The sequence below is a fragment of the Pelecanus crispus genome, chromosome 10, assembly GCF_030463565.1.
Source record: "Pelecanus crispus isolate bPelCri1 chromosome 10, bPelCri1.pri, whole genome shotgun sequence".
Classification (NCBI taxonomy): Eukaryota; Metazoa; Chordata; class Aves; order Pelecaniformes; family Pelecanidae; genus Pelecanus; species Pelecanus crispus.
In genome coordinates this window covers 34,783,966-34,856,054 of record NC_134652.1, presented here as the reverse complement: position 1 = coordinate 34,856,054, position 72,089 = coordinate 34,783,966, and the positions used below count along the sequence as shown (strand labels likewise).

Genomic DNA, 72,089 nt, shown 5'->3' with positions numbered 1-72,089 from the left:
CAAACTCCCTCTTTTTTGCTAGTTGAAAGAGGAGAGGTCCCTTCTTGATATAAACCATGAATAATTTGAATAGACTTTTTTCTAAAGAAAAACTCCTTTTTCTTTGAAAGCCATTGATAGCTTGGGATTCAAGCGGAAGAGAATAAAAGAAGAAATAATAGTTTCTTCCTAGAAGACAACGTGATAGGTATGCTTCCAAATTAGTTAGATTTTAATTTAATTATAACCGAGGAGTGTGCCTGCATGTGTGATTTGCCTGCTTATAAGTGAGGAAGGAGGGTCTCTCCCATACGTAGCTTGGAAGAGGAGGGGGCAGGTCCTCAGCTGGTGTAAGCCGTGCTAAGGCCCCCTTGCTGCAGTTTTTGCAGCTGACGTAAGTCGAGGATGTGCCCCACCGTCCTGTTTGCTCATTTAGCTGCCTGTTAAGGCTCAACAACGCAAACTCTTGATACCTAATCAAACGCCAATGGCTTTCCATTTCCAACTGCTCTGAGCCATTTGTATAGCCCAGACTTGTCGATAAATTAACTACCATAAAATAACTAGTTAGCTAGTTACCTAGTTACCTGATATCCATAACATGACTTTTACTTGACTACCATAAAATAACTGATAACTAGTTAACATCATCCTCTATCATCCCTTAGCGCTTGTTTAAAAAGAACCCCCAAAACATAGATTTTAAAAAGCACTGACATGAAAATAAAAATTGATCAGCTCCAAGCAATTCTGCCCTTCGCAACCATTTTACATGAATGAAGACTTCAGCTTCCAGTTGTCAGAGGCTTCTCCAGTTCTCAGTCGTGTGTGAATATTTCCCTGCTCTCTGTCAACAGCCAGACACTCCAGTGCCTGTAACTCCCAGCCACCAGGTAAAAGTCGGTCCAGCTGTTGCCTCTGATTTTTTTTTTTTTTTAAAACTAATAACAAATATACCACACACACAACACACATACAACATGCACATATGCACATACACGTGCAACAGCTGCTCTGCCTCAGAGTAGCAAACCCAATTACTCCTAGGTGTTCTCAGGAAATGGAAAAGCAATGTTGCCAAGGCTGACAGATTTCTTAAGTGATCTTTCTTTAATATATGCTCAGTTTAACTGGTATTTTGGTAAAATGACTCTAGCTTTATGCCAGCTGAAGAGAAAGTAGAAAGTAAATCAACAAGCTTTTTTTCAGACAGACTTCAGTATCTCAAAAATTCACAGCCAATGGAAATTTGCTACCAAGGTTGCACCTCTACTACAAAACCAACCAATTCAAACACCACTGCTACAACTCAATGTGACTACAGCCGTTGCATAGCAAGCATGAGTATGCTTGCGTGTATGTTTTGCCCTCTGTGAGGGCAGGCAAGAATAAAGCAAGCGACAACACATTTTGACCACAACCATGTCATCCCCCGGTTATTTCTGTAGTATAAATGAGTTATATATGGATCAGATGCATTTGCATTTCATTCACTAACTCCACTCACAGCAGCATTTAAGTGTCATTTTTCACAATAAGAGGAAAGAAGTTGGATATCCAGTTTATCATAAAAAATGTGAATTGAAGTAAAAAGCATTTGCAAGTTACGCATTTATTGGATTCAAGTGAAATAAGGCATCAAGCCAGAATCTGATCTTGTTTGCCACTGTGTAAACGATGAGTAAGCCTGCTAGGGTCAACAGAGCAGCAGCGGAGTCACATGAGTCACAGCACACTGCTCTTCAGAAAGATTTCTCTGTGGCTAAATATACTATTACAGTTGCTTCAAGAAAAGCTCTGCGTCAAGTTCTAATAAATGCTGGCAGTGATGCTGAGCTCTGAGCAGTCATAAAGCTGAAAGGATGAACAGGAATTAACAAGTGGCCTTAAAAACCTAGTGAAGAGAATGGAAGTTTTGTCCGCACAAGAACTGAAGAATCAGAACTTTGGTAATGAAAATCATGACCTAATTTTTCCACCACCCACATTTAGCCACCTTTCAAATGGGTCTGGGGAAAAAAAAAGGAGAAAAGGAAACAAAATTTTCTTCAGGATCAAAGTGCAGAAAATACCACTAAACTCCATAGACTAAGTTTATACAAGTTACCACTCAACTATGTGACAACACGGAGTTTGTTTCACTATAATTTTAACCAAGCTTGTCCCAATAAATGATGTCTTGCTCCTCCCAGGGGACTGCATTAAACAAACCTACTGTTATGAGTGAACAGGAACAGCCACACCGACAGAAGCCAATCCAACACCCCGTCCCTGTGATCCAGCAAAACGGTAATTCCAATAAATACCCTTTATATCTCCATCTGATACACACAGTGCTGAATCTGGAAAAATGAGAGCTCAGTAAACCACAAAAGAGATGCCCTTTGGTCTTGGCTTTTTTCAGCGGGGTCATAAGTTAGTGCTGTTACAACAATCGTTTTAGGTAACTAAAATTGCTTATCAAATGTAGGTTTGCATTCTCTATCAACAAAGTACTGAATTAGAAGAGATTTCATAATTCCTTATGAATATCTCTCTCTTTCCGCTGGAAGCCTGATTAAATGAGTATTATTTCTTCTTAAGTGGTTTTACAGGTCGTTTATCTTAGATTTATGAGTATCAACCTACTTTAGAAGGTATTAGATAGCTTTAACGTTTGACACGTATTCTCTAAATCATTTACAATGCTCTCCATTTGCACTAGACGATCAGTAATCTTCTCAATATTAGGTTTTATTGACAATGCACCATATAGAGTTCTTATTATATGGTAATGATTTAAGATAGGTGTAAGATTGGGAACTAATAAATCCAAAAGCTCATTTTTGATTGTTGACACAGAGCTGAGAAATAATGTGCATCCATCTAAATCACTCTGTTTCTCAATAACGTAACACACATACATGTTTAACCTGTTAGGAGCACGGTGCAGAGATGTGCAAACAGATCCTAATTCCTGCTTTGAGACTGGTGGACTCACACTTAAAGCTCAGTATTGACTCAGAGAAAGCCACCAGTGGATGCAAGACTCCCCCATCGCGTGGAAGCACCTGCACCCGCCTTACACTGTGTGGTGGGTGCAGGTAAGGGTGCGGTGGGGGAGCAGGGGGGTCAGCCTGGTTCTCTGGATTCCCGAGCGCTGGTTTGTGCCCAGCTCCACCCGGCTCATCGCAGGCTGCTGCTGGTGTCCAAGCCTGACAGCCTCAAGCAGCCCAAGCTCACCTCTGTTATATTTGAGTCACACCGAGGTAAATATGCCTATTGAGATCAAGAGACATTTTGCCTGAGTAGGGAGTTAGTAAGACTGAGATTAAAGGCTTAAAAATCAGCCCCATAATGTATATTTGGGAGACAGTATCAAAAGCTGTCATATATAACAAAGACATAACTTCATGTAGCCCTACAGAATAATAATTTCACAGAAATATTGGCATTGATAGTAATTGAATTCAATTGAATAATTGATTTGACTACTTCAATAGATCAGCCCCCCATATCTACATTACTCACAGAAAATTGGAGTAGAAGGGGAAAAAAAAAATAAAGCAAGAGCCTTTGGTAGCCAATGAACATCTCTCCGCTGAGTTCTACAGAATTAAAGTCTCATCTGCAACCCTGTAATCCAAAAGTATGTCTTTGAAATGCAGTCAAGAGATCTGTATCAGTCTTGCTTTTATAGTACGTCATCGGGATGATTTCTGGGGCATCAGAGCTGCATAAACTGGCAATTTGTTAAGCTGAAATGTGACATTTCAAAGAAAGGCTGGAATGATCTCAGAGCAAAGCCAAGACAAAATCTGAATCCTGCTTTTATCCCAACAGCCACCTCATAAGAAAACTCCAGTGGAAAAATCGGTGTTAGTGGCAAAACCTTCCTGTGACAATTACACACAACTGTAATTGTGAATAGCAGGGAAGTACAGTAAAGAGGTGGCTTTCTCTCACCTTGCTCATTCAGAAAACAAACAACCCAAAAGTCCTTACTCAGGCTAGACGCTTGGCAGGCTCACTCAGCTGTCTACAAATGATTTAGTAGCAGAGGAACTGGTGCCACTAAACGTTGAGAACTCCGAACTCCAATCAAAATAAAACACCTCATTCAAAACAATGCAGTCAGCATCGCTGTTACCTTGTCTTACTTCAGTAAAACCAGGCACAGATTTGTTGGGGGAAGAGGGGGGAGTTGTCCCCAAATGAGCACTCCCCAGTGCTGTATGCACACTTCTGGCCTTGACACAAGGGAGTGCCTGCAGACCCCCAACCTAATACCGCATTAGCAGGCAATTTACTAACGTACTGTGAAACAGCAGAAATATCACAAGTTCCATTTTTCTTATTAATGGAGCTAACTGCATTCTGCAATGTGATATCTACGTATTTGTAAGCTTGTTTCATTCACTCAGTTCCTAAATCAGCAAAATTTAGCAATCTTCAACATCTCAGTGATGAGTGAAATTTCTTTTACGACTGTGAAGAAGGGAGGAGGTCAAGAAGGCTTGGGAAAATTTGTTAGTATGATCTGTAATATGAATTTGGCAGAAAAGAAATTGAGAACATTTCTTTGGAAAACAATCAAAGGGCAAAGTTTTCCTCTTGGAGCAGCATGGTAATTCATGACTTATATGCTCCAAAGAAACTTGCTACTCTGATGATTAGGATAGCAAAATATTCACTGTCTGCCTGACAGACCAAAGATGGTCATTTTTCCTCCCTTCGGCAGTATCTTTCTGTCCAGGCAGGGCCACGTGTGTGTCCCTCAACACACAGATAAAGATTGACTGATGCATCTCTGCTCAGGAAAATCATACTCTAAAGTTAGATACGGCGCAAAAAGAAATCACAAAAAGTAACAGGGCAGGTGGCAGAAATTTAGGCTCAGCCTTGCAGAGAATGACACATGCTTTCTCTTACCCAGATCTCGGCTGCTCCTGGTGTACATGAAGAGTCAGCTTCTTTGTGGTTAACCACTTACACCACACCTCAACACACAGTAGCGACCAATAAAACTGAGGACCTCGAGAGCCTCTGAAATGAGTAATCTTGAGCCTCCTGTATCCATTCCAGCTGGGGTTAATCAACAACACAAAATTAAAGCGTGGAACTTATTGCCCTGGTATAGTATGGTGGCCAGGAGTTACAACTGAGTTCAAACAAGGACTTGACAAATTCATGGAGGAGATGTCCTTTGATTTCAAACCACTGTTGGGTCTGGGTGCAAACTTTGGCTCCACAAGTTTCTAAAGCGCTGATCAATGGATGGGTATGCCTTCACGTGGAGGATCTCAGGGTGCCCCGTTCCTATAAGGATCTCCCGTAGCCAGTGCCAAAGGACGGACCCTGGGACACTTGGATCTCTGTCCAGATATGACATTTCTTACACTATAATCCATGCAATCATAAAACCAGACTGTTTAGACAAAAAAATTACGCTGGCTGGAGTTTAAAAGATGTAAGATTCAAATTTTAAGAAAGTATTGTATGAGACCTCTTCAGAAAGAGTTAAAAAGAGTTAAATGAAAACTCTGCAATATTCGTATAGACTAACCTCAATGGAGGGAGGCAAAATCCTGAGGCCTTCTTTACAGTCACCAGAGGAACTGGCTCATCTAAAAGGTGCTTCAGAGCACCCTGCAGAGGCTCCCACCATGAATCGCCATCCACATCAGCATCCCAAACTGATACAGCTCCAGTAGCCTTTTTCCAGGAACAGAGAGGGACTAGTCTTAGGTGAATAACTTTTATGGACCATTTTGACTCGTAGCCTCAAAGCAATGTCCTTCTGTCAGGCTGCAGGTCCCCCCCCTTGCTTCCCCTACCCCACCTGGCTGGGGAGCTTGCAGCAACTCACCTTTCCTTTTTTGTTCTTTGAATCAGCTGCCTAAGTATGGGAAACATGTACAACTACCAGCAGGCCTAGGCAACACTGAGTGCAGAATTCTACATGAACACAAACCTCACGTTTAATGCTGTCTTTCTTGTGACAGTGACAGTGCAAGCTTTAAAGAAGCGGGCTACTAAGTCAACTATGTAAAAAGTCAGGTTGTTTCTACCCTGGAAATATTTTACATTCTGTTCTTTCTGCAGTATTACTAATTCCAAGTTCTGTTTAATGCTCTGCACCTGAATAGGACTCTCAATTACATGAGTCACTGCAACTATCCTTTGATTTTTTTTTTCCTTTTTTTGTCATGTACGTATAATCTGAATCCACAACTGCTGGCGCCTGAAGCTTGCACTGCACACTCGAAGTGCCACAACAAAACAGGCTGAAATTCAGTTTTGAGTTGCTCATGGCAAGCAACGCTGCCCACGTCTTTTGTCACTGCTGTCACTTCCTTGTGAACCGTGGCAGAGAAGTGGAGGTGGTTTCACCTTGAACACAACCCCTCCCTAGACTGCCAGCGTACAGGAGCACTACGTGGTTGCACGCTGTGGCAGGGGCAGGTATAACACCATCCTAAGATGAGGGGAGGAGGAAAGAGGGTGAATTGTCCAGTTACCTGCAGTAGCTCTCGCTGCTGCACAACACGCCACACTGACCGGTGCTAATAAGTGTACAAACATCCCTTTCACACCCCAGTAACTAGGTGTTAGCTAGGAATTCTTCACCAGCCTTGCCATGTACGTAACCCATATTAAAGTTCTCTTCTACAGCTCTTTTCTACACACTTCTGGGTTAGCCCAGGATCAAACCTATGCTCTGGAGGCTTTTCAGATAAGGACAATATGTACACCTGGATAAATGCATTTTGGTGATCAACTGAATCATGTGCTTAAGAGTCTGATTTAAATGGACCAATGCACACATTTTGTGGTCAGGTTGGCAGTGTACGTTATTGAAGAAAATTCTTTTTCTCACTTGCGAAAAGCTGAATTTGAAGCCTACGCACAGTGGCTTTTCTGGGAAAGCAAATTTTCTAGGAATGCCAGTTACAATTTTAGGAAGGAAACAATGTGGTAATTTTCAAATTCAAATCAATTTTTGGCTCAGAAGAAGAGAAGCAAGGCTTAAGCAGAAAAGGTCATGGCAAACAACTATGAAACAGGTAAAAACCTGTTTTCTCTTTTTGCCTCCTTTCCCATCTTTTTCAAGCCAGCTTCTTACTAGAAAAACTGCTTTCCATCTCTTCTAAACTTCCATCGCTCTGTCAGTATAATGCAGGAAAGCACTGTCTGAAGATAGAGCTTTTCTTTTACTAGAGGATAATTACCGTCTCATAAAATCCTAGTGAAGACCAGGATTTTACCATGAAGATACTGAAAAGCATCAGTATTATAGCTTATATAGGAAAAACTATAGCGTTTCATCTGTCCTCTGTCCCCTGGAAAACCACCACTTCTCTGGCAGACAAGGTAGAACATCACACCTCTTTCCTTCCTTTCTACAAGATCCGTCTGATTTGAATTGAAAGCTCTGTAGGGTGGGAACACGTTAGGAACTATGTTAAGTATGTGTATCATAAAGAACTATGTTACATCAACAGTGTTGCAAAAGAAAAAAAAAAAAAAAAATCAAAGATTGTTATACCAAAGCCTCAACTGTAGGTCCCAGGAATGACAGTATAATTATTTTTAGAGATGACTCTAGCAGTAACTCAACATGACACGAGAGACCCGAGAAACAGCAAGCCTGATTTAAACCAATGGCAAAGCCAGGAGCTCAGAATGGAGACTGTTCTTAATGCACCATATTGCATCTGAACATTTTGTTCCTACCCATCTATCCAAAGCATGACGTTTTGCATTTCATATTAACATTCTGAAGACACTAAAGGATTCTTCAATTTGATGTTCATATGCTGTGTCAGAACACGCACTCTGACTGCTTAGAGAGATGTTATGTCTACCTTTTACTCATCTGCCCTCCTTCAGCCTCCTAACCACCCCCCCTCCCACTCCCAAAAAATCCCCGGGGCTATTTTTATTGGTAGCATTATTTAGTTCAGCAGGAAGATAGTTACAAATACTGTTTGTGGGATTTGAACTTCGCTTTGGATTTCTGCAATACCTCAGCTGTTACGCATATGTACTAAGACTGAATGCTAACAAATCATTGCAGTAATACTTGATGTTCATATACAATTTCTCATCTTCAAAGCACTTTAAAGTTTCCCAGAGGCTCCACAAAATCTGGGAGAGGGAGGAAGAGATATGGGCAAAAGCCTTTGTTTAGCATTGGTCTTAACATAAATCATAGTTAGCCCCTTTCTGCTTAGCGCTATAGCAGGAATGTTGTAGTCTTCAGATTTAGAGTCTGAAGTGCTAAACAATGCTAAATTGCCAATAACACGTTTTCACTAAAAAGTATTTAAAATACTCTTTTTTCATACGGACGGCTCTCTTCAGAAGTTCTCACCTTTGAGTTCAAAACCAGGGAAACTTGTGGCATTAGCATAATGTGTTGGGAGATGAATCTATGTATCAAAATAAGGGACATTTTGATTTCTGAAAGTTTTGATGGCAAAAAGTGGTATTTCAAAGCAATAAACCAACAAAGAACGTAACCAGGAATCTTAACAACTTTAAAAGATTAGAATATTTTCAAAAGTTTTTTTTAAAGGTGAAACTAATCGTTCTTCACTAATATCCTTTAGCGTTCAAAGCGGAACAGCCCGCTTTTAATAGCTGAAAGGAAGCTCCCAGCAACCCGCCGGCCAGCGCTGGGAACGGCAAGCACGAAAACGCAGGAGCGAGGCGTTTACGGAGCTCGCTTCTGGCCGCCTCCCGGGGGAAGAATTCTTCCCAAGGCGGGAGGCGGAGCGAAGCGCCCGGCCCGCCCCTGCCCCGTGCCCGCCGCCAGGGGGCGCCCGCAGGCCGCTGGGCGGGGCTCCTGGGCGGAGCCTCCTTGCAGGCAGCGCCCCCTCCTGGCCGCGGGCCAGGCCCCGCAGCAAGGCGCCCGCAGGCTCCCTCCGTCCTTTGACTGGGCCGAGTCCGGCTGGCAAACTTTCCTCATTATCGCCATAAAAAGCAGGGGCTGCGCGCGCCTGTGCGTGCCACATGAAACGAGACGTTGGACTTACTGGGCACCAAGTATGAAACTGCAACGAATAAAACCTTCTGCTTCTCAAATATTCCGCTGAGCGTGCAATCCAAGCCGGCCTTTACGCTTGAAAGCATGACTTGTATTCAACAGGCTTTCGAGGGCACTAACGCGACAATTAGCGCGGGCTACGATTTTGAAACATAGATGTTAAACCGGTTCTTCTGAGGTCATTTATTTGGTTAGATTCCTTTTGAGTTTGAAACGTTTCTCTAATGCCTGCCAAAATATGGAAACATTCTCAGATGAAAGGTTACACGCGTCCCAGAAAAATTTCCACTGAAAACAAAAGGAACTCTGCTTGGGAATACTGTAAAAGTGCAAACTCTTCATTTATGCAATTTTGACACGGTGGAAATAAACAAGTGTAAGATATTAAATTTGTTTTAAAGCTTAGGAAGCAATTTAAAATGAAATAACATAGATATTATTAATGAATAACTACAGTGAAAAGTGTGTAATTACATGTTAATTAAGTTCTCTCCTTATTATATCTGCAGTGCCTCAAAATCATGTTTTCTCTCTATGTATTCTCCTAGCAAAATTGCCTGAAAAAAGCCGTAAGTGTAAAGCAGAAACTGCTACATGTTTCACAACCGGAAAAGGGAAAGAGAATGAAACTACAGCGATTTTTTTAAAATTAGGATTTCTATTCAGAAATAAACTGAACTTCAACATGTTTTAGTTACATGGCCTTCTGTTTATAATCTTCTACTTAAGTCTAAACTAAATAACAACACTGGCAGAACACAGTAAATTTGAGGAACTGGGGTGAACTATTTCTAGGTAAACATTAACAGAACCATTTTCCTTTATACAGAAATAATTACGATCAGTCAGGGAGCCGTCTTCTGTGCACACCATCCCCTACTGCCCAATTTCTGTAAAATTCAACATCACCTTTCTTATCTGGCTATTTAGGACTTTCTAATTTTTCTGTTCTCAAAGTATAAGCTTCTTCTTGCATTTGCAGCTTTTCATTTATCTCTGCCTGTGAAGAAAATCAGAAGAAAAAAGTGGTTACGACGGAGCTATCTTAGGCTGCACATTGTCTTTGTGGTTTTGACACACTGTAGTGCAGTAAGACAGACATTATCCTACACACCTTCCTGTTTTGCAGATGTAACGGTGTTTCAGCCTGTACTTACGTGATAACACTTTATCATATTGCTGCGCACAATCCCAATGCATGGTATGACTGCCATGAACAGGAAGCGATCTGGGACAGCCATTTCTCATGTAACCTTGTCTTGGGAGATAGGCTAATTTGCCTGTATTCTCCGACAGCCTTTACCAATAAACACCAAATCAGAAAAATTGCTTTGGGATTTGGTTGTCGCCACTGTTTTCCTTTGCTGCAGATGTTTGTTCTCTGGTGTAATGCATTTTATTGAAACACTGCTGGAATTAGAAAGCATTACTGAAAATGAACAATAAAAAAAACCATATTTCTGTGATGTTGCTTGTCTGTCTTAATTACAAACACAATTATGAATGTGTATCTCATTCTGGCAATCCAGACTGCTGCAGACACTGAGTATTTAATTTGCAAAGTAACACTTGTGGGGAAGGTACAAGGATTGTGGAATATTTTAGTGAAATCTTTAGCAGTGATAATGCGTAGCAGTCTTTAATTCTATAGCATTTGGAAATGTGGGATCACCGGAAAAAAGGCCACAAGTTCTGGCTGTTTATGGGGAATATATGTATATTTCTCAATATCAGCATTCATCGCTGCAAAAATACATGAGAAATGGAAGGAGTACAGTGACAGTCTTGCCAAGAGTTGCAAAGTTTTGTTCAAACAACTGGAACAGGCTCAAAGGTCCTTTACAGACTCCACATAAACTGCTCCAAAACTTTGAGTTACATGCTAATGGACTTCATGTGATTTTGTTAAAGTGAATGGATTTGGCCCAGAAAAGCTTGCAGTAACTTGCCATTTTAGGAACTTTTTGGCTTGCCAGACCTAGAAATCCGTACTAGTGCTATACTGCAACCTATCAATGGATAACCACAGCTAAAATGTTTTTGAAGTTCTCAGTAACTCAGATTAGCATCAAAAAGCTGGAATTTCTATCTCACCTTTGTATCTTTAGAGACAGCCTTCACCGTATTCAGTCCATCCTCAAGTATCAACAAATACATCCCTATCCCTTTACATTATATGTATACTTAGCTGCTTTGCTGTGGAACACAGATCTTCCAGGCTAATCCTCTCCCAGCCACCCCAGCTGCCTTTTCTTCTCCAGTTTTTATATCCCTCTTCCTCTAATTCTACCTGCAGTGAAAATCAGCTGCCACCATACTCACTATGGCTGCTGTTGTGGTACAGCGTGTCTGTTGTGATACTGCGTGTCAGCACTGTGATTTCAGACTAAAAGTTACTTTCTAGACTCAACTAGAGCAAGAGATGCCTCCTGTCCCCTGGAGATGTAATGTAGATTGTGAAATCACAGTTCACTCCTAATAACAAAATGGCAAGAGTTTGACCATGTATCAGGTAAAAATCTAATTATAAGGTTACCTCAGAGGTCAACAAACTGAGAAATCAGGTGATACATTGGTGGAGGACTTTTAAAAACTAAAAGGAAATAATTTTCTGTGTATATAACCAGAGCTGCAAAAGAAGAAGAAGAAAAAAAGCATTTTTCTAATCTGTGCAGTTTTTGTAAAGAAAAAAAAGCTCTTAGACTGATGCTAATGAAATCAAGGTCAAGTGAAAACCAGGCATTTAATTTTTTCTGTAGGTAGGGACAGGAATAAGACAACATAGGCCAGGTTCCCTCCATTTCTAAAGGCATGTTGAAATGGAATATGAAATCAAATAGGTAGATCTAATGATGGCATCATTATTCCAATTTATATTCCCCATTCATCCATAATCCATGCAAAGCAATTTATCGATACCACACTATTTTCAGGCAATATTAGACATTTAATAAACTGCTGCTTGGTCAACAATGTCCAGTGTGCTGCACCAAAAGTTTAAAGTGCCTAATGCCACCTGGTTGTTGCAAGCAAGACCAAATTCCACCAGTTCCTGGCTGGAACTGAGTTCTAGCTGGTTTGCTTTCAATAATTTCATATGCTTGAGGGAGCAGTTTACAAAATAACAATGATTACTCTGTTGGCTTTCCACATGTTTCAATTTATAGACCTCCCTGTAGAGAAGCAGATCACCCTACAACAAATTTGAGTCCACTGACAATAGCTTCCTTCCCTTTCATGAACCCCATAGAAAGAACTCATGGACTCCTCAGAGTCTGCAGACCACATACTGAAACCTGATCTGTTCCATTAAGGCAACTCTTGTATAGTTATGCACCTACCAAGTGAAGTCTAGAATTGGCATAAATGTGTTATTTCTTACACAGATTGAAGGATGTGTAACACAGATGCATCTAACAATTTATATTAAGCACACATCGCATATGCTCCATCAGAGCAGCTGATCCCGAAGCCCCGAAAAGGAATTTTATCAGTGACATCACTGAGAGCAGGATTTGGCCCATGTTTCTTAACACATAGTAATGCTGAGGATATATGTTGTTATATTACTGAATATTTTTTATCTTATCGCATGTAAGCTGACTAAACTAGGAGTTATTTATAGAGGCTAATTCACATTTTTACAGCATATGGATGTGCTTTTTGCCAGCTTTAGCATGAATACAGTTTATATTCATTAAGGCTGAGCTAGCTAATTAACCATAGACAGAATTAGCGAACAGCTTTCTAGTAATGGTACCTCCAGGTTGCCAATAATTTCATTTGGGATTTCACCCACTGCAGAATTCTGATCTTCAGCAGTGACACCAGCTGCAGCATCTGCCTCGAAGGACTCTACCTCTGGACAGGACTCTTCCAGGTAACCCTCTTGATCAGACCCCTAGCAGCAACCAACCACAAGAAATACGTGAGTGAGAACATCCTCCTGCTCTCTGCAAGACCAAACAGCGTCAGCCCAAAGACATGCAACAATACACGAAGCCTGCTTTTGAGAACTCCTGCTCTGACAGAGACCGTAGTGTCTCTCTTTCACTGCCCAGGCCAGGCAGATCCTGAGTTTATGAAGTCGCATGGGGAGAGAGCCCAGAGGTGCTGACTCAAATGTCCTCTGTTGACCGATTAGTGCATTAGAAGCAACTTCATTCAATCTTAGAAGAGAATGTATGCTATATTCTGGGGAATGAATATCATTAGTGACCGGGCTCCAATGGGAATAAATGAGGTAGGGAACTTATAGAAAAATAGCTTTTTTTTTTTTTTTTTTTTAAAAAAAAAAAAAAAATAAGAGGGAACAAAACTCTATACCTGAGATTCTGTCTCTGCAGCTGTTGGTGATGCTGTGAATGACGAATAGATACCTGGAGGTATGCCTTCTTCCAGCAGAGCAGGGACAGGGGAAACTGCAGGTTGGGCAAGTTCAATCACATACTGACAGTATTTTAAAAAAAAAAAAAAAAAGAGAGAGAAGAAAAAAAAGTAATTCATGTTTAATTATTGCTTAGAGATTTATTGCAGATTTTTTAAAATGGAAATGAAATGGCTGGCAAACAACAAAAAACAATACCTTTTTTGTTACTATCCAGGTGCTCAGAACTGGAAAGCATGCTGAAAATGATTATAGATCAGCTTTAATTTCTAGCTGCATCTCAAGGGGCCCTTTTTATAATACTTGGAAAGAACAGATGATTTTCATAATTTCGTAACACTACAGCTTCTTACTCATGTGGACAATTAAGTTTAGAAAACACAGAGCTTGGGTAACATGCAGTCTTCCCAATGCAAATTTGTCACTTCTGAACAGGGATCTTGTTGCACTTTGCAATTAAAGGGCCCAGCTGACCACCAGGGTATTCTTTCAAAGGAGTCAGCTGGAGTAAAGTTGTAGTGACACCGCATCAAAAAAGGCCCTAAGAAAAATATTTTGATATGTGACTATAATGTAAGGATTGCTAACGGTCCAAGTTTTGCTGCTTCATCAACTTGCTCCCATTTCTCTTTCCTGTGAACATGGGAACCACACTGGTATTCTGCTGGCGTGTGAACTGCAGCTCCAGGAATGTTCTGACAAGGAAATGGCTTTTTCCTCCCTGGAGTAGCTGGACGCGGCCCTTAGTCCTTGCTCGGGCTCTCGCGAGTGATGCAGAGTGCGGCCCCAAGGCCTCTAAAGGGACAACATTTTGTGTTGTTTTTTTTTTAAAAATGGATGACAGAACATATATGCCAAATAGGGTGACAAAAGGCATTTTTGAATGAGCTAGGAACAGAGTATAATACTAAAATAGCATGTCTGGGGCCTCTACAACGGGAAGTGCCCACCGAGAATACCGGGCAGATGTTCCAGTTCTGAGTCAGCTATTACGAACATGATTTTGCTCGGATCATGTAAGTCAACTACATTAATTCACATCAGGGTAATTGCAGCTCCCATAAATTATTTTCCTCATACCTTTGAAATAATAGCTAGGCTGATACTTGGTTTATTTAGTTATTTGCTACAGATAAACATGCTGAAAATATTAAAGCTTCTATACATTTGCAAAAGGGATAGCAGAAATTGGAAATAAACAGTGAGACCTAGCTATTGTACTTTTTTGCCTTAAAAATCTTGTTGTTCTAACAGCTTTTCAGAAGCTATGTTTGGACTCTGTCATTATCTTCAAGATCCCCTGTCATGCGTGAGCTCGCTAAAAAAGGTAGACAGCATTAGCCCATGTTTATAAGAACCCAAAAGGCTGACAGAAATATTTCCTGTGAGGAGAAAACCAGATTTTATAGAAGCATTTTCCTGTATCACTTGTGACTCAAATTTTACAGCACTGTGCTAGTGCCTACAGACTCACAAAAGGAATAGTCAGAAGGTTTAGTTTTTTCATCAAATTGAAAAAGCCTTAAGTTGACCTACACGTTATTCTTTCTAAAATAAAAAGAAGCTTTGTTTTCAAATTCTAATTTTTTTTTGAACTAGAGCTCTTTTGATTTAGCAAATATTTCCATTTCCTCTGATTTCTTACCTTCTATTTTCTTATTAAAAATATTAGCTGAATTGGAGGAGAATTCACAATTACTTTCTGCGTCTTTAAAATAACATTTTTTGGTTAGTTAGTTAACTAGTCAACTCAAAATATTTTCTTTATTTAGATTAAATCATTATTCCATTTACTCCCTCCAGTCCAAATTTCAAAAAATGAAACAATGTAAAAAACTAGACTGGGTTTTTAAAATCAGTTCCTGGCTGCTCAAATACATTTTTGTAGCATGGATAAGATTTTCAAAGGTTCTGTTTTAGAATAATATTTCTACTTCGCTGCGTCCTTTTAAAGAGAGCCATTCTTTACTCATCTGTTCCGTGTCTAATAATAACCCTTGGATCATTAAGAAATAACTAAATTACAGCAAAACCAGTCTCTTTAATGAGCCATAATAGTCTCAACATTCAGCCAGAAGTTTTTTAAAAAGACTGTGAAACTTCAATGTAGAATATGAAGTATTTTGTTGAGTAATAATAAGTTTATGAGCAGTACTACAGTTTACAGCCAAAATATAGTGACCTAAAAATGCCATTCTGCATTGCTCCTTCCTATACATTGTGTCCTTAACAAGTCCAGGGGAAAATTAGAATGAATGAATTGTGGTGAGAGCCCGAAGCCAACAAATGTATTTAAATGAATCCTTCTGATGCAATACTTTCCTTTAAAAAAATACAATTAAGTCTTTGTATTTCCTTTGAACAAAACCTCATGTTTAATAGCACCAATGGCTCTGTAGTAAAATCTATTTAAAAACAGAGAAGGAGACACAGTAAGTTTTATACAGTTACAGTGGCTTTAAAAAATGTTGCTAGTTTCTGAAGTCTGAGTAAATTTATGGTGAATTACTTCCACTGACCTACATTAAAAAATTCATCCTCCTTTTTTTAATTCCTGAAGATTTGTCATTACGTGAGCATTATTCACTATGACAAAGATGTATTACTCCAAGTGTCCTCTTGAATCAATATAACTATCGAAATGTGAGAAACAGTTTGGCAAGATGATAATGCCTTAAAATTAATTGGCAATATTTTCCTGCACGTTGCGGTCCAATGGGTCCATGAGAATTCAAACATCAAGAAAGTGTAAGGCAGTTGCACAAATGTGGAGGCAGTTGCACAAATGCACATCAGTGTCAGCTGCGGAGAAAAGGATGCTCCAAAAGAGACTGGTGGGAGCAGAAGTTAAACGCACTATTCTTACTAATTCCCAGGTGCGGTGGGGTGCCAAAAGGCCACTTGAATCTGGACAAATTAAAGCAGGCTAGAGGCTGCTCTAACATTCAGCAGAGGTTAATGCGGGAAATACCATTCAGCGTCACCTTTACTTTCCCATCCCAGTTGCACTGAGCCTCGGCGTAGTCACAGCTGAGGACCGTGGCTGGTGTTCAAACACTGCTCTCAATGTACAGCCCCATGCCACAATTTTTCTCTGGAATTCTTTCTAGTAAGAGTGGGCGTAAAGACAGGTAAATATAAAAAGTGTCATGTTGTTCTGTACATAAACCCACATACTTTTCTTGTTGTTGAGAGCTAGCAAATTACCTTTTTACAAAAGTAGGCAGAGCAAAGACAATAAAAGAACATACAGGAAAATTTCTAAAACAGAATAATGGCAGGAAAGAAGATTGGTAAAGCATTCTAATAAACGAGTCCCACAGATGTGGTAGTTATTATAAAATTAGCTTTGCATAACTTACCAATATACCATTACATTTTCCCCCAGATGTTATCTGTTACTTAAATTAATTTTGCTTAAGTTATTATTATTGCAGATTTTATCCACGCTGTATTTTATTATTTAAGTTTCTGTGGCATAAAACAAGCCCTGGCTGATAGCATTACTTTTAATAATATATGTAAGAGGTTTTAGTATTATACAAATGGCTGCTGGGTATATCTTAATAGTCATAGCACAGAATGTCTGCTCTCAAAATATTATGTAGATTAAAACCAGCTATTTACTTACACTCTAATTCAAGTCATTGGAAAGATTTGCAGTATTTATGTATGTGGTATGAAGGGAAACAATCTACTCAGGGAATAAATATCAGAGTTTGGAAATTAGCAAAGCTAAGGTCAAGGTCAGTTTGGATTTACTAACATACTTGCTGAAAATTAGAATTTATAGTTTATGCTTACTTATTTCGTAAATGAGAAAAGAGACTGAGGGGGTGGTGTATTTGCCTCTTTGAAACAAGGCTTTTGTATCATAGAAACATTTTAAAACTGCCTTTTCAGCTTAATATTAACTGAAATTCTGTACTCCTCTCCACAGGGTCTTAACATAAATTCCCTGTAGCTGATCTTACCAAACATAGGAAAATAATTATTTATAAGGATTGGAAAAAATACGCCACATTCAGCATGAACCATTTCTAAAGCCTTGTAACATCTTTCAAAGCCTTTCAATGGATACGGATTTGATTTTATATGAATGACAGACGCATTTAAAAAAGGGTGTTCTTTGTGTGTTATTCTCTATACGAATATCATCTGTGTAGTTTCTAATTGTATGCCAAAGGACCTTATGCTACCAGAGACCTGCACAGACTTCTCTCTTCATATGATCATATGTGAGATTTGCTATGAACCAAAATATTTAATGCAGGATTTACATTAGTTTGCCATTCATGCTAAGCACGCCCAGCTGCACACCTACAAACGCGCTGAATTTCAGTTGCTGGAATAAAAGGCATTTACAAGATATGGTTTGTTAGCTGCCTGTATTTCATGTGGTTGAATTTGAATGAATAACTAATGGACAGAGATGCACTGTCTCACACTGACTCAAACTAGCCTGCCTTTCCTTTAACCTGCCAGCATATGCAAACACAACAAATGTACCCTACTTGCCTTCTGAGGCATCGCCCACCAGCGTTTTCACAGGCGAGGAGGTTTCTGGGAGGCTGCTGATTGCGCTTCAGATACATCAGCAATGCTCTACACAAGGTCCAAAGGACCGAATGGTACTATGAAGCACTCAAAAACTTCATCCAGATGTATGATCTGTGCAGTGCGACTAAGATGGTAGAGCTTCCTTCTGAACGCCTTCCCTGTACACGTTTGTATTAATATTTAAAGCAGGATTAAGATCAACGAGGGACTAAACTTGGCCTCTGAAGTATGTTCCCTAGTTGCCAATGATGCACATGGAAATTCTGTGTGCATGCTCCTGGGCAGGAGTTTTCAAACCACTATTCCTTAAATGAGACAAAAGTTCAGTAAGTGAAAGGTATATTTTATGCTCTTTTTCCTGCATTTCAGAATTCAAGTTCAGACGTTTTAAAGAGAGTTTTCCATGTTTCTGAGCTGAGATGTGAATCAACTTTGTTGACAATACATCAGTAATTAATCTAGTCCAAAATAGCTATCTGAAGCAATTTGGTGCCTACATTGACAAAACAGGATCTACTCCTCCCCCCAGGAAGCTGTAAATCAGTCAGTGACATCTGGCCTCAAGGACATCAGAGTCATCTGAAATGTGGTAATTTATATTAATGAACATCAATATTAATTTTTAAATAAAAGAATTTGCTACTGCCATTATGTTTACATACAGAATATTATTTATAGCTTGTGTTCCTCCTTTCCTACATTTTGCCCATAAATTATTGTAAGGAAACACACTGTCACAGTTATAAATATTTTTCCTTGGAGTTAAAGCTTTTACATATCCTCTTACTGTTTTCAGTAACTATATGAGGGCAACAACCAGGATTTTCTTGCTACTTTAGGAACTGCTGCCAATTTTAATGCTCGACTGAGTAGAAAAGGGTGCTTCTACAAAAACAACCAAAGCCTTCCTCTCTAGAGATCTCTTAATGCAGAATGCCCTTAACACCTAGATTCTGTAAGAATATCCTAACATACCAGCAAAAAAATAACACTGATTTTACTGGGCTGCAGTCACCTACTTCTGCTTTTGCCAAGCTTCCAATTATTACTGCCAATTCTCAGATTATTTAGAAAGACAAAACAAGAGACATCCAGAAAAAAAAAATCCCCAGTTGGCTTTCATGCTGAGGGCACCTCACTAAATGAGTCACCTTGGAATGGTCACTCTAAATTCATATTGTGTTTAGCATTGCCAAATCTTCTAGAGTTATGGGATTACAAGAGAATCTCAGCTTTCATTTAAAAATAAAGTTAGTGTCTAGCTCTTATGATTGCAGAGGAAAGATTGAAAATATAAATCTTGAAAGCTCAAAAAACTAGACTGCAAGCAAAAGGAACCAAACAGCAATTACTTTTAAGCAAGTCTCATGATTTTTTGGGATCTGTCTCACCATTGTAAATGCTGGAGGTTAACAAAACCCTTTTAAAAACAATGCATACAGATTTTGAGGAGGGATGAAGGATTTTAGTTTTTAGTACCTGAAAGCGCAACTCTTGCATGTCAGGACTCTTCAAAGTGCCAGCTCCCCCTTTCCACTTTAAGGGCACCCATCAAACAAGCAAAGAGCAGGCAGCTCCTATTCTGGCTGTACAGGTGTACTCATCAGGGATCTAAAGCCATTAATACCCGCCCGCCCTCCCCAAAACACTAGAACCTTTCCCACAGTAACCACCTAGCTGGATCAACAACCATTAAAAAAGTAAGGTTTTTTTTTTATTAGTCAGGTGATCACATTAGAAAACCATAAAAGTAAGTTCTGTTGAACCCAATGCACAACAGGGAGTCTAATATTTTGGTGGCATACACCTTATCAGGCCAGAGCTTTACATTTCCTTGTTGTACATCTCTTTTTCCAAATCATTTAGTCAGGAAAGATCTGATATGAATGCTGAAAACATTATGATAAAAATGTGAAACCATACTTGGCCCGGTGCATTTTGGTACCTCTTTCTGGGAGGAGGCTTCATATGTTTTGTAAAGACTTGCTGCAGTCTCATACTCTCAGAAAAACAATTTGCACGAGAGCGTGTGCCTTGGCAACAAAATGGCCCGTAAGAATTAAATTGCTTAGGGGGATGGTATTCATCACACCTGCTTTAGGGGCTTTGTCAACCCCCTAATCCCCTCCTTGTAGTAAGCGCAAAGATGACTGCATCTCCTGAGGGGGTCAGAGCAACTAAGATAAATTAAGAACCTAACAATTGCTTAATATACCTACCCTGGACCACAGCAAGCACAGCCTGTTACCTCTCCCACTGACAAGGGAGGAACCTAGGGAGGAACAAGGGAGGGAACCTAGGAAAGCTGGGTTGCTCATTCAGGCTCCCCAGTTTGCCTGGTGCTGGGAAATATGAAGTGTTCCCTTCTTTATTCAAAAGACCGCTGCAGAAACTCAGTGGGGATTAACAGCACCACACATTCCTCCTGCAGCCCTGAGCATGTACGGTAAAAGTCAGACGGCTGTTGGCACTATCCTGGGCTGTTTTTTCCAGGTGTTACATCCGAGATGCAGCAACATCTCATCAACTATCCCTGTTCCACAGGGCTTTAGGTCAGCCTTGAGACTGCCAGAAAATGCTACCGTAGACATGCCTACCTCCAGCACGTATATCTACCTCTGGCATGTCTCCCACCATGTACACACCAGTTAGAGCAGGCATGTGTCTAGGGAGCTGTGCATTACCCACCAGATTTCTCTTCGTTCAGTAAGCACAGTCTTCAGGCTTTATCTAAACATGAGTACAAAGTATGTGAAAGAAAGGCACCAAGAAGATTCCCCCCAAACCAGGAAAACTTTAAAAGAAACATTTGAAACAAAAAAGGTTCAAGAAGTGATTGGGAGCTCCTGCTGAGAAAGTCTGACAGCAGAAAAATAATCTTTTAACTGTTGATACAGTAATGTGGAATCGCTGCCTCAAGTTGGACAGAGATCCCACCTCCTGCCTTTGTCCACCGCCGTTCTTGAACAGCCTTCCCTTCCTATCCATTTCCCCTGCAACCAGCATTTTCTCCATGCAAGACAATGGAAACCAGCATTTTCTCCATGGACAAGCCCCTCACACAACTGCCCCATACTCTGTACGTTCTTGCACCACCAAAATGACAAAGGAACAAGCTCTCTCCAAACTCCTCTCAGTCATCAGGTGCATTAGATGTGAATAGGCTTGTCTATATTGATTCACCCCTAGCTGATGCTACAGAAAAAAGCTGCTCTAACATTTAAAAAGTTGCATTAAAAAAAGAAAAAAACCAAACAGCCTAAAGAATATTGATTCTGAGCTAAGAGGAAAAAAACAAAATTGCTCACACAATTTAGAAACTACAATATAGATTTTTTAAAAATATGCTACATTAGAAAACTTCTCAGGATATACAGCCACATAAAAATGGGGAGCTTGTGTTCTTTGTTATTAGACCTAAAACATAAAGTCTTTGCCTGAGTGTGTAAGTTTCTGTTAAAACAACAATTTGTCCTGTGGACTGTAAATTCAATTACTGTTTTTATTGGAATCACATTTTGCTTTGGAAACAATCATGCAGAAAAACAACCAGTAACTTAGACATCTAAAAACATCTCAAAACAGACATGGCTCTGAGAACAAATCAGTTATGGTAATTCTCCCACTGTGAACGGCAATGTTTTTTAAATCTGTTTCCATATTTTTAATTAACACCTAGTTAAAAAAAAAAAATCTTACTGTAGGTCATTTTAATCACAAATGGGAAAACAAATTTACTTTATCAGAAAATTGACTCAACACTATTTTAGGGACTTATTTTCCATGTTTTTATCATCAAAATTGAGTTATTAACATACATTTTCCAATTTAGGAATGCAGAAGTAAGCCAATTTTTCTCTTAAATTACAGAGTTACAGTTTTCAGTCACCTCTCTGTGTGAAACTAGTCTATTTTAGCACCAGAATATTTGATCAGTAGACACAAAAACCCACGTAAGTCTAAGATATCAGCGCTTCTTTACAATTGCGTTTCTATGTAACTTGAATGTGCAGTATTCTCACCACAGCCTGTTAGTCAAAAGAAACCACCACTTCCTTATATCACACTTGAATTTCACATCCCATTGTAAACAGGCTCTCCTTATTACAGTACATGTTCATAAATCTGTTTATACTGGATCTCAGCTTGAATGCTGGGGTTAGTTTTAACTCTATCTTATAATACTGTCATTCACGTTAAATAAAACTGTAGTTGTGGATAGGGGCAGGGTTAGTCTGGTGAATGCAAGAGTTAAACAAAGCTTTATTTCAGCATAGCTTGGCTTGGTGGGTGACTTGAAATCTAATAAGTTTCCTCTTGGTGAACTGCCAAAGCCAACCACACCTTGGATGATGTGAGGTTGTTTTTGAGAAGGTAACATCTCCTTACAGATTATCTCCTCCCACTTCGACTTGGAAGGTTTCTGAGAAGAAGAGTCATTTCCATTTCTGTTGGGGCATGAAATGGTTTCTGGTGAAAAAGTGTATAAATCTCATTCTGCTTTGACTTGTTAGGAAGCTCATGACAAATCATATAATCAAAGGTCGATATTTCAAAATTTGTTTAAACAAAGGATGAGAAGAAACAAGCTTTTCTACCAAATGATTTCTCCCCAAATTTAAAAAAAAAAAAACCAACAAACCAACACTCACTTAACTCTTTATCCCTTATAAACTCTAAATTAACTTCATCTTTTAGAAAATTACCATACCATACACACAAGTAACAAAACCAACAAAAATCTGCCATTTGTTCAAAGAAGGTTTCCACAATCGTACAGAATTTTAACACAAGTCAGGATTGAGAGCAAACGCTTCGAACTTTGAAGTAAAAATCTTGAGGTGGCTATAGAATAAGTGAATACGAAGGGTACTGGGTTGAATTGTACACTATAGACTTACCTCCATTGCGTTTTGTCTTTCTGAGAAATTCTGTTCTACAATCGTACGCAAAGACAATGTGATCACCAAGTTTGCACACAGTTTGCCCAATGAGATAGAGACAACGTGTCTGTGATGGCCACCTTTTGATGGAAAAAAATGAAGCAATGATGTCAAAGAGATTTATTTATTTATTCCTTTTAGCAGCAGCTTTTCCCCGGCAGCTTTCCTAAACAGCAGCATCCTAAGTAACTAGAGGGAGCAAATGCCAAACATCAGCACCTTCTCTTAAGAATGCACAGCTGTACCCAGAAACATGACATTGCCTACTCTGAAGCTGATGTCTTTCGATCTAACCCTCAGAAGAAAACACCTACCAGGAACATCAAATGTGTCTGGATTGCCAAGTACAGAAGTTGAGGAGAGGGTAGAAAAATCACTAATGGCTGGAAAGCTCAGCTGGCAATAGAGAGAAAGGCGGGGTGAATGGGGACAAAGGAATTAAATCGGTTCTGTGAAAGGAAAGACTTATTCAGCAGCTCAGGGAAAAGCGTGGGCCAATGTGCAGAGGAAGAGAGCAGGAGCGATGGGAAGTAGCTAACTACAGTCAAATGTCTCACACGTGGAGGAGAGGCAGTGAGGCTGAAGAGAACCGTCTTCACCACTCCGGTAACAGAGTGCAATGCTGAACTGTAACACTTATTATTCTAGTCTCAGACTCCCCTTTGGCCCCAGCTGCCAAGCATGCCAGACTGCATGAAGCAGCTGAATGTCTAGTGTGGCTCCAACAGTATCTCTTGTTACCAAATCAAGATTTTAACTTACTTCTCCAACAGATTCATAACCCGAAGATCATATCAAAGATGGCGCTCTACAGGCTTCTGGAGGTGGGCCCTATTCACTTCCTTATCTACATCAGATATTTCCCTCTGATAATCCCTTGCTCCATCTAGACAAAATGTCACATATCCTAGGTCCTCCTGTCGTATGATTCTGTATTTTGATTTTAACATTTGGCAGAATATGAAGCAACTCTCACCACTGCCACTGGGTTCGTGTTTTTATGTTGGCCAGAAATATTGACCTATGCACTGAAACACAGTCTTTCTCCAGCTGATGCAATCCATACACACACACACACACCACACATATATATATATATATATATCTGTAATTTCTAATTGTTGTTTAAGCCTAGAAGGACTAACAAAATCCAAACCAAAAAATGGCCTTTTAAAGAAGGAATCGATACCAAGAGATGAAAAGAAAAAAGACCCTACAGGAGACCCTAAAGAGGCAAGACCCTACCAAATAAAATAGACATTTTCAGTATAGTCCCTCTGCACACACTAGCTTCACATTCATAGGACTGACTGGTTTAAGTGTTCTTTGCAGGTGTTCATTATATCATGTATACACCCAAATAAATCATACTGGGTGAACAGCTCTGTGTGGAGGAAATAGAGTTGATAGGAGATATGTTTGAAAAACTTGGCCCCAAAACCAGAGACAGGCTATTTCTCAGTGACAACAAGTAACTTAGCAGATATATTTGTCTCTCAATGCTAAATTGAGTCTCAAAGCAACATCCTCCATCAAAGACCTTAAGGTGCTCTTATAATACAAGCAATAGCCAATTTGAGCACTTTAACTGGATTTTTTTATAGCCTTAGAATTACTAAAATTGTGAACTTTAAATAATTATATTTCAACCAGTGTTTTACTAGTCCTCTCCCTACCTTCTCTGATTTTAATTTTCTCACTTGTCAGCATCTCTTGGCAGTGAGAACAAGAAAGACCTCAAACCTTTGCTGATTGCTTTCCACGCAATCTGATTTCTATAAATTAGAAGTTGCTGATGGGGAAGCAGACAGCAGTACCCTTTGATCAAGAGACACATCTTGATCTCTTTTATCATTTTTTAAAAAAACAATAATATTACAACAAAAAAAATCATCATACAAGCTTTTCGATCAAAGTGTGTCACTGTCTGCTTCCCAGTCAACATACTGCCAGTAAATTGGCAAGGTGCCCAGAAAGAGCAGGCAGCAGCTGGTGGGTTTGATTACCATCTGTAGATCCACTAATGTATAAAATAGTATGTCTCCATCTAGCGGGCAACTGCATTTAACAGGAAATTTGAAAATGGGTTGGAGCCTACTTCCGCGGACGGCAGAAGGAGCTTCGCTAGACTTCCCGTCGGCAGCATTGGGCTCTAGAGCTGTATCATGTTGGAAATCTACCTAAAGCAAGAAAGGCAATCAAGCCCCGCTGGTGGTTCACTGGCTGTACCGGCACTTGCCCTTGAAATCATGTTTTCTCCAGAAGCATTCATAGAATACCTATTTCTGTGCTCTCCCAACAAGCCAGCTCTTTCTAACACTCTGCAGCACCCTGGAAGTCTTACTGGCCAAAACTTGAAAATGTAAAAGAGATGACAGGAAAAGGAAGGTGACAGCAAGGATGCCATTAATGTCCAGAGCTCCTGAAATAAACAGTAAGAAATGAGATGAATATGCCAAGATAATGTTTTCCTTTAAGAAGGATTTAACTACAGCATCTTAAAGCATTAGCCCCCGACTACTCGATGACAGGACACGCAAAATAGTGTGTTAACTTTCTCATGCGGTTTCAGATAACATCCTTGACTGAAGAGCAACAGGGGTAACATGAGATACGCAAATCTGTTTTTCAGAAAAGTGCCACAGAAACAGTCCTTGGGACACAGATTTTAGGATCCACGTGCCTGCTCAAATAAAGGAGAAACTGAGGCAGAAGGCAGCACTGTGACAGCTCTCTCACGACAGACACAGGACTAGAACAAATTATTATTAAAAGACGAATTCTTCCATGTTCATTGTACCACCCTCCCTTTCATGGATTACCATCCTTTTTGACAACAACTCTGCTAGCAATGCACTGACTGGACATATTTTATGCACAGCCATCTAGTGTGAAAACTGCATCCTAATGAAGAACTATCAGTACAGCAAAATGAAATAAAAAACAACAACAAGATCATACTATTGATTTTTTCCATCCACATATGGACTAGACCTAAATTCCCTTAGCCTGAGAAATCTGTTGAGATAACTCTCCAACATAGCATGATTACATTTCATTTAATGACTTCTCTGGATGCACGATAGGTCCTAAAATAGCTCTTATTTTTCTGAATATCTTTTAATAAAGTTGTTTAAGATGCATTTTGATTTGACACACCTAAACTGGTTACAGTAAAGCATTTTCTACTTTTATCATATACTCCATTGCATTAGAAGTAAGTTTATTACTCTATAAATAATTCATTCAAAGGAATTTCAGTTTAACAGCACCTAACAGACGTAATCACTTAAGGTAGCATGCTGGCAAATTTCAGCTTTAAATCAGAAGCTGATCTGTCTTCATATAAAAAAAAAAATCAACTTACCAGAAGAAAGCATAATTTTTAAGAAACTCAGGCATGAGCGCTTAAAAATGAAGTCAATACGTGCCAACAACTTTTGCGCTAATTTATTATATTGCTTGTTTGTGCAGGAAGGGGATGAGATTTATTTCAATCTAATCTAATTCCCTTTATTTCAACAGAAACTACAAGAATTAGAAATGAATGTTGTTCCCTCAACAATTTGCTGTGATAGAAGCTTTATTTTTCAGGTCAGCACTCTCTGTTTTTGATTGCTCAATGGGAGTGCCACAATGGCTAAAAAAAGAAGGCTCTGAAACATTAGGAAATAGAAACTGCTGACTACCTGGTGAAGGAATAATGATTTATAATATATGAATAGGGGCAATAATTGGATAGCAGGCTGTACTCAAAAAAGCCTTAATTCATAGATCTGACATCAGAAAGTCATAATCCATCGATCCAGCATCAGAATGATGGATTATGACTTTTTAAGAACATGTAGACATGTCAGCTTCACGAGCATTCCGGGAATCGTAGTCCAAATTGTTTTACTGAGGTCATTTGAACAATTTCAGCTTTTTCCAATAAAGTTGATGCACTAATATTTTGAAATGTAAAAGTTCTGTTGGATCCATTTTTTCCTTTCAAAACCTAAAAATCCTCTAACCAAATATTACAGGTTGCCATAAATTGTGATTGAAGATTTTTTTTTTTAATTACTTCAAGTCTGTGTCATTTTCTTACAGAGATGACAACAATTTTAAATCCTAATTGATTTTTATGTCAAAAAAGTTTTGTATTCAAATTTGGAGGTGAAAAAACCAAGGTGCAAAGTGAAGGATTAATTACCATGTTTTCTTTCAGGAAGAGCACTGACATATACTATGCACATTTCCCCCTGGACCGCTGCAAGACCTCTGACTCCTTTCTTTTTTCGACCCTGATTAGGTTTCAAACTGTCACTGCCAAAAATAAAGCTACGATGTGAATTTAGATGGAATCTTTTATGAAAAGAAATAATACTCCTGCAATGTGTGAATACGTAGAGGTTGAAATGTATTTTTTATATAGAAGCTTATGACATATTAACTCAAAAAGACATCTAGCCTCTTCATTGAAATACTTGGAACTCCACTTTCCTCATAAAAACAAACATGGGCTAAGGTTATTGATTGAAAAATTCAGGAAAGTTCCAGACATCCTTTCATTGAGCATCACATACTTGGTACAAAATTTCCAGTGGCATTTCTCCATTTGAATTAAAGTGAAACCACCTATAAATTAACAACTGCTGCATCAGACTAATTCAATGGCTCGGACGGGTAAGAGATCTTAAAAAAATGCTCTCTGCTCCAGACAAGTGTTGAGAATAAAAAGAAAATCCCACATTAAATATAAAATATGACTAAATATTTTCAAAGTATACACATATTAAAACCATAAAAAAAACCTGTGACTAAAACCTCTTCCAAAAGTATAAAAACTTTAAGTATACAAGTGACAAGGGCTAAAGGGCAAAAGAAACAAACCAAACCAAGCCGGGGTTGCATATCTCTGTATTTTTCCTGCAAAATCCTTTGTATCACCCCTTGTCTAGAACACTGAGTTTCTCCTTCTCTGGTCTTTCTCACCTTATTTCCCTTCTTACTTGTAAAATGTTTTTAAGACAGCTTATTAATAAAGTAACTACTTATGTGAAGCTGTTTTTTTTTCTTTTTTACTTTTGTATATGTTCTTAACTAAAGCCACCATGGACAGGAGAAGAAGTCATAAGAGCTCTTTTACAATGGTTGAAATAAATTCTTTCACTAAAAACCATGTACATTGAGCAAAGGCATTCTGGGTCCAGTCTTAGCCCAGATTTCAAAACAAACAATGACAACAAGAAGACCAAAGGAAGAGAAAAGACAGCTGTGGAACAGTACCCTTTAAAATCTCAGTGGTTCATAGAACAAAAGGGAAAAATAATGCACTTTTTACAACAGTACGTAGAAGCAATTTACTTCATTTTAACAACTAAATATGAAATGGCTAATAAAAATCACTGCCACGTTACATACACTCCTTCCTCTAAATACACCTAATCTTCTTAGAGGTCTCACATGAAGGGATCACATCACTGAAAAGCAACTACTTCTTTAAAAAAGCCTTAAACAACAATAATACTGCACAACTGATCAAAAGAGAGAGTACCTCATTTGATTAACTTTACCAGGGAATTAACGTTGGCAGGCTGTAATTACTCACTTGGAAGGCAGTCATGAGGACACCATGGCCAACAGTTTTCTGCTTGTGATTTATGTGCTTGAGGTAATGACGAGTGGTCAGGATATCAGTTTTGCAGCTTCCTTCAAAGAGCCTGTTGTGCCGTGCCCTAGCAGCATCAAACCAGGTTCACTATTACTTCATCATCAAACCATCTTCTACCTGAATTTTCCTTGGATCCTTTCCGACCTAGTATTTAACCCAGCTCAACTCAGTTAAGCTTATGACAACAAATGAGTCCAAGTAGGATGGCTACAACCTTTCCAGACAGAAGAATGAATACAGCCCTTAGGACTGCATGCAGGGGAAGACAGGAGCCTGGTAAATTGGGTATCTCCTGATTCCTCCTCTTTTTGGACCTATGCATTAATCCTACCTTTTTTCTTGTTATTAAACTGGTTGTATCCTTTCATTGTCTCCACTGACACCACTAACTCATTTTGTGTATATTATGAAGCAGCAGTCAGATGTTAACTTTCTGTCTTTAATGATGTGTGCTTGAACCAATGACCTTGAAGTGAAAGGCTCTGTAGATCTTTAGCATTCCCTCGATACTCCAGGCCCCTTTATTCATCTAGTTTATAAGCAAAACCTGTGTGCAAGAGGAACGCTTACTCACAATTACAATTTTGATCGTTCTGCTGTGGCAGTACATTGCACTGAAAAAAAATGAATTATAAAGTGCATGGGTTAGTAAAATTTAAATCAAGCAAATGTTTAATATTAAGCCATTTCATCTTTTTCCAAAGTTCAGCAAATTTATTACAAAGCACTGAAATTGCACTTCAAGCCCTAAGGCTTGCAGTGTTGGAGCCTGCCTGATTAATGTAATTAAAAGAATAGCATAACTAAAAATTTATTAAAAATTAAATGTATGTGGCCTTATTGTTTACTTCCAACTGATAGCATGATTTCTAGCTAAAAATTTGCACTGCTTAATACCTGACAAGTTGTTAAAGCACATCCCCTTTCTCCTGCTGTGCATATGATTAAAAGATCAGAGGTTAAACATGGCAATAAAAAAAATCAGGGAATTCTATTTTTGGTCACAGTGGTGCGTAGTTCCCCCTTCTCATTTTTACAATAAGCAGGTACTGCTGAAGACGTGGAAAGTCTCATGACAGGAGGGCATCAAGCTGGAGAAGGGTAGGAAAATGCTTCCTTGAACAGAATCTTCCCCCCTTCCACAGTCACCAAGCGTCTTGTATTGCAGCTTTTTATCTTAGCCGAGACCTGGCTTGCAGAAGGAACCAAGCTATATGAATTAAATTACTAGACATACATAGCTTGTGAGGCCTGATCCAGAGTAATGTTCAATGGGTGCAAAGCTGGCAAGTTTATGTGGCATAAAAATACTCCCTTACACAGTGCTTCCGAGACACTTGCAAATGCATGGCCAGCAAATGCTGGCTAGTGTACTGAGGGATCCCAGAGGTCTAAGAGGCAGGTTTTATGGGACGGAAACCTAATTTTCTTCACTCTGAAATCACAGTAAAAAAAAGCTTACTTTTTCTGCAAATGTTGCCTGCATATCTCCATTTTCTCCTGCAACAATTCTGCATTTTCCTTCAGCCAGTGTACTGATCAGCAGCCTCTCCCAGTACATGAGGTGGAAAGTGAATGAAAAAATTAAAACAAGTTGGCAAATGTACCTATATACACATATTTCATGTTAGCACAGTTATGCTTTAGAAATTATGGCAACAGCAATAGAATTCTGTTGCTGTGATCATGGATAATCAAAGCGAGTGAAAAAAAAAAGCCAGTGCTGAAATATTTTCAAAGGTATGAAAGTCTTTACTGTTGTGTAATTTAAATTTACTTGCCATTACTTGAAATTTCCTTTCATCTGTGTGATTAGAATTTAAATGCTCCCAAAGTATATTAACAAATGTAATTCCTGTTATATTGCAGAAATACTGCAGCAACCTTCTCTTAATGTTGAAAACTAACTAGGCTACTTCATTTACTACAGAAAATACAAAGCAAAATTAGTTAAAATGTTTTGAACATGAAGCTTATTTGGGAATGATCCACAAGACGAACTAATACAGCGCTTTCTATTCTATTTGTACATACACACACATCACAAAGCTATAGCAGTATTTTGTACAACTGTAAATATGGGATGTTTGAATTTTTGCAAGAATATTTTTGAATTTAGTAGTTTTCAGTTTGAGGCCCAATTTTGCTACCATTACATACCATGGTAATGTAGTGTCTATTTTAGATACAAACCTAGTAGTTCCTCTGAAATTACTTGGGATACAGTGGATTGAGGACACCTGAATTGGATTGTAAATCCTAACTGCACACTCAAAGTTTATACCTGACAGCAGTAAAAGAAGCACAGACATTAAAAGCCTTCTCATGAGTTATCCCATGATGAAGTTGACCAAAAGTCTCCGTCTCAACAATTTCTTTAATTTTCAAATTCAAGATGTGATTGATGACTAGAAATTACTGTTCCCTGAAGATAGAGTTCAATAGAATATTAACATCACACTGAAGTTTTTATGCAGCCCAAGTAAATTGAGTCTAAACAGGGAACCAGTTGACAGAGTCAATCTGACCCCTAGGTAAAAATGAAGCTGCAATACCCTGCTGCACCACTACTATTTGTTGTAGCACTGGGCAAGTTCGGTGTACTCTTAATGAGAACCTTTATTTATTCCCCCTGCCGTACTGATCTTACTGGACTTGACACACAGAGTCCTGTAAGTGGCACAAATCTATAAAAATGGCCTTCTATACAGCTGAATTCCAGAGAGCAGGGTTTAGCTTAACAGTCATGCTACCTTTTCTTTACTCTTCATCCATTCTTCCCCAATTGATTTTGTGGGAAAAGAAAAGATCAAATTCTGTATTTCTGTATAGGTTGGAGTTATTGACACCTATCTGATTAAGCAATTAATTTTGCTTCTAAAATTGGTATACATTAACAGATAAGTGCTAAGGAAGGAAGCAGGTTGTCTTTTTAATTGTATCTATTCACTACTAAGTGGAACAAGAACAATTCATGTTATAGTCTGCAAAGCAGTAGATATATTAAAATGGCTATCGAGCACTGAAAAACTTTAGCGTCTAATTCCCAATTCCCAGAGCAACCCACAGTCCCCTGTTTAACATACCATGTCCTGTTGGCCATTTAATGTACAGTCTTTAAACTGTCTTGTTTCCTAAATAAGCTCCCTTACTGCAGACTTCCACATTTTATTCTAATGCATATGGTTTGCTGCTTATTAGTTTGTGTAATGTTCCCGCTACTATGAAAGAAAAAAAGAATAATCCACAAGACAAGTTCTCATTTTATCTTGCACTTGTCAAATATTAAGATTCTCCTAGTCTGTCAGACTTCTAAGCTTGTCTAATGTCTGTCATTTGTATCCAAAATTAATAAAGTCTATCCATGCTGTATGATTTTTCAGTTGCTCTGATTCTGATTATACACAATAATTTGTAATTTAAATTCACAAAAAATGTGCCAATGTAGCAATGTGTTTGCGTTGTCAGTTTTAACGGCTTGGCCTTTATGACTCCGATACCAAAGCCCTGTTCTTTCTGCTCATTACAAAGTTTCAGTAATGCTTGGAATGACCAATTACTTCTGGTAATTTGATTATGTACCCTCTTTCTTTTATTATTTACCCATTTAACTGAGGATTGATCAGAACAAAGAGAGACAATTAAATACACTGCAATAAAAACACTATGAATAACAGGAGTAGGAACTGAAGTCAAACCAGCAGTATTTAGGAAACATGGAGATAAGACTGAAATCCTGTCTTTAACTTCTCCTATTGTGTTTTGCTGTGCCAGGGTTGCAAAGAAAAGGATATTATTTTACATTCAGTAATTCAGAGCACTATATTTGCAAGCACAGCAAGGAGGGAGAGACAAAAGATAAAATCTCTGTCATGGCAAGATGAGTAATGTTTGGCTCCATCCTGACAATTTCTTGATTTCTCAAATTAAATGTGATTATTAAACAGAAATGAATGTTCAGTACTGAGTTACATACCAGCATGCATGCGTGCATGCACCTATCAATAGACTCAAGGGGTCATTCTCAAAATGGACAGAAACATAATGATGTTTTTAGAAAACCCACCGGAGGGCACCACAATGCACCACTGGTAGGACTTTAAAAAAAAAAAAAAAAGAAAAAAAAGAAAAAAAAAGAAAAAGTCAGCAACCTAGCCTCTACCCCTCATTTTCTTTTAATCTAGGCCTGCAGGGACAACAGTAATGCTAAAAATTGAAAATAGTCTCCTGCAACAAGCCTAAGTGAGGGTAAAACCTTTAAATACTTCATTTGAAATATGATCATTACAGGTAATTTAACATTTCTCCAAATGTAAATCTTCAACTACATCCTAACTGCTGAAGAACACAAAAAGCTGGCAAAGTATCTTCCTTAGAACAAAAGAAAATCATTAAGAGCCCTAAATGCATAACAGACAGGGATGAAAATGATAAATGGGTGTCATGAATACAAAATGAATGCTAAGAAAAACTCCAAGCGAATGTTAGGCAGATATTAAAAGTAGAATAAGCTCTAAGGAACATCCCTATCACTCCTCCGTTTTATTAAATAAGAGTACTACACACATTATCAACGGTTGCAATGTATTGCAAGTCTATTCACAACACACAACATTCAGTGAATATAAAGATATAGACCTGAATTCCAGCCTGTTAGAGACTGAAACTTGCCCACAGCCTTGATCAATCCAAAATTCAAGACTTCTCAAGCACGGATGTTTTCACAACTCTGAGACCATATTTGGATGGCCTTGCTATAAATGAAGCACGCAACATTCATCTTTATCACTTAGAATCTATGCCATTTCCTTAAGATGGTATTCACAAGCCAAATTTGATATGTACAGTCCAAATAAACTACAGAGCAACTGCACAGAAGATATTGTTCCTTGTGTAGCACTATTTGAATAGGACAGAGAAACAAAACTTCTACCAAGCACATGAATTCTAACACTAAGAAAACAGAGCAATACATGTATAAGCATGTAATTCACGCAAAATGTTCTGTGCTGTGAGAGCTGTAACAATATTTTCTGCAATATGTTTTTAAAATGTTGTTGGATTCTTGTAGAACCAACCAAAAAGATCAGAAGGACCACTCGTGATAAAAAGCGGACAGCAAAATGTTAATGTATTTCAGCTGAAAACATTCATGTTTGTTTGGGTTTTATCCTGAACACAGCACCATTTGCAGTGTAACTCTGCAGAACCTATGCAGGCTCTGGCATAGGCTTTGTAATCTGAGACAAAGACAAAATCTGAGGGTGAAATCAGTCGGGGGGAAAAAAAAAAGGCAAATAAAGTTCACACAAATACTCACCCACTTAGCACCTTAAGGTCAGCCAAAGATTCTGCCCACTCTTACAAGTGAGAAAAAGCAAACACTAGGTATAAACAATTAAGTATTCCTCCTCAGCTGTTTTAAGCTGGTCAAGAGGAGACTCAGGATGACTTCACTACCAAATTTTCAACAGTGCAATGGGAAGCCAAACCATAAAATACTTCAGATAATAGTCTTAATCATGAAACACTCTAAAAGACTCCATCTGCCATCTTTTTAAGCCCACCCTGAAGAGATACAGTATAGTCTTCCCATTGATGTTGTTTTTCTGAGTGCAATAGCTGGCAATACATAATGAAGTCTTCGTTTCTATAAGCAACGCAGTGGATTTGAGAAGAGACTCACAAAGGGCGAGGTTAGTTAAGGCTGATGAAAGTTGCAGATGGGAACCTATTTCCCAAAACAGAAGAACAAGAGATAGTGAAGCTTAGTGGGCTGGAGCTGGCCATCAGCCCACACTGAAGAAGGGGATTGGAAGGACAAAATTTCCCCCCCTGCTCTGTCGGTAGCAACTTGTAAATGACTCCTGCTTCAGGATGAAATGGTGAAAGAAATAGTGTAGGAACTTGGTCATGGCCCCTTTCCCTCCTATCAGCATAGATGCACATGGGCTACCTCAGCTTGCTCTCTTTAGGTGCTCACTAGGTACAGGGAAAGGAGGACATGAAGAGCGCACTAAGCCCAAGTATATGGCTGTCCTTCCAGCACCTTTTGGCAGCTTCTTCCCATATTTCTGGTGCCTCCTAATACTGTTGCAGTGTATTCGGACTCTCATGAAAGAATCAAGCATTATGCTTTGGATAAAGTCCATCCCTTTGCCAAATGTTTTCCCCATTTAAGCCCTAATAAAAACATTTTGAATGATTACACTGAACCTAAATGATGTCGAAGTCTTCCAAAAGTCTAGCAAGCTACAAAGAACAAATAATACAAACGTTGAAGAAAACAGTTGTTTTGTTAATATTCTATTTACACAGCTGGGATCTTAGGAATTTTATCCATCTGTATATTTAGTAAGCAAGGCAAATTAATGTGAAAAATTGCCATTTCCTAAGTGAAAAAAAAAAAAACCCAGTAAAATTAAAAGAATGCTCCCCCCCAGTCTGTCTTTCTCTGCTCCATTCCACATAGACACGCACACCTCCCCCATAGCCATGAACCACGAAGTAACTGGAGAGGATTCTTCACAGACAGATGTAATTTATAACAAAGACAGGAAAAGGCAACCCTAACTCAGAGCTTGCTGCCCTTCCTATAAAGTTCACCTCCTTACCAAGAAAAAGCAGAGAATAATTTGTTTGGTTTCTGTACTCAACTCCTTTTTCTTTTATTGTGAAAAGTTTCCATTGTCCTTTTATGTTTTGATTATTGAGTAAGTTTAAAGACTTGCCAAATAGCCCTAGATTGTTAACAGACCACCACTATTGAACTTTGAATGCTTTAACAAAATAAAGGCACAGTTCACATTAATATTCTATGCCTTCATTTTATTTATTATCTTTTCTTTGAAATTTAAACAATTTTCCTAGCTAAGGTTTATTAAATGTAAGCTTAAGTAGCAATGTAAGTTACCTCACATACTAACCAGCCATCCTATAAAACTCAGCTTTCTAATTAGTAACACCACATTTTGCTGAGCTTAGCATATTTATAGGAAATCAAAATAACGTTTCATGAATTAAATATTCAAATATACCAGATTCAATGTTCAGTAAAAATACTTTATGTTGTATCTTATGACAAGTCGTAAAATTCAAGGTGAAATTAGAAAACATACAAACTTTCTGGTGCATTTTAAAAAGGGACTTTAAAGGATTGCAAAACTTGTCTGTTATTTAGACTTTGAATACATTTGTCCTCATAACACCAACTAAAAGGATAGAAATTTGTAAAAATTTATATCGATTATAAATCATCGCAGAAAGAAATGCCATACTGTTCATTTATATGAATAGGGTCAACATGTTATTCATAACATAAGGTCACAAGATGTATGAATTTGATACATAAATATTCACCCATGGGGATACAATCCCATGAAATATCACATCACTTGTCCACTCCACAGATACTTTTATGAATACAATTTAATCTTCAAGATGACGAAAAGCTGCAGATAAAGGTAGGGGGTACAAAAACAGTTGTATGCTGTAGTATAAGCTCATGGATCTTTGCCTGCCAATTAACAAAAATGATGCTGGAAATTTTGGAAATAGGGCAATTGCTCTGGCAAACCAGTGTCCAGTAAGTCACGCTGGACCAGCAAGTACCGAAACGGTACCTGCTGGCAAACAATTAAAAAAACCCAGAAAAACCCAGCTAAATTTGAACCAGCAAAATATAAATGAAACACAGTACCTTCTTGAATAACTCCTTGATTCATGCTATGTTACATGGAAGAGTTTGACACCAAAAAATAGTATTGTTCTACAGCAGACATAATGCATCGGGTTAATTCAAATAAAATGTGTCCCTTTTTTTGGGCAGATTCCTTACAAATGTTGTCCTTTGAACTACCTAAAAAATTAGGGTGGAGTTTGTGCAAATTACTTTCTACCAACATGCCAGCAGCAGCCTACCTGGTTCTCACCAGCTTACATACAAAGCTCTTTCGACACAGTTTGCCATGTTGGCTGACCTAACGACCTGCTTTCTAGATTCCTGGTTCACCAACAACGTGCCTTATGGACAGCTGAGGGCACATCGCAGACCCCAGAATCATGTGGACCTTGCTCCAGCAGAACCAACTATTCTGTATGGCACCAGGATGGAGCTTGGGCTCCGAAATGGTCTCCAAGAGCACCGCTTTCGTGTGAGGGAGTTTAAACACAGCCATGTAAGAATAGCAATTCTGTTAAAAATGTTTATTTTTTGTTTTAAACTGGAATTAAATCAAACTGAAAAAATCTCAGAATCTTCCATGAAACAAAATTACTGATCTTTGCTCAGCTCCAATTATTTTGTTTTATGCTGGTCAAGTAAAACAACAAGAATTCCCAAAGGGCATCAACAGAGTAAGCTATTCAGGAATACTAGAAAAATAAACCAAAATTCATATCCTAATAGTTTACCTTCAGGTACTTTGCTTAACCACTTCAAAATTTCCCCAAGACACTACTTTTCTGCCAATCTCATTGTCTTCCATAAAATTTACATATTGATTTGATAATTATTTTTAAATGTGTGCTATAGTCTTCCGATATAGCACTTAGTCATTTGGATCTTACAACATTCTGATGAATAGCAGAAGCATGCTGTCATTAACATACTGTCTGTCCTTCCAGTCAAAGCCTACAATTCCTAGCTGACCTGCATTCCAACAAATAAATAAGCCATTACTGCTGTTATTAAGAACTATGTATGTTTACATACACACACACATACAGAAATCAAGCCACTTTCTAAATAAATAATTAAAAAACTCAGAGAGCACATCTGTGTATATATTAATTCCTGCACAGTTCCAGAAATGTTTTACTGCCAACAATTCAAGTTTTTTCCTCTCTCTCTCATTTAACATCATACAGTCAAAAAAATGTGATGCTTTGTCAACTGTTCAACTGAAATAAAAAGTTATGATGAGCTTCACAATTTTTTTTCCTCTAGTGTCTTTGGCTTTTCATCCTCCAGGGTGCTGAGGGTGCTGAGCAACGTGACCCTGGTCACTTCTCAGTTTAGCTCGGTGGATGTGAATAGGTCCACTGAAATAAAAGTTCCAAAGTGCTTAAAGAGAGACACTTGTTTAAACGCTGTCTGGGTCAGAACCATAGTTCTCAGCACACTGAAGGCATAGCCTATGTCAGCTATTTGGTATTTTTCCTGCCTGAATTTTTACTTTCATGACTTCATGCACGTTACTGAATTTAAAAGCAGGTTTGTTTTGTATTTGATGTTTCCTAAGAAAATAATTTAAAAACATTTTGTCAGTCATTCTCTAAAGCAGGATTTGTAAAAGTACTCAGCACTGGCTTAAGAATTCCACTAACTCTCTGGAGCTCTCACTGGCTTTCAGGGCAGCACAGTTCAGCTACCAAAACTCAGGAATGTTAAAATTGCTGTAGAAGACCATCAACATGTTAACCTACATGGAAATGTAACTGTTAAACATCAGTATATCTCCACTACTGGCAACTGAGTATACCAAAGACAATCTTTGAGAAACAAGGGTGGTTTCTACTGTGCAAGATATGCTTGAAATATTTCAAGTAATACTGCATACAATTCCGACAGGCTCCACTTTTCATTCAGACTAATTGCAAGTCCTTCAAGATCTCTCTGGTTATAGCCATAGCAAGCTCCAGGATCAAAGGACTGGATATCAGTGAATTTTTGTCACAAAACCCACTGGCTCTCCAGCTGCTTACTTCAGTAATCCAGTCTTGGGTACTACACGTTTCTGCAATGGACATCAAAAATTTCCCCTCAGACATCAAAAGACCAAGTACCGGTTTGCTAGTTTTAAACGCTTGTAATCGTAAAATAATGAACCTACTCCTGAAGCTGTAGTTTTGATCTTCATAGCAGTAAAGGCTGGAGGAACATGTTTTGAAGCAAAAAATAAATAAGGACATGGAAATTAAAGAAAAACGGGATATAACACTTTATCAAAGATACATGATGCCAGACTAATTTCATAGTTTATATAATAAGATAACTAATTTTCTAGACAAAAGAAATGTGAGAGATGTGATCAATTCATGAGAGGGCAGGAATACCATACAGATGGGACTGCATGACCTTGAAGACTATTGACTCTTGTATTCAATGACAAATTGTGAGGTGACATTGTAGGGATGTAATTTTTTAAAAGCTACTATGCACTGGGAGTACCTCAGCTGGAAAATATAGTAATAAAGGAGAATCAGGATAGCAGACCTACGATGAGACAGCCACATGACACAGGTATAAAATGTGATTCTAGGACCTATCATGTAGGCTATTCCCAGTAGAGAAAAAGAAATTGTTATTGATATTGTACAAGACCTTGCTTTTTTCTAGCAACAATATTACGGCAGTTTGGTCACTTATGTTCAAACAAAACTGATTTAAAGTGGAACAATTATAGAAAAAGGCCAACAGGATGACTAGAGGCTGGTACATATGTAAGAATGCGTGTATCAAAAGCCTACCTTAAAAGCAAAGATTAGAGAAGGCTTGCTTTTCTACGTTAGCTAAATGAAGGCTGACAATAAGATTGCTGTCTCTTTATACACTAGAAAAATAAACACTGGAGATGGAATGAGAACTAAAGGTCAATACTGGCACAAATTGGCACAAGGACAAACACACATAAGCTTGTGATGAATACACTTAGAGAGGAAATTAGAAGTTTTATAACCATTACAGAAACCAGGCACCAGGGCAGCTTTCTAACTGGAAAAGCAAAGACAAAAAAAGTTAACTTTTTAAGCTGGAGTTTGACAGGTTTCTGAAGAGGATTATATATGTTTTCCTACAAGAAAGTGGCACTAGAGCTGACAATTGAAAAGGTCCCTTCCAGTCCTATGCTCTTATTTCCTTCAAAGTAGTCCTGATGTCTTTGCCATGGTGATATTTACAAAACAAAGCTACAGAAAATCAACTCAGTGGTTTTCAAGCATTACAAATATCTGAAACCTCCAAGCTTTGAAAAACATGCACTCCATTAGCTGGGGAATGAGTCTCTCTAGCGTGAACTGATATGCTTATAGAAATGTTCTGGTTTCATACATCTTTAAAATGCAGTTCTCAAGAAATCATTGAGCAAATTTGTTTAAACAATGATTGATTAACCAATCTAAATATGCAACACCTAATGAGGATTACATATCAAAGTCAGCTCCTAGACTTCAGGTCTTTTGACATCAGTAAAAAAGGTTTATTAGCTTTCAAATAGTATATTCTTCCTATCCACCCCCTTAAATTCAAACACAGAAGGGATTTTGTTCAAACTTTCAAAAAAAAACCCAACCCACAATTGGATAAAGACCAGACATAGTCCAAAAGCTTAATGTTTCAGCAAGTAAGGAGTACATGGAAAGAAGGCATTAATGGAAACTGTTTTGGAACTCTAAGTACAGAGGATGATATCTAGTGACTGCTATAATACTGAATCTGCACTGCCATTAAACTTAATCTTCGATATTTTTATTGCAACCTGACCCACTATGACATCTCTAAAGAAAATTACATTGTACACTACTATTTCAAGAAGTCAAACTTAGCTAGTCATCTGGGCCATAAAAAAGCAGATTACTCCATCAGGCTGGCTAAAGCAACTAGGAATAAAACTAGATTTACCAACCACATTATTTTTATTAGGAAATGTTTCAAAGCAGACATAATCCCAAAAGACCTTAGCCTCATTCCATCCAAAAATACACAACAGAGAGCAGCAAAAACATGAACTGCAGTATAAGGTACAATTTGTAAATGTGAGAAAAAAAAAATACAAGATGTGCTGTAATATATCATCCTATCAAAGCAAAATAAATTAACTGAACATGGAAATAGAAAAGAGTAAAAACTTCTACACAATTCACGTATTAACAATTTAAACCTTTCTTATAAGATCTGACATGTGTTAATAGGAATTGCTCCACTGAATCCCTGCACATCAAGATTTAGTCTGTACTCCTTTTGCTTTCTTTGAAATTGCAGGCTAATATAGGTGTACTAAATCACAGCTAGAGAGTAGAAACTCCAGAATGGGCAAAAGGAAAAACCAGTATCCTGAACAACAATATTCCTGAAGAACTCTGGTATGTTAGCACTACATGCTTTTTATTTTGGATCATAGCCACAGAATAGCTAAAGCACTGCTTATTCTGTAATCATTCTAAATGTGGGGAACTGCTCATAATAGTAACAGAAAAAAAAGCAATGCATTTACTTGGCAATCTTAACACTTCTCAGTAATTCCTTGTACCGTCGTGTTTTCTAACAGGTATTCGTGCATACATAATATATAGGTCTTTGTAGATCTGGAATGAAGAAGTAAGGGATTTGATAGCTGGAAAGGCAAGTTTTAAATTTTAAATACTGGCAAAGTAGGTTAGATGTATGATGTGTGTTTTATCATCTAACCAAGCATTCATGTCTTTCAGTTTTAACCTTTTTTTTCCTAGGCAATATGATCACCTCAGGCAGTTTGGTTTAAAGACTTTGTCCAACTTAAAATGTATTTAAATTAGCCAAGCATTTGTTACCTTTTTTTTTTAAGACTTAAATACTGTCTTTATTTTACAAAGGTGGTTCTATTATGCTAGCTACATCAAACGCAGAATATTAATCAGACTGTGAAGCTCCACTAATTAAGTGAACAAAATTTAAGTTACTTAAATTTTGTTAAGTGGCATGGCCACAGATATTGTATGCATAATCTAACTGAGTTTTGAGTCATTTCCCTTTTCTTGTCTGATTTTATTCTACACAGGAAATGACAGGGTCGTTTGGAAATAACTGCAGTCAGTGAAAGATCAAAAAGGAAACCTGATTGAGAACGCTGTATAATTGCCTGTGCTAGAGAAAAAATAAAATCCAGTGAGTTTCCAATCCATCCCTATAAGATTTCTCTGGAAAACACGTACTGTGGTTTCTCTAAAAGGATATCCATTACAACACTAAGTACTGCTTTTATTTGTTGTAGCTGCATCTCTTTCAAAGAAGCAGGTCTTCTCATTAGGCTATTGGACTTTTTTTCAGTAGGTAATACTTTCGGCACACATGGAGCACAAACTTAGTCACTAAGCTAAAGCAAGCCATTTCAGTTGAAGCAAATAATTTCAGTTGAAGCAAGTCATTTCACTGACTTGTCTCAAAGTCTTCATTTGCAAAAAGGAGATAATATTGTAATTAAGCTCTTGGAACACCATGGTTCTTGTTATTTGGACAAATCTGCCCATTACAATTTACAGTCCCCCATTCCAAAAGAATAGACTTTTATCGCTGGAGCTAAAAGAAAACTTCTTAGATGTTAGCAGAACTCAGCTTAGAGTAAGGACCACATCCAGCTGTGGGCTGCGGGCTGCCTACATAGGCTTTTTTTTTTTTTTTTTTGGTAAAATGTTGATCTACACAGCAAGATAGCAGTCAGCCTTTCAGCACAGATTTATTGTCTACTTTCAGCATGCAGATTTCCCAGTCGATCTCCTGCCCACTTCTGTTGCCTGAGCAGATGCACTGTAGAGCACGCGACTCCAGGTGTGCTCCTGCCACAGCCATACACACCAAACCACATCAGCCCCACTAACTTGTCAGGGTTTGAGCTGTTCATCTAAGGGACTGCAAACACAGAAGGTAATGCTCTCCTTTATGGATAAGCATTTCTAAATATAAAAAAGTTGTGGCAAAAGAACTTGAAATCTATGTTGGGTTCACCTCTCATCACATTTTAACACATAAAGCAAGTGCAAATAATGCCATAAATTTGTATGTGTGGCTTCAATGCCTTAAACTGTTACTTATTGAAGAACAATGTATCACCCTATCAAAATAAACTCTACAGGAATATAAGTATTGATTTTCTCAGGCATTGCAGTGTGGTTGGACAAATTAAAGACTCTCTGCCATGGAACTCAGAATACAAAACAGATGGATTAAACTGAAGCAGCGCATAGGTAAGAAATGGCTGTAAGAGAGTTATGGCTAAAAATTGTCATGAAGGTTTTTGTGACAGTTATAATTGTAGATTGCACTTGTTCCTTTGATGGATCATCACCAAAGTAATTCACAGAAACACATCTCTGCCATTCCCTAGTGGAAGCAGTACCTTCAGCAGAGGTGGGGCTCCCCAGCAGACAGACTGTGCAGAGCAACCACTCTTCCATGGCTGGGACACTGTACACTGATCTCAGCCATCCAGAAATGGGTTTTAAGAAAACACAAAGGCATTTCTTTTAAGCTAGTCTACAACTGATAAGATACATTACCCAAATTTACACAAGAAATTACTTAATCAAAGCCTCATTAAAAATAATTTTACCAATTAGAAAGTGCTAACCAGCCATTGATCCGATTAGCAAATATAAAACAACCACCCTAACACAGTAATGCCAAAGTCCTGCTCTACTTATGTAATGAGTTTTGTCACCGATTTCATCATAGTTGCAATTTTAACCCACCTTACAAATGATGAGAATAATTTCCAAATATTTGCATCCATGTCAAGAAAAGTCCTTTTTTGTAATACGGCTACTTAAAAGCAACATGGAAAGAAATTATCCCACATCATTTACAGAGTCAAACCACCAGCCTAAAGTGTAAAGGAAATTTTCCAGTGCATTAATTTTAACTTCACTGTGTACTGATAAGCTAAAATATAAGTGCCATCAAAAAAATTCCACTACCGTGCCTCTCTGAGCAACTAGTTGCCTCCTAATATAAATTATAAATGTAAATCCTTTCCAATGTATTGTAACATACATCCTCAAAATGCACAGTCAGGCTAAAGGAAAGTTTATTTGATGAATTGAATCTGTCTATTTGATTAAAGGCCACATCCTGCATCAATGCATTTTCCTATGTATTTTTTCACATATAAGTTAGAATACATGACAAAGTTTACAGTCAAGCAAATTCAATATTAGTAGCCGAATGTTTTCAAAATGCTGAATTTCTAGCTAGCTTGTTTCTTTACAGACAGTATAATTAACTGTTGGTGGCTACAGTAGAAACTAAACTCTGTACATAGACATGCATACAAAAAATTAGGACTGTGGTCAGACTAGGCTTGGTACAGAACCTTCTGTGATTTTGACTGCTGATTTTAAAATGGAGTCAGACATTGCTAATTCAAATTACATGCATCAACCTATAAATACATACACAAAAGTATTCCTGATTTAACACAACTAACATCTTAACCTAGCAATGCATTTACACTTTTTTGAAATCCAAAATTAATTTTGAATGAGGATCAAAACATCTAACTTGTATTCTTTAATCAGCCATTTTATGTTAGTAATGCAGTAATGTTGACACGAAGTTGCTTTGAGCAATATAAAACATATGCCACGGTGCATTCATTAAATAACTCTGCATAATGAGTTCCATCTATATAAATGACTTACCTCATTACTTATCACAAGTTCTTCTCTAGGACTGTGGAAGAGATATTCATATAGTTTATAGTGTTTAAATAAGCTGAAAAACAAGAGAATATAGTACTATTACAGCTGTAAATCTTTGGAAAGCTAGCAATATTAAAAATTCTGTTAAACGAAGATTAACTCTCCAGCGTGGTAATACTCCAAATTTTAAAAAGAAAAAGTTGTTTAACTTCAGGTGCAGTATGCAGAATATTTAATTTACAGGATTTACTATCAGATGGCCATGGAAAATACAGTATGATACTTAAAAATACATCCACTTTGTCCTTATGAAACTGAGCTCTGAGAAGACAAGTTCTACTCTGAAAAAAGTAATTTCTTAAACACTTATCACCAGGATGCTTATGCCTTTAATATCAGCATTAGCGGACAAGAAGGAAACAAAGCCAAATCAACTTTCAGATTCTGGGATGGGCTGCCAGTCCAGGGAGCAAGTTTGATCTTGGAACACCAAAACAATAAAGAATGGAAGCATTTATTCTCTCAAGGTCATGTTTCAAAATCAGCGTAGTATTTCCTCAAAGAAAAACTGAAGAACTAGATTGACACACTGGAGTTCTGTGTATTACAGAAAAAGTAACTTTAAGTAGACTTTCTCAGTGGCCTAAAATATTTATCTTCCTTAAAACATATATGGCTTTCCTTTTCACATGTTTTAAATAATTTTCCTTGTTCCCTTTCCTAATGACCAGTGATATGGCATTTGTTTAGTCAAAGGTTTGGTTTGTCACAGTCCATCTGTTACAATTACTTGTTCTCTTAAAATCACGATACAGAACTTCTGGCTTCTGTCCTGTCATTTTGACACATGATTTAAAACACAGGTCTGTGATTTCACAGCAAGTCCAGGTTGAAGAATGATTCCAAGAGTTTATCACGCTCCTGCCTGGTGTACCCATGACAGATAAAGCAATATTTGCAGGGAACATCTGTAACTGGTTCCTGTGCTTTCCGGCTAAGGACAGGACACAGGTTCTCAAGAGCATCATCAACCGGGATGGCAGTGCCTCTTTGCTTGGCACTTGCAGGCTTTCTGTGGGGAGGGCTTTAGACTAGATGGCCTCCAGAAGTCCCTTGCAACCTCAATTTTTCTACGGGTCTATGAAAGTACCTACTACACCCAACATACGCAATTATTTAGCTAATGCTAAACACACTGCTACGAGCTGCAGGATATCATGCAAATGCTATGAAAACGTGTTTACAATACCAGTGCCTGGCCACGCAACCCAGCACAGGCTGCTCTTTGAGACGTGGCGCTGCCGGAGGCTCTCAGAGAGCCAGCCCCCGCGGGTGCCACCCTGGCTGGCCGCCCCACGGCGCTGAGGCTTTTCTCCCACCCGGCAGCCTCGCACCCCGGCACGGCTGGCGGAAGGGCTCGACCAGCCAGCTGCATGCAAAGCAGGAGGCTGCTGCGGGGGGATGTAGGTGGCTGAAATACAATCCTGGCTCTGGGAGGAAACAGGGAAGCCAGCTGTGGGAGTTGCTGCTCCGTACACACTATTTTAGCTGACTGCCCTGCCCTGAATCACTACCAGTACTTACTCACTGCCACAGTACCAGAGGTTCCATGAAATACTGCAGACCAGGGACAATTTGCTCCAGTTTAAGTGGTACTAAAGTGCCGACTACTGTACAGCAGTGGTTCTTCCAGCCCATGGAAGCAGCTGAGAATTAGGAGACTAAAATGGTGGCATGGCCTGCCTCGCTTGCACGACAACAGTACACCTTCCAGCAGTTAGTCAAATGCATCTGTGAAGCTTTCAAATACATTTTTACTGGAATGGGCGCAGCCGTTTTTGCACATATGTACAGATGCATTTCCTAATTTGGTGAGAAGTATTATGGCAGCCTCATTGAACATTTGGCTCTTTAAGTGCCATATAAAAGTTTTATTCTACAGTTACATTTAATTCAGTCATTCAATTACCATTAGTTAAAAAACAAATTTGTTTACCAACTTGCACAAGAAATTTGGCTACCGTAAACTACAAGTTCCCTTCCCCCCAAACTCAAAACACACAGGCAATTAATTAAGTTGTTACAATGTTTGCCATTTCATTTGCAGTATATTTTTATCGCAGGACTTCACCAAAGAATTCCTGCCATGTTTCAGTGGAGATATACAATTTATGTTTAAGCAGACTTCAGGACTTAACCTGGAAATGACGCACACCAACTTATGAAAAGATACGTGTCCCCTCATATACACACCTATTATTTGGTAAAATTCTAACAGGGATTATTTGAAAAAGACAAAAAATATTTTACGAACATCAGAGCCACACAAGAAATAAGATACATATCTTTCAAACTGCACTGGCAGAACCTTTCAAACTTTTTGCTTTTATTTATTCCAGTGCTTTGGAAAGGAGCCAGATTTACAGCACCTGAAAATCAGCTCTTCCCCTTCCTCTCTAAATGTGTTATGATATTTTTTATGGACTATGTTACAGGTACAGATAACTTACAATACTCCAAAAAATAGAAGTCATTACTTTTGGCATTTCTGGTTTTTATTTATTTATTTATTTTAAAACTGAACTCTGTTCAACCTGGCACCCTTAATCCTATACCAAGGAAAGAATTCCTCCATTTAATACTCTTTAAATCAAATCACATAAATTATACATCAGTATTTATTTTGAAACAACAGGGTAGTTTTCTTTCTTCTATCAGGGATTATATAAAATGCTTTTTTCTTTGTATCTGTTGTGAAGAATTAAAAAATTCCATATCAACATTTTTAGCAATTACACAAAAATAATTTTACTCATGCAAGTGAGATAGTTAAGAATAGACCCTCTTATGATGTCATATGAGAATCTGAAGGTGATTAACAATGACATATTTCCCTAGCTCCACTGCTTCCTGAAAGAAAATGTCAGGAGCTATGTTGATGTGTGTTTGCCCAAGGAGACAAGATAAAAAGATGATAACTGTCACCTTCCACCAAACCTGAAGGTGTCATTATAGCTGCTGCACAGTTTGTGCCAATGTGGTTAAGCATTTGTCCCCATTTCCATTATAAATCCCATGGGTTTATAGCTCATCTATAAAAATGTGGTCTGAATTAAAATATGTCATACTACCTTGAGTAGGAAAAAAAAGCTATAGGCCTATCATTTAAAATTAAATTAAAAAAAAGTGAAGAACAAGAAAAAATATTGAAGTAATACATTAATTTGAATTGTAATAAAACTCAGTCAACCTATTTCTGAGTTCATAAAGTTCAAAATACACCCACATAAGTGTGCTGATTCAGTTCTTATTTAGAAAAAAATGACTGAAATAAGGGATTGTATAACCTGGACACATATGACACATTTCAATGTATGTGTATATATCCGTGATGTTGCAACAGCACATGCCTGTAATAAATTGAGCACTTTGAACATGCAACCACATATTTGGTGGCCAAAATACCATTCTGCTGTAAAAGTCCTGTGGCTTGATTGTATTCCCACCCAGCTAATACTTTGGTGGTAGTAGGATGGAGCACCTAATCTCTTGGATGAAATTCTTGCGACTGTGAAGGAATTACTTCATGGACAAGATATCTTTCAATGGATAATTTACACAAGAGCTATAGCCATGCTATTTGGAAAGAACATTTGTTCCAAATAAATATACAAAAGGCACAGACAGGAAGGGAGAAGTAAAAGAAGTTGAGTGAGACATCTTAAATGCCAAGTTTCCTTTTAGTTTAGGGCTAATACTTGGCAGGACATTGGTTTGCCTTGACTACAGAAATTTGAGATTTAAAGAGGTGTTCTCATTTCATATGGGAAGAACCTGAAGTTTTTTTTATATTTTCCATGAAAAAGAAACAAAAGAAAAAAGGAGAGAGCAGGAGAAAGAGACAAACTTTATAGCCCAATTGTAAGAGAAATCACCTGTGATGGGTTTAAATCCCCAGTCTGAATCTGGGTACACTGAACTGGAAGGCTACCAGCTGTCCTAGTATTTTTGTCTGTCTTCAAGAGGAAATATTTTTCTGCATCCAAGAAAACACTCTAAAAAAACCTCTTTGATGTATTAAACTCTTCCTAGCAAAAGAACAGTCAGAAAATTCCCAACAATTCTATGTGCAGATCAGTCATGACCTTACTTGCTTTTTATGCCCATCTGCCACAAAATCTCTCCCTCTAACCACCATTCAGATCAGCAAACAGGCTGGAAGGTACAGATGTAGGACAGTGTATGAGCATATATTACAGCCATACCTTTTCTATCTCCTTGCCCCCAACATTCATGGGTGATACAACAGCTTGAGAACCATTCTGTCCATCACGTACTGGAAAAGTGGTATACGAGTATAGCCACTGTCCTAACTACGGCATTTCAGTGGAGAAATGTCTGTATATGTTACTGTATAGTTAAGACCTTAAATGTGGAGGTGTGATTGGCTGCTATTAGACCCTTAATTTGTTTCTCAGATAAATAACTGAATTACTGCTGTTGCCATCTCTTTCTGTGTCTCTGTTTGAAAGCTGAGACCTGTCATGAAACCTTTTCGTGTAGATACTGAACTTTTGCTAACTTTGAAATGCAACATTTTTGTGACTCATACATGACCATAGCCTTAATTCTGTAAAGTACATAACTTTAAACCACTTAAGAAGTCCACTACAGCTGTCAAGGCCAGACAATTACTTAAAGTTATAGACAAGACCTAGGATTGTGTTCAACTGGAATCTAAAAATAGAATGTTTTAACAGCAAACTAAGAATATTCCTTAAACATTACTCTCCCCTTTCCCTTTTATCACCCAAAACAAAACCCAGAAGGAAACTTTTCAGCACAGTCTTACATATTCATACACTTCCAGTCTAAATTTATTTCCTGGGCTTTGACATCTGAAGCCAGATCTTTACTGCCACTTGCACATTCTCTCTCCTTTTAAAGTTTTAAAGTTTGGTGTCTGCAGTATGTTGGCACAGTATGAACATATCCAATTAAATAATTTTAAGTTATTTTATCAGCTGATTTCCCACCACATTAAATTATTCAAATAAGAAATAATGGATGCTGTAGAAATAAATACCTGATATTCAAGTAATCAATGACTGCTTTGGCTTGCTCAATGCTGAAGAAGGTCAGGTCACCACTTCTTTCTGAATCAGTTTCTCCTATTCCAGCCATTGCTTTTCCAAGTTCTTTTAAATTATCTCCTAAGGTCATATGTTTGTCTGCAAAGTAATCCCAAAGAACAAAAACTAAGTATAAACACGACAGGGTGGGGTGGGGTTTTTTTGGCCCATTTTAATTGTAAGACTTCTTGAATTTTAAGAAGTTACATTATAGCCATGTAGAAACTTAAAAAGCAACAGCAGTCAAACATTTTTATGTGTTGCCATTATTCTTATCAATAAAATGTGCATTAAAATTCCATCACAAATTCATTGATTCACCTTCATAATGTAAGGATCACAATAACAGCTGTTTAAAATACTACAGCTTGGCCTCTTAGGCAGACATAACCACAGGCACAACAGTAGGTAAATTTGAGATGCATAGTATGTTTATCTTTAAAATAAATTTACTACTGTTTATGTATTGCAAAAGATTGTTCTTCTGACCATGCCCCTTGCAATATAAACCAGTAATACAGGAACAGATGTTAAAAAGGGTAACCAATTTTTTTTAAGTGCTTACAGTCATAATTGATTAAACATGAATATGCATAATACTCTGCATGTATCATCAAACTTGGAGACATTTTTGCATCCCCCCCAAAATAGATAATTACTTCACATTTTTACCCTGGAAATCAAAACCAAATGCCAAACCAGCTTTGAATTAAAATTTAAATTCTTTTTGTTAACTGTCTTGACAAAGAGGAAAATCTGAAATAGATCAGTGTTCGCTGAACCTTTAAAAAGAAAGGATTCATCTTTCCGATTTGTGTACAGTGTGTGCTATCACTAGAGCAATGGTGGAGTTTAAAGGAAGTTTCAAACACAATTTACTTGTTCTATTTAAGTCTAAAAAATCTAGTAGAAAATGGGGAAATATCCACCAGTGGTGAAATAGATTTATTTTCCTTATTGTTTTAATTCTCTACTGGTCTGCTCCTTGGTTCTTTGTACAGAAAACAAATTAAAAAAAACTTACAAGATTCTGGTCTTTATAGTTTTGCCCTTTAGTGGTACAGCAATCAAACCCCTGAAAATTTCACCTCAGTTTTCAGTAACAGAGGCAGAACTATATAAATAACCATAATGGAAGAAACAAGAAAGAAATACAGAGAATGTGGGGGAAATAGAATGGAATAGCATAGAATAGAATAGAAGCCATGGGAAATGAGAAAGAGCAATAGAACCAGAAATATCAAAGTTAGTAGGGAAGCGAAGACACGTAACAAGATCATGAGAAGTCACAACACCCAGGCCCAGGTCTGTCGCCAGCTAGTCCAAATTTTCTGTTTTCTCTGCACAACTGATTTTCAGCCCTAACTACCTCTCTCAGGAAGGCTCTCACAGTACTTCTGTGAGGTAAGGAGCACTTTACCCTCAATGTATAGAAGATGAACCAAATCACATAAGTAATTAATCCTGGCTCCCAATCAGCCAAAGCTTCCAGTTTCCAAACCTCAGTTTTCTTCTCTCCTTTACTAGCCTTAAATGAGTTTCCACTACCCTCCTTTTCTAAATCCATTCTTCCTGCTTCATTCTATTCTTGCTATTATGGTCAAATCAGCTTAATTCTCCAGGCTGCTTGGGTCCAGTGTAGGGAAGGGAAAGGAAATGGTCATTAACATAGAAGACATTAGCATTTTGTTCTTAGTTGAAATGTTTGGTCTTGGATCTTGCACCAGCTGAGAACAGTAATTACAAGGAAATTAATCTCAGCCCTGGGCTACAGCATACTTTACAAGATGGATTATTCAGGGAACTTAGCTGTGAAAAAAATATAAGTAGCCTCCTGTAAGCATTTACAAACTGCATTTTCTTTCCCTAAAAGCCACGTATCTTAGCCAAATCTGAATGGATTTTCACAGGACAGCAAAAAGCAAATTCACAACACTTGCTTGCCAAACCTTATGTCTCTACGTCGAAGCATAGGGGTATTAGAGCTGTTAAAAAAAAATAAAAAACCAAACAAAAAACAGGGCAGAAAATAATACATTTTTTTCCACAGCCTCTGCCTGCAAGCCCATTGAACTGTTTTTAGTTGTAATTTTATATATAAAAATTAATCAGAGGCAGACACTGCCATGGAAAATCTCAGCTTAAAGAGTTAAAGTTTGGCAAAGCTTTATGCAACTAAGATCACATTCCTGAAAAACGTCAGTCAGCTTTAATAATCAGTTGTGCTACCAGCCTGTCTAGTACACATGCATTACATACAGTCTCATAAAAATAATTTCTGACATGTTTCCATTCTTCTCCATTGTTATATTAATATAGTTAGCATATGTTAAGATACTTTCTCATTGGAGACAGGAAGGACAACTGGAACTCCAATGATCATAAAGCACGTACATATTCTGTCAAAATTCCAAGTCAGAAAGGCCCTTGAATTAAATTACAATGAAAGAGTATAATAACTATTATGAGCTTGATTTTAAATATTCATCTTCTCTTTGAATGGAACCACTGAGTCCTTTCGCTCTTCCTCTGGGATGGCCTTTTCTCGACATAATCCCCTTCAAAGTGAATGTTAAGTAAGCATTGTGATCTCTGAAAAATGGGTTTTAGAGGATGGTGCAAACATTTTTTCTGCCTATTTTGTTCCCACTAGACCCAAGCTACATGCCTTGTTGCAGATTTCCTCATAGCCACAGGAGCTACTGTCCTTTCATTGTCATTTTTCATCTTCAGCAGTGATGCCAGTTTACCTCCCTCACCAGTCTTTAGTTAACCAATATATTTTGTGCCAGAAGTGCAGCATTTGCCATATAGAAAGCTGCCTGAGAGTTGACCTCCAAGGATAAAATAAATGTAATTCACCTGGTGTAATGCTACAGGATGTACTGAATATCTCAAACAGCAGAGAAATGTGCCCAAGGCTACAGTGAGTCAGTCACTGAGACAGCTGAAATAGGAATTTAGGAGCTCCTTGTTCTCACTCTACTGTAATTATTATTTATTTTACCATAGCAAAGATGAGGTCTTTTCAGGACCTGGCCCTTTTGTACCATGTACTATACAAAAAAAGAATAAGGGATATTTTGCTAAAAAGACTAGAGTCCTCTCTAACGAAAGTTTAACGTCTGCCAGTAAGAATTATTTTCAGGTACAAGGTATAACATGCCAATATTCAAGAGGAAAATAAATAATTTTACAATTACTTGTAATTAAATATTACTTTATTAAAATGACTGGAAAACATTCTTGCCTTCCACTTCAGATATTTATTTTACAATTTTAAATTATACTTACCACTGAGGTTCTCCAACAGGAAATTTAATAGATCCATGAACCCTGAGAGCTGTATAAGACTGAAGTTCATTTCTTTAGCCCACCAAAATCCCGCGGTATAATAATCTAGCAAAATAGCTTCTTTCAAAGATCTCTTTAATTGTTTAAAATTCAGAAATTCTTCCAGCTTTCTAGAAGAAATTGCAGAGTAAAATAATGAAATTAAAACACAAATTACAGATTCCAAAGTTTAACTTAGTCTGCTTGTAATTATACCTATAATATTTACTATTATTATATTATACATATATGCATATATCTTCCTGGAACTTAGCTACATCCATTTCTAGATATGAATGTTTATGATCAGAGGACATTTCAACTGAAAAAAGTAAACAAACACCTACAACTTTCAACAGACACTATTTAAATGTTAAGATAGGATTAATGAAATAACAAAAATAAGAGCATTACAAAAACCAAAGAGAAATACACTGAAAACCCCAGAGAAAAATCAGTGTTTGTTCAGGAAGGGGTTTGTAGGATGAAAAGGAACAACTAGTCTCCACTTTCTACTACCACTCTTTTGCTCTGACTGAGATAGTTTTACAGTACTAAAAAGATCTTGTTTCCCTTTCAAGATTATTTTTCATGTAGCCTCTGAAGAAAAATTACATTTGAAAATTAATGTAAATAATATAATATAAAATTACTGAAAGTACCTAAAATATTTAGAAATTCCACTTTCATAATTGTCAAGACATTTAAGAAGAGCCTCATCCTGTTTTACTGGCACGCTGTGGAAATTTTTCCACTTACTTTAACTTGAAAAAGTAATGAAAAAATACACTCCCTTGTAGGAGACCATGCTGTTGCTGACACATTTATGTCTATTCTATCCAAACATAGAATTAGTTGTGTCTTTTATAATAGCTGTGCACATTTTTCCACATGAAGAGAGGGGATCAGGGCTGGGACTTCAGTTTGCAGTTCTTCCAGTATAACTTCAGCCATGTCTCAGGTAGTTAAATTTTACATTAAAGCAATCCTTGGCTCCTTAACTATACCTGACAATACAGGTGCCAGTTGTGATCACAGTTTCTAGTCCCCTGTAAAAGAGCAAAGTCTTCCCCCCCACCTGCTTCTCATTCTTCCGAAAAAGGGCATTAATCTCAGACCTACTGATAGGCAACCATTAGTTTTTCAGGGTTTTCACCAAGCCAGTAGAGATACACTGTCAAATAAGATGAGTTCCTTTTTTTAATTAAAGCCTCAATAGCTAACAAAGTAAAGCATATAATCCAATCAGTTTTGTTTAAAACATGTATTCCTTTGTTCTGCATGACAAATTTGTACGGCTGTACACATGCAAGTCGGTTAAAAACACTTAACTGTGTACTGAAATAGAAGTGGAATGTGGCCAGCTGAACTTTCCAAGGTTTGAAACAGTCCATATCCTCTCTTTCTGAAGCTTCTGCCAGCTCTGTGTTTTCACAATCAGAGCTTCTCAGGGATTTAGATTTTCTCTGATGCTGCTAACAATGCCAGTACTCATCTTTTCAATATTCTGTAAGGCATATCACTGACAACAGTATCTATAAATGACTGGGAAATGATGGGGCATTTAGATTTCCTAGTTACCCTGATTGCTATTTCTTCCTTCATGGAAGGTGCTCAAGTCATACGGAGATGGACAGCAGCATAAAACTCTGTGATAGATGGGAATGCAGGACATGAAAATCCTCATACGGAATCAGACCTGTTCTGATTTTCTAACCTTAGCTGTGGCCTTCAAACTGCTCTTGTATACAGACATGGTGCACTGTGGTAAACTAACAAAATTTCAGTGCTGCTGCTAAATTGCTTAGAGTGCATAAAATAGCCTTTAACTATGCTCTTTTCAGTCAGATGCAGTATATACTTTACATTCCACTTGTACAGGATATGTATACAAATATGCGTGTGATCAGCTGAGACTAAGAAGAAACATACAATCTTTCAATGCTTTTCTTTTTAATCTTAATGAGAAAGTTTCACAATAAATTGTGTCATTAAGCACGTTTTAGTCTCCAGTGAGTTGTACGCTTCAGCCTCCTCTGAAATAAGAGGCCTATTGTGCCAGAGAAAACAGTAAAGGAAATAAATTTTTTTATTATTATTTGATGGGAACAAATTTACTTTCCAATTTTCTTAAAAAAAAAAAAAAATCCCAGAAAGAATTTTTTTTTTCCCTCAGAACAGTGACAAATAGGAGGAACAGAATGTATTTCAGGAATAATATTGCAATCTCTGTTAAATGGTTTATCTATTCAGAGGGACAAGGTTGGATTTTTCATTCTCTCACACACACGCACAAACTAGTCCAGTGGACCAGCCGGACCAGCCCTTTGGCTTTCAGTTCACTAAGAATTTGCTAGGGGACACAAGCGCTCCTAAATAATTCGAGCACTTCTGAAAAATCCCATCCTTAAAATATAAGTCTAGAGTCTCAGGTTGAACTCCTGGCCTCCTAAATTTAGCTGTTATTAAGCACTAATAACAAGGGAGAGTGTTGCTACAGGAAAGACAAGATGGGCTTACATCAGAAGTCTGGCTGCCTCCTATTTCCCCAGTGCACCATAACGGCTACCTACTAATACCTTCTTAAGCTTTCCATCCCTTTCTGAACTTTTAAAACCTTTCTGATTTTTCAATAACTCATGTTACAGTACAGAATCTTAAATGTTTTAGCAAAAGAGTTACCAAGTGAGACTTATAAAAAAGCTCAGTATTGGCCTGTTCTTATTTACATCTCAGTATTTCATTTACAGCACATTTAATACTATTGTAAACTCAGAAACCATACCTGTGTGGAATATCAGTGGGGGAAAAAAAAAAAAAGAGTTGAAGAAAAATCAAGAGATATAGGAAATACAGTAAAACAAAGTGGATCTGAGATCAACAGTATTTCTTCCTATCTTTCATGAATCCTATTAAATATGAATGATTTAACTGAACAACTGAAGACTAATGATGTAACCATCACAAAAGAAATCTAACAAATGGTCTATAATTTTTATTTCACTTCATTATATTTGTTCTAGCATTATCATCATTGCCACTTACTTTTCAACTCCTTCTACATTTTGTTCTGACAAAGCAGTAATTTGGGAAGGAGAAAGAAATGTCCGATTAATAATCTTCTTTCCACCTACGGCATCCTGATCTTGGTCTTCTTCCTACACACACATATGTATATAGGAATATAATTTTAAAAGGTTTATTTTATTATGTCAGTAACTCATCTAAATAACATTTTTATTTTTAGGAAGTATGCAAGGGATTAATTCAACAAATGCCAAAAATCTAACACAGCTATAATTACATGGCAGCAACACAATACCCTAACACATTTTCACTAGAGAAAAGCTAGGCAGATACATGGAAAATAATATTTTTATCTTAAATTCATGTGGGAACATAGTGACATATTATGTGCAGCACAAGATTAAATTAACTTGCAAGTAAAAACAATAGAAATATAAAGGTAAAAAAAAAAATCCATGAATCTAGATTTGACTAACGTGATACTAGATTGCACAGTAATTAAATTTTAAAATCAGTTTCTGTTTAAGATATTATGAGTACACATACGCACTACCATGCTATTTGCTCTCCACCCTGCACTTGATTGCATTTTCAAATTTATTGTCTATGCTGACTCCTTCCCTAACCACAAAAAAAGTCCAAGATGTTTGCTGCAACGCAATGATACACATACAACGATCTGACACTACTGTTTCAGGGAGGGTCTGTATATTTGTAATACAGAAGGCAGTTTCTTACAGAAAATACAAGGATGTACATGTTATAGGGGATAACAAACCGAGCGTGAACCAACAATGCAATGGTCTTACAAAAAAATAGGAACATTTGATGATATTTTATATAGTGTGTGTCACTGACCAAACCATTCTACCAAAGACTTCAGGAAGAAATCTATGAAACAAATAAAACACTGGATTAAAAAAACCTGTTTTACAGTGGAATATGTAGGCGACAAAGTGAGGTTTCAAAGCACATTATAAAATGTGAGCTAAGCCAGACTCTTTACAGAGCTGCATGGCAGGGGAACAAGGGATAATGATCATAGATTAGAATAGAGTATTTCAGTTGGAAGAGACCTACAATACATTAGCATGGGACAGCGTAAGGAAAAATATTTCACTATGAAGATAATGAAGCATTAGAAGAGGTTACCCAGAGAGGTGCAAGAATCGCCATTCTTGCAGGTTTTCAAGACTGAACTGGACGAAGCCCTGGTCCGCCTGCAGTGCTGGCCCAGCTCTGAGCAGGCAGCTGAACCAGCTCGCATCCCAAAGATCCCTTCCAGCCTCATGACGGTGAGTCTAATTGGCCTGACCTGCTTCTGCACCAGGACACAAAAACGTCTGAGTAAAACCTGATCATAATTTACTCATAGCAGGTACATTTCTACATCTGTGGGACTTGGGCTTTACAGAAGCACAGCAAGGCAAAGCTTGCAGAATAATGTTTCTAGCTCCCCTAGAGAGAGAGAAGTGGAAGATTTCCTAACATGAGCTGATTTTTGAGCCTGAACAGCATTGTTGTGGGCTAATAATCAGCTAACTCTAGCATTGGTCAAGGAGAGCCCCCAAATAAAGCTACACTACTCCCCCTGCTGCTGCCAAACTGCAAGATATACTTAAAACTCGGACCAGCCAAATTACAACATTCAAGACTGATGAAACAAGAGTGAGAGCAACAAAGAACATTTAGTGGACAGACTAGTTTTTTCCTCTAATTAAGTACTAGAGTACTTTCACATGTACTTTAACATGAAAAATTACTGTTCCCAACCGTAAAGGAGTTAGTCTCAGATGCAATGTCTCATCAGTACAACAGGAATGAAGTAAATGAAGGCTTCCTTCACATAGTTAGGAGCATGACATTAATTTGCTGTTGTTTTTATTAGAAATAATTCATGCAGCATAAAAAGAAATACTCCTACTAGTCAGCAGTGTTGATATAATTGAAGCTGCATGCCCTAGCTAGGGGGAAGAAAAAAAAAAAAACAAACCAAAAAGACCAGCTCAACATGCTAATATTATACAATTATTGAAAGATATTTTTGAATAACTGGGAAAAATATGCATGCTTTCCTGAAGCGACCAGTGGTGTTAGAAACTTGAACAAGAGATTCTTTAGAAGTAGTGAGATCTGAATTAAAAGAATAACTGATATGGATGTTTTTGGAAACTGAATTAATATCAGTTCATCTCTTTCGCTCAGGTTGTCTAATACATAGGATACTTTGCCATGTATTTTTGCGCCATTATATAAACGGCATACTACTGGTCAGTCAGTCAACACCTTACTGTCCGTACTTCTTTATATGGCAAAATGTTAACCTTTTACAGGTATCACCCCAGATGGATTTTATCAGTATAGCATGAGGAATTTAGCCACTGTATCAGAAAGAAAAGCATAGGAAAGATCAAAGCGTAGTGGTTTTGTTCTCATGGAGCTATCTTCCAGCTTCTCCTCTGTGGTTACAGGCCAGGTGTGAGTAAGAACAAAGACCCTCCCATAAGACTCTCAACTACCTCCACAGCAGTCCTCCACCATTCAACATCACAGCAGTAGCCCTGTAAACAGAGATGCATCAAAAGTCTTTTTTTGCTCGCGCTACTTGCATCTTGTGCTGTAAGGAACAGGTTAGTAGGCAAAAAGTTGAACATTCTGGAAAGCAGCTTTTTACCTGAACTCCCAAGAATCTTATCCAAACTAATTCCTCATTGCTTCTTATCAGGCAACATCCATCATGTCAGAAAAAGCTTGCCCAAAAAGGAATTTCCTCCTACCTCCAGTATGTACTTGGCTTACTACAGTATGAAACTTTCTAACCCACATTGTACTGTCAGGCTCAGCACACTTAAGATGCTGATGCTAAGGCTCATCTCATTCTCTGAATTACAAACAGCAAGAAGGACCTCTGGGAAAATTTGCTGAAGTCTTAGTATGTAGTGTTGTATTACAGCAATATATAAGCTATATAAGATTACAAAAATTTATTTTAAAATAACTCCAGGTGCCTTTCACTCAGTCACCTATAATCTCTTTCAACGCATTTAAAGGTCCTCTAGCATTAGAAACATATTATTTAACCAACTAAAGTTTGCAGTTCAAACTTAAGATATATTCAATATGTTGTAACTCAGTATTGCAGATAAGGGTCTGTAATCCGCACATCAAAATCCGACAGTTTACATGGCAAGGTGAATGATTCCCATTTCGCCGTTTCATCACCTAGCGTTTGTAACAATATTCCCAGCAGCAACACCCCTCACCCGTGTATTACTGTCTTTGTTACTGCTCATGATAAGGATGGATTTGTGGCACCGCTGCCCACTACAAGAAGCACAGGTATCAGATAATAAGAAACACTGTTCCAAAAGACCGATGAGGAACTACGGGAGAGAAAGTACACAATTTAGAAAATGTATTTTTAAAATTATCAAAGTTTCTGTAATTTAAAAAAGTAGTGAAAGTCAAAAAAGCAAAAGCATTTGTCAAAGCAAAAGCAAGAAGTCAAAAGCATTTGAATAATCCCCTATTTGTGGGAAGTTTCTGTTTGGGCAGAACCTCTCCACACACGTGACTAAAACCTTTTAATTATTTTGATTAAATACTGTTTTGTCTTTTGATTGCTGTCTTTAACCACCACTGAAAATTCAAAGAGAAGTTACTTTACATATGTGTTGACTGATGTCAAAGAACTTACTGTTTATTTTACTGTTAACTGTAGTGACTGACTGAGGTAATCCAAGGTAAGTTAATTCTGCTAACACTATCCTTGTGTGTTGGGAAAAAAAACCCCAAACCAATCCTCCCAGTACTCCCAGCAGTAGACTTAACCTATTGAAATACAGACTACTATTAGAGAATTATTTGTTGCTGTTTTATTTTCCTTCAAAGAATTTTTAGCTGGTCTGAATGTATAATATGTTTCTGGCTGTTCAGTACATTACTCCAAATGCCTTGGCCACCCCTTGTCAACAGCATCAAATCACAATACCAAATCAGATATTCTAAAACAAATGAATAAGATCTTCCTTCAATCTCTCAGCCAACATTCACAAACCACCATGAAGCAGAAAATATTAGCAGAAGAGTGATACAGTTAAATAGCGAATTGCCAAAATCCTCTCTGTTTGGCAGGGGTGGGGAAGAACACTCTCTCAAAAACCCAAACCCCAAGGGAGTCATCCCTGGCTAGAAAAAATGCCCCACTATCTGCAGTTTTGGTCAGGGCCTTTCCAGAGTGGCAAACCCTTGAAACACAACAATGGAAGTTAGCACCAGTGTTCCTGAAGGAAAATAAGCTTGTCTTTTGGGATAAGCCCTCTGCAGTGGCTGAAGACTTATTTGCATTTGCTTGACAATACAACACCATGCTTTCCGAAGTCACGACTTTCAAAAATATACTCACAAAGGAATAGCTTCCCAGATCTTTTAAATTATAGCAAATACCCGAATTGTAAAGAACCCAAGATCCTCCTGTCCTCACTCCATCAGGGAAATTAGACTGGACTAGACTCTGCTGCCACAGCTAGATAGTTTCCAGTACCTGAGCTAGTTCATTTAAAGCTAGCTCAGCTACCTCTGCCCGAGCAATACTGCTGACAGCAGTACAGATGTACCCTGAAAGAGTGTTGCATATCAGTTACAACTTTAATCAAAATGGGAATGAAAAAAAAAAAACAACCCACACCAGCAACACAAGCTGTTACTTGTATTATTATACGCATTTTGTTATCAAGCTGTCAAATACTTCAGCAGAAGCAGAAAATCTTGAAGCTGTCTACATAAATAGTTAAGTCAGAAACAGAAATATATTCGCTGTTCCTGTTTGTTTTAAAAAAGTCCCACTTGTCCGCTCCCACAGTGGGAAGTTAAAATCAATAGTTGCTATTTTTAGTCATAATATTTCTTTTGTTGTCAAACAAATAAGGAAATAAAAATAGTAACACTAATTTCAGCTACATTCAAAAGAGAAATATGCAGATATGTCAGATGCAAAAGATAAAACCTATATGGAAGGAAAGCTTTCAGAGGACCATTATAAACAACATATACTGATAGTGTCTTTTTAATAACAAAATATGTTTCAAAAATTTCATACCGTCCAAACGTCAAGATTTATGTATGACCAAATGTATTATGACATTAAACTTTACTGATGTTTTCACAGCTGCAGACTACTTATTGGAAAAAACGTTGTTAAAAATAAAATAGTGGCAAGACTTGCTAAGATCAGGATTCAGATTTTCTAACATGCTGTCTGCTGGAAGTAATTACAAGTCTGAACAATTATAAAAATATTCAATTTAAATCAAAAGGAATTGTCTCAAGATCTAAGAAACAATATAACAAAAATAGTGGCAGAATAGTGTTCCCTACAGCTTACGTATAGACCACGCAAAGCTAGCTTCAGCCAAAACTGGTAACTATATAATCTAATTTATAAAAGCACACAATTCCACAGTTTACAATAAAAATAGATCCTAAAATATAGTAGGAAATATCACAAAGGTAAGCTATTGTGTGTAGAACGAAGTTCAATACATGAGGAACAGAAAATAAGTGAAAAAACCCCAAATGTTCATTGCATTCCTCTTAAGATTCCTTTTATAAAGCCACAAAGTAAAGATGATGAAATTTTCAGTGGTACATTTCAAATAGATGTACAATATATTTTTGACAGCCTGTCGTTTCCTATGCAGTACACCTTATATCCTGTTACTATGATCTGACTCCGTTACCCCAGTGTTACGCTGTTCCAACTACCAAAATATTTACAGAGAACACTAAGAGAGAATACTGTGAAAGATGTATTTTTCATAAAAGCATTGAGAATATGTAATAATACATTTCACATGGAAGAGGATTTCTTTATTTAAGGAAACCTAAACGTTAAGCTTTCGTACCAACAATCGCTGGGCTATCTTTGTGCCAACAGATGCACCATTGCACTGGCTAAAAGCTGTTAATTGCTTCCACGACAGTCACGGTAACGTCTCGGACATCTAAGACAACAAAGCAGTTCAACCAGAAGAAAATTGTGTTGTAGTAGCTACAGCTATACAGACAAGCTCGAGGGAGAAATTCTGAGCTGACGCAACACCTCATACGTTCTTGGGAGGAATAACTTGTATTCTTGTATTTCTCTTGACATGCAGCACGAGATGGGTTGCCTAACTGTCAGCCATCACACCTCTTGTCAACCAAGTCAAAAACTGCAATATAAAAAAAAAAAAAAAACAACCCAACAACCAAGTAAAAAATGGACGAGGCCAAAGACAGGAAAAAAAGCAAATATTAAGGAGAACGATGTAGATTAGCGAAATCCTCTAGAGCACCCTGGCTACCTAAAGCAATAAAAGGTGAGAAATACAATCGTGCTGCTGCTGGAAGCGAGGCGTGAGCTTGCTTCCAGCCCCTCGGCGCTCTCTGGAAGGTAACCAAGCGCCCTTCCCTCCGCAAGCAGAAGCGCGGCGATCCCTGCCACCGCCGCAAGCCAGACCCGCCGCACGCTTGCAGCCCGGGCTCTGCAGCCGGCAGAGAGCCGGCGGGCGCGGTGGGAGGCGGCGGGAGCGCCCGCCAGCCCCGTTCAGGAGCGGGCCCGACCCGGCGGGCCGCTGCCGGCCGAGGCCTCGGGGGCGGCGGGCGGGGGAACTGCCCCGCCGCGGCGGGCGGGCGCGTCTCCCTTAAACCCTCGCGGGGACGAAGGTGGCGCGGGTACGCACAGCCACGCCGCGTTTTTAACACCCCACCCTTTTTGCCTTCTCTAAAGCTTAGCGAAAACACTTAAAATAAGTTATTTCTTTTTGAAAAAAGAGAAGGGGGCGAACGCGGAGGGGCGCCGGGGCGCCGCCGCCCCAGCCCTGCCCCCGCAGCACGCCGCCTGGGCAGCGCCAGCTCCGCGGCCCCTCACACCGCGCCCCGGCCCCGCGGGAGGAGCCAGCGCCGGTGGAACGCACGGGGGAGGAGCGGGAGGCCGGGGTCCCGCCGCGGCGGGGAGTACCTGCCCCGGGGCCGCCATGCTGCCCGCGGCTCGGCGTCGCCGTCGCCCAGGGAACGGGGGGCGGGCCCGGGCGGCTGGCGGGGCGCGGAGCGGAGCGGAGCTCCTCCCCCCCGGGCCCGGTGGCCTGCCCGCAGCCTGGCCGGGCGCCATCTTGGCTGCCCGCTGGCCTGCCCGCAGCCTGGCCGGGCGCCATCTTAGAATTATAGAATCATAGAATCGTTTAGGTTGGAAAAGACCTTTAAGATCATCCAGTCCAACCATTAACCTAACATTACCAAGTCCACACTAAACCAATCAAGGGTAGACTAGACTAAACCATGTCCCAGAGTGCCATGTCTATCCGTTTTTTAAATGCTTCCAGGGATGGGGACTCCACCACCTCTCTGGGAAGCCTGTTCCAATGCTTGACCACCCTTTCTGTGTAGCAATTTTTCCTAATTTCCAACCTAAACCTCCCCTGGTGCAGCTTGAGCCCATTTCCTCTCATCCTATTGCTAACTACATGGGAGAAGAGACCAACACCCTCCTCACTACAACCTCCTGTCAGGTAGTTGTAGAGAGCGATAAGGTCTCCCCTCAGCCTCCTCTTCTCTAAGCTAAACAATCCCAGTTCCCTCAGCCGCTCCTCATAAGGCCTGTGCTCCAGACCCTTCACCAGCTTCCTTGCCCTTCTCTGGACACGCTCCAGCACCTCAATGTCTTTCTTGTATCGAGGGGCCCAAAACTGGACACAGTATTCCAGGTGCAGCCTCACCAGCGCCGAGTACAGGGGGACAATCACCTCCCTGCTCCTGCTGGCCACACTATTCCTGACACAAGCCAGGATGCTGTTGGCCGCCTTGGCCACCTGGGCACACTGCTGGCTCATGTTCAGCCGGCTGTCAACCAACACCCCCAGGTCCTTTTCGGCCAGGCAGCTTTCCAGCCACTCTTCCCCAAGCCTGTAGCGTTGCATGGGGTTGTTGTGACCAAAGTGCAGGACCCGACACTTGGCCTTGTTGAACCTCACACAACTGGCCTCGGCCCATCGGTCCAGCCTGTCCAGGTCCCTCTGCAGGGCCATCCTACCCTCCAGCAGATCGACACTCCCACCCAGTTTGGTGTCACCTGCAAACTTACTGAGGGTGCACTCAATCCCCTCATCCAGATCATTGATAAAGATATTAAACAAGGCATGTTTGGCTGCCCGGTGGCCTGCCCGCAGCCTGGCCGGGCGCTATCTTGGCTGCCCGGCGGCCTCACCTCGGGGCTTCCCCCCTGGGCTCCTGGGCAGCTGCCGGTGGCCGTTCCCCTCCGCAGGGTGCCCGCTTGCAGCAGTGTCACGGCGGCGGTGGCTTGGGAGCTGGAGAGTGGCTGGCCTCTGTGGCGGATGCCTTGGAGTAGCCCGGCGTTGTCTGTGGGTCCTGGGGCAGCACGGCCAAGGGGAGCTGCCTTCATGCAGCTTGCGGGCCCCTCGGGAAGGAGCCTGCGTGAGGAGGGATCCGTCTGCCTCATGGCTCCACCCGATCCTCGCCGTTCTTCACAGCATGTCCAGCCAGGCACTGTCACACCAGCATCGGTGAACTGCACAGTTCACACAGCAGACACCACGGGTGGTGGTTGTAAGGAGGGCGCAGGAGCGTAAGGACGTGGCATACTTAAAAATGGTGTCACGGGCTCTGCGAGAAGACCAGTCCCGGCGCGAAGGTGCCCGAGCAGGCCTGAGGCGCTCCTCGGGGCCATGCCCACGCCTGCCTTCCCGACCCAGCGACTGCCGCCTCAAGGCCTGTGTGGAGAGACTGCATGAGGCGATGGCGTAGGAACATCACGCACCGGGAAGCAACGTTTCGGTGCCCGTTTTAATTTAGATCTTAGAGTTTTCCTAATCCAGATAGTGCCAGTAACTACCGTAAGCGTTGTCTGAATAACAATTACAAGGATAGCATCATGCAGTTATCCCTGCAGTTACCCTAACAACGTCCCAGCATTTTCAGCTTCTTGAAAACTCTGTTCGAACTAAATACCTAGACCTAAATACAGTTAAAGAATGTCAACACCAATTACTATAGCTCAGATGTCAGCAGGTGTAAATCGGCACGTCTGTTGGGACCAATGGAGGGATAGAGAGTTACTCTAGCTAAGGATCTGGACTTAAATGTTGATATTTTAGGTACAATTTAGGAATAATTTACAAACTGTAGTAAGTGGAAGAAGACTTAGAGACAGAACTGCATTTTCATTACAATATACATCAGTATTTCTTGCTTCTCCTCTTTGTCCTATTTTCATTTTTTTTTAAACTTGGAAAACTAATAAACTAAGCTATGCTGAAACATATTCTCTGTCAGATTTGTGTTGCGTGCAGACTCCCAGCAGCAGCAACAATTCAGAGTAATAGCACTTACCTGCAAAATCAAGTAAAATGCAGACATTTGGTGAATGAACAGTAATGCGAACAAAGAAAAAGCTAACTTATTTTGCAAAGTTTATTGGTGTGCTGAGGGAGCTGGTATGACAAAACAATTTCTTTGCAGTGCCCCACATAAAGCAAGGACCTCCTGGGATTTCTGCAGCTGTTTCAAGGTCTGCTGCTGTTTCTGAGCAGTTTGCCACTTTCTGAAGGTTGTCATCATCAGTTTCTTAAAATGTGCAAACCACTAAGTACAGTACCTGTGTCTTAGCTGGGTCACAAGAGATGAGAACTTGCCCATTACCCACTACAATTCTGATTTATAGCTTGAGATTCAGCATGTACGTAACTCCAATTCCTGCTCAAACGCTCTGACCCTCACTGACACGCGTATACCAATCACGCTTCCAAAAGGAGTCAGAAATCTGTTTGAATGAGGTTCAGAGAGCTGGATCCTGCAGTGTTTTGTAGAATTATTCATAGTATTTTAAAGAATTGCTTAGCTCTGTGTAGAGCCCACACTGTGAATTCCTACAATTTGTGCCGTGCTCTGTAGCTGACAGCAGTACAGCTGCAGTTACTTCCCCTTTTACTGTGTATATAAATCTAACCAAATAAGAACATTATTCAGAGCTGCAAGCACCGCACGCAGTAAGGTGTAAAAACTGGGGAATTAAATGTGATATTTGGATGCAATATAACATTGTATACATCCATCCTGATATTATCTAGTCGGTAACGGGTAGATTTTGGACTTAACACTGCATTCCTCTGGTACTGAAAATGCCCGCCGACTTCCATGAATGTTTTCAATGTGAAAGACACAGAGGCTCAAAGCCCTTAGAAGGAGCTAATTCCATTTCTCTTACTCAATATTAAAGGACTGCATTCTTTCTTACACAAAACCTGCACTGAGCAGGTTGATTGAAGCTGAGCACTGATTGAAGCTCAGCCCACATTTCCAGTAGTGAGCTCCTAAACTTCCTACTTTCAATTTAAATTTTTAGATAGTCAGTGTCACAAAGGTTAAATATAAAAAAGATACCAAGAAAAAAGATTCAACAGTAGTGTTAAGCCATTCCTTCTAATTTCATGTGGATCCTTCCTGTTTACAAAACCCACATTTGTATGCACATGTGAGTATTTAAGGCAGCTTTTTAATTTCCTTCAAATGCAGGACAGTGCAACACAGAACTAGTGATCTTAAAACTCTGATCTAGTCCTCTCCTACTACAGGTGACCACGGTAGATTTTCTATGATTGCTAATGGTCACAGACACTCCAGGTCAGAGCAGAACAGCAGCTCCTGCTATAGAGCTCCTTCTTCTCCACTGATGTAGCTGTGTTAGATGCAAAGGTTCCCTGAAAGCGTTGGTTCCAGCATGTGTAATTTAAACAGACCATATTTGAAAATCTGGCCTTACATAGTGTTACACAATAAGTGCTCTTCTACTTAGTTGAGAAGCAACCAGAGTTCAGGTTTCTGAGGTTGTTTTGCCAAGGCCAGTATCGCCCAGCACACGAGTGTCTTGGAGGGAATGCTTTCCTCCTCTTCTTTCTGTCTTTGATTAAAGCTCTTCAGCTCATGGTGCCTGGGCCACCTCTAGCCCACTAAAGATAACCATGTGGCCCACTTACACTCAGTGGCCACCTGGCAGGGGCTGGGCGAAGAGCTGATTGCTCTCCTCAATTTTCATCAGGTCCTCAGATTTTCATTTTGTTAATGATGGAGGGAAGCATCATAGAATCTTAGAATGGTTTGGGTTGGAGGGACCTTAAAGATCCTCTAGTTCCAACCCCCCTGCCATGGGCAGGGACACCTTCCCCTAGACCAGGTTGCTCAAAGCCCAATCCAACCTGGCCTTGAACGCTTCCAGGGCTGGGGCATCCACAACTTCTCTGGGCACCCTGTGCCAGTGCCTCACCACCCTCATAGCAAAGAATTTCTTCCTTATATCTAATCTCAATCTACCTTCTTTTAGTTTAAAACCATTACCCCTTGTCCTGTCACAACAGGCCCTACTAAAAAGTCTGTCGTCATCTTTCTTATAAGCCCCCTTCAGGTACTGGAAGGTCACAATAAGGTCTCCCCGGAGCCTTCTCTTCTCCAGGCTGAACAACCCCAACTCTCTCAACCTGTTCCCGTAGGAGAGGTGCTCCAGCCCTCAGATCATCTTCATGGCCCTCCTCTGGACCTGCTCCAAAAGGTCCATGTCCTTCTTATGTTGGGGACCCAGCTGAATGCAGTACTCCAGGTCTCACAAGAGCGGAGTAGAGGGGGAGAATCACCTGCCTCGACTTGCTGGCCACACTAATTTTGATGCAGCCCAGGAGACGGTTGGCTTTCTGGGCTGCAAGTGCACATCGCCAGGTCACAGCGAGCTTCTTCCCAAGTCCTTCTCTTCAGGGCTGCTCTCAATCCATTCTCCGCCCAGCCTGTGTTTGTGCTTGGCATTGCCCCGCCCCATGTGCAGGACCTTGCACTTGGCCTTGTTGAACTTCATGATGTTCACACGGGCCCACCTCTCAAGCCCGTCAGTGTCCCTCTGGACGGCATCCCTTCCCTCCAGCGCGTCGACCGCACCACGCAGCTTGGTGTTGTTGGCAAACTTGCTGAGGGTGCGCTCGATCCCACTGTCCATGTTGCCGACAAAGATGTTAAACAGCGCTGGGCCCAATACCGTGAGTACAGCAGTTCCAAGCTGCTCCCTGTACAATAAACTACACTGCTGTCTTCTTAGAAATACTTCCCTCTTCCTCACTAGATCACCTCATTTGGGGAGGGAGCAGACTCACCTGCGTCACCCAAGTCCATGTCAGAAGGGGAAAGAAGGTCCCAGCTGTTCATGAAGCTTTACAGGGCACTGAAGGCGTAGGCCACCTGCAGTTGGAACAAAAACAGCAGCTGCAAGAGGGCTCCAAAATATTCCACTGAGTCCTCCAGTTTTAATCACTGAGGTGATTCAGTCTGGTTTTGCCACTCATTTGCAGAGGTCTTTGCATTTCAGCAGTAGATTAAGTTTACGAATTCAAGAAAATGAATGATTTTTCAGAAGCGTTCTTTTAAAATGCAAAGGTTTTGTAAACTCCAAGCCTATACACACATCCTCCTATTGATAGAGATCCTATGAAAACGTTCAATTGCAAACAAGTTTCCATTCACCTTTAGTTAAGCATCACCAACCGTGGTAATTACACATAGGCAAATTCAGGAGGAAAAGCAGATGGAAATTCCTAGCGGAGCCTTGCTCGTTACAACATCATCAGATGGACATATAGCTCCCCTGGCTGCCAGCCCTCATGACAACAGATTGCTTAAATTCTTGCCCTGTGGGACAAGGATGAGAAAAACATGGCGATCTTGCACACAGTATTTGGGTTTGACCCTCTTAGTAACAAATGGATAATTTGTGAAAGCAACAGTACATTAGTGCTACATGGCTCTTAATAACGAGTCATGCATTATTGTACGTAGATGCATTAACATAGTAATTAATCATCCTCTCCTGGCTCCTTTATAACATTCATCACAGATACTCTATCCAGGGAACAGTATTCCCTCTAGGTAATGTTCTTCTGTTTTACATATCATATATCTTCAGAGAAAAAAATCAGGGCATGATTATGTACTAGAAAAAGAAACACATAAATCCCAGGTTGTCAGAGAAACTTGTTTTTAAAACAAAAAGATAATTCTGCCATTTCTCAGGCAGTATCCAATTAAAGTAAGATATGACTACAAGAGGATAACTGCTTCAGTGTATCGGCAGCAGCATGGACAGAGTCACGAGTTACTTAGGGGGAGATGCTGCCGCTTTGAGCTCACCATTCTTCAGTGCAATCTAGCTCCGAATCTCTCCCTGTCTATTTAATCAATAGGTAGGCAAAATTTCCATGTGATTTGATAGCGATTTTGAGAGACTGGTAACGTTAGTACTTGGCCCAGCAATAAGAAAGTACGAGTTAAATTTAGCAAATCATAAGTTTTCAATTATTCAAAACAATACGCATACAGAGAAATGAAAGCAGTAAAACATGTACTCTATCAATGATTCCATTATCCTCTCCCTGTAAAGAGAAGTGGCTCAATGGAGGATAAAAGCAAATATTAGATTGAATCTATTCTTGATCTTAGCCAAAAGACTGCTATATCTAGTGCCAAGAAATTGAATTGAGGTTCATAGAAATCCTAGAAATTAGATAGAAAAGACTTAAAAGGACATGTAGTCCATCTCCAGGGGACCTGTACTTTTTCCTGCCAACAAGAACTTCAAGAAGAAATATGAATTTATTTAACCCAGTAGTTCAAGGCGGTCCCTTACTATGTATTACATTGTAGAAGTAATATAAATGTGCATATAACATTGCAGTATGCTATCCATATGAACTAAGAAAGCTTAGGATTTTTTCCCCTCTAAGTACCTTTTAGTTCAAGAATCTAAACTATGAGACCTGATCCATAAGATAAAGCAATATGGATAATTTAGAGCACAGCTATTTCAGACTACCTACCCCCAAGGTCAGCAATTGCTAAAACAAACCTAAAATCTCTGTAGAGCTAAAGGACTCCTCACAGTCAGCATTCAGACCAGAACAAACCACTGAGAATTCCCAAATTCAAGATGAGACAAAAAGAACGGCGCTGACCATTGCGTGGCTCTAAGTCCCTCGGGACAGGAACTGACTTTCTAAGTCTTATACAGCTGTGAGCACACTGGTGACAATGAACAAACACATAATTTAACATAAGCTTACTCTAGGTCTTTGGGCTTATTGAGGGCGTATAGGAAAGCATCATTTCTCTGACCGAGACCTATATTCTTCAGGGGGACAAGCTGTTCAGTCGAGAACGTGCCAATTAATGTCGTAAGGAAAATTACCGGAAGGAATACCCAAATTAAACAACAAAATCTATTCTAATGGCAAGCAGAGATAAAAGTTGTTAAATACTATTTTACATATATAATATAAAAATATGTTATATATTAAACATACATATGTAAGTATTGTTTTTGTATAATACATATGTATATATTCTTCCTTCAGACTACCTTTTGAGCTCAGATTCCCATCTCCTCTATGTCTTTCCTAAAGACAGAAACTACCGTTAATCTTGACAAGTTTGCACAAAGTGGAGTATTAAACTCCATGCAAAAGACAAGACAGTAGTCTTTTGGGCAAACTGTCTTCTAGTTTCATTTTGGTAGTCAAAACTTGACTTTTCTGTTTGACCTATTGTTTCATTCTGTTGGCAGACCAAAGGAGATAGAAGGGCACAACTGTGTAAAGTAAAAGCCTGAAACTATTATTACACCTTAGTAACACAGCAAAGCCTGCGAAAGAACATAAATTCACTGATTCCATTGTCCTTACCCTTTTGCCCCCAAATAGGAACATCACTTCTTTCAGAGATTTCATATTTTACTTCTTTCATCTCTTTGTTGTGGAGCTCTATTGATATTTTGCCACCTTCTCCATATGATGCTAACCAGCTTTTAGAATAACATATAACAATTTAGGGCAGTAAGTGAAAAAATACATCCAGCTGAAATTACAGGGGGATTTTCAATAGAGAGACTATAATTACCCAAGACACAAGTTGGCTTGTATACTGGAGTTTACAAAACTATCTTTTGAAAAGAAATGCCCTGTGACTTTTATGCCAGCCTGGATCTGTGTGCAACTTCAAGCTTGTCAACATTTCCAGTTTAAATTGATGGTATTTTTTCTTTGTACATTTGTGAACAGTTTGCTTGTTGGACTACACAAACGGCTTCCAAGGTGTTTTGATATTTCTTTACTTGTTTAATATGGACTGGCAAGCCTGAATTACTAGGACATAACATAATGTTTAAGTGATGTCTTGGAGCAGGATCGCAACTGGAGCAGCAATACCTGGAGAGTCAGTATGGCAAGTGTATCTCCACTTTACAGAGCGAGGTCTATTCAAGAGAGTGAAATTTGTCACTGTGCAGTCTAGCAAAAAATTCTAAGTGTCCCTGCCACCAGAACCAAGTAATAAAATTGGGGTAGATGGCACACATGTCTTCTTGTGTGCTTGGAATCGCAGAGTACAAATCCCAATGAGTGGATGAGCACGCTCAGGAAGAATGTGTCCATGTAGTCTCCTTAAACATCTAGGCATAAAGGTTATTCTGTGATCACTAGGCAATATGGTTAAAATTACGATGAAGCTGTTTGTTATTGCCCTTCCCCTTTTCTTCCCTGACTCATTTGAGGTTATGGACTCATCTTGGCAGAGTACATTAAAATAAAAGGGTATATAACTCAGTAATCAGTCCTGGGAGCACTTTCCTTCCTGGATTCTGAATTTGAAATATCTGCTGTGCAAGCAGATGTTTATAGAGAGCTGCAAGGAGGAGTTAATGTCCATATTCACTCCAAAAAGATTATGTAGTTGCATGTAAAAAATGAATTTGCAGAGCTCTAGAGAGCTTAAGTATATTACTCCTAGTAAAAATAAAACTCATTCAGCAGAGGACCTGAGGCCAGCACATATATTTGCGCTAAGAATATCACTTTAACTGTACACTAGATCTGCCTGTGATGTCATATGGAACACTCATGGATGTCATCTAGAACCGGGGTCAAATGCTTCCATAAGATATTTATTAAAGTCATTCATTCATTTAGTTCAGGCAGAATCTAAAATTAGCCTCTTGGAGAGTGAAAGTCTAATTAGTCTCACCCAGTCTAACCCATTCTCGAGTTCTTCAGTATCTTGGAAATCAAAATTCAAAGGAAGACAAAGATGGGGCACATCTCATGTCAGCCAGTCTTTCCCTCAGCTTGAGCACCCAGATGTACTCTGGTGACACTTGTGACCATTGAGTTATGAAGAACAATGGTGTATTTTGGTCCACAGGGAGCAGAGTTACCCACATGCTTATCCTAGGAAATTTAGAAGTGGAAGGAAAGCCTCAGCGCACTGTTTGACAATGTTCCTTGAACACGAGCTTATGCTTTTCTCATTTACTTGAAAAGAAATTTGAAGGAAAATGATAGAAGTTAATGGAGTTTCATTATCGTAAAGCAACGGAACTGAATCATCCTCCTTGTTTTAACATCTGCGAACACAGTCTTCCTCTTCCTCACAGACAAAACATATGAGATTCTGCTTAAGTTTGAATGCTGTCTGGCATCTGTGCGTATACTGCCAGGGACATTCGGAACCATTTACATTAACAGCAAATATTATTTTTACTCTAAAGAAGGGAACATATCCTTATTGATATTCAGCA

At 39.0% G+C, this 72,089-nt stretch overlaps 1 protein-coding gene across 1 annotated transcript; it reads right to left on the bottom strand.

The window, feature by feature from the left end:
* Positions 1-12,722: 12,722 nt before the first annotated feature.
* CABCOCO1 (ciliary associated calcium binding coiled-coil 1) lies at positions 12,723-62,456 on the bottom strand. The gene is made up of 7 exons (XM_075717932.1): positions 62,439-62,456; positions 55,457-55,569; positions 52,373-52,542; positions 49,033-49,177; positions 43,947-44,019; positions 13,337-13,459; positions 12,723-12,911 (listed from the first exon to the last, which is right to left on the bottom strand). The coding sequence occupies exons 1-7, from the start codon at positions 62,454-62,456 to the stop codon at positions 12,723-12,725; spliced, it is 831 nt and encodes a 276-aa protein (XP_075574047.1).
* Between the last annotated feature and the right edge of the window lie 9,633 nt (positions 62,457-72,089).

What these genes read in the sequence shown, in the direction of transcription:
- CABCOCO1 (XM_075717932.1), bottom strand. An exon ending in CCTGTTGGAGAACCTCAGTG is followed by an intron (nt 49,178 to 52,372) that starts GTAAGTATAATT and finishes ATTACTTTGCAG; the next exon opens with ACAAACATATGACCTTAGGA. An exon ending in ATTGATTACTTGAATATCAG is followed by an intron (nt 44,020 to 49,032) that starts GTATTTATTTCT and finishes CTTGTTTTTCAG; the next exon opens with CTTATTTAAACACTATAAAC.